Consider the following 72,089-nt stretch of genomic DNA (forward strand, 5'->3'; position numbering starts at 1 on the left):
TACTACTACTACTACTACTAATAATAATAATAATAATAATAATAATAATAATAATAATAATAATAATAATAATAATAATAATAATAATAATAATAATAATAATAATATAAATAAAATAAATACAGAGGAAGTAATATAGATTGAGAGAGATATGTGTTTTACAAAATCAAATTTATAGATGTGGTCAGGCCAGGTCTGCCATGCGATCGCATGGCTCCCAAGGCCTTTTCCCATGCGATCGCATGGGGATGTTTTACAGCCCACATTTGTTTAACGTGTACCTTGTCGACATATTATTATATAATATATATAATATATTTAATTTATATAATTATTTATATATTATATTAAATTCTCATGCATAGTTAACCTGTAATTTTTGTTCCGATAAGTCGTACGTCATCACTCGACTTATGTCCCGGTTTCGGTTTTTCGAATGTCCATTCGTACGCTGAGAAAACTGGCTCTTTACGTTTCGTGACTCGTACCTTTGTTAAAATATAGCCTTAAATTATCAATAAACTATATCACTAAAAGTATATCTTAAACTTTCGAGTGTTTTGGTCATTTACTTCTATAAATCATCGTCTCGTAGTATATACATATACATATATACATTTTCATTTTGAAATAGTGTTTTACTGTAGCAAAGTTTTTTTTTATTATAGCAAATAGTGATTTTTGAAAACACTGTAACTTTTCGGGTACTGTAGCAATTCGAAAATACTGTAGTAAATTAGTGTTTTACTGGTTCATCTTAAACGTTTTAGTTAACTTATCTAAATATCAATCGAATTAATAATCGAATGTTACTATCGTTTACTAAATAACTTGAAATCATATATATATATATATATATATATATATATATATATATATATATATATATATATATATATATATATATATATATATATATATATATATATATATATATATATATATATATATATATATATATATATATATATATATATATATGCACATTAAGTTATATATATATTGTTCGTGAATCTTCGAGAACAGTCAAAGAATAATTGATTACATGAATATAGTTCCAAAACTTTGAGACTCAACATTACAGACTTTGCTTATCGTGTCGAAAACATTAAATCATTTAAAGATAAAGTTTAAATTTGGTCAGAAATTTCCGGGTCATCACACGTTGAACTACTTTGTAAACTTTGAAACATCTTTACATATGAAATAAATGCGACATATTTTGGTCAAACGTTGTTTTAAAGACTTATGACCACGTAATGGGACCTAAGTAGACGGCGCCGTCAATGACGATTTTGTCGGGTCGCTACAGATGGTATCAGAGCATTGGTTGTAGCGATTTAGAGTTCATTGGTGTCAACCCCGAGTCATTGGGTACATTAGTGAGTCTAGACTACAACCGGCATATAGACTTGAAGTAGGAATTACTTGACTACTTGTGCATTTATACTAGCACTCTTTCATTCATATCTAACTCTTATTCCATCCTAATCTCACGTTGTTGATTTGATTGACACGCCATCTTGACTTTATGAGGTAATGTTAAATGCACATGTGAATTAGGATAATATAATTGCCGAGATTATATTATGGTGATTCATGTGGACATTCCGACATTTTGACATAGAGAATCGAGGGCGGGTCAAGGAAAATTTTCTCTCTATCTTTATTCCATATCATGATTAGTATTATTTAGAATACTAATCAACGATATTCTTGTGTCTTGAAGGAACAATGCCTCCTCGCCGCGGCCCACGTAATGAGACTTCCGAACAAGCTCTTCAACGCATGATAACCACCACCGTAGATGCGGCTATGGCCGGTCACTCTTCCAACAACAATAACAACAACCACAACAACAACAATCATGGAGCCGGTAATTCACACGAGGGATGCTCCTACAAAGCTTTCATGGGGTGCAAACCTCACACTTTCGATGGGACCGGAGGAGCGGTTGCTCTTACTCGATGGTTTGAGCAAACGGAAGCCGTTTTTAGCATTAGCGGTTGCCGGGACCAAGACAAGGTCAAATATTCCACCCACACTTTCGCCGGTATCACTCTCATATGGTGGAATACGTATGTGCAATCAGTGGGTACCAATGAAGCCCACGCTCTCTCTTGGGCAGACTTAAAAGAAAAGATGATCACCGAATACTTTCCGCGCGAAGAGACCCGAAGGCTCGAAAACGAGCTAAGAAGTTTAAAGGCGGTTGGAAATGACCTCAAAGCCTATAATCAACAATTTTCCGAGCTAGCCTTGATGTGTCCAAACCTTGTGAATCCCGAGTCTCTAAGGGTTGAACTTTACATGGATGGTCTCCCTAAGAGCATCAAATACGGGGTAATGTCATCCAAACCCGTTAACCTACAAGAGGCTTTCAAGATGCCCCGTCAATTGATTGAAATGGTGGAAGAGATTGAAGTACCGGCGCCAAAGGCCGAGGATAAATAGGGTGGCAACAAAAGAAAATGGAAAGCCACTCAATCAAGCAACTACAACAACAACTTCACCAACAAGCCTTTCACCTCTGAAGGCAAGAAAAGTTATGTCGGAACCCAACCTTTTGCAACAAATGCCACAAACATCATTTCGGTGAATGTGGCAAGCCATTTTGCCACAGGTGTCAAAGAAGTGGTCATGTGGCCAACTATTGTAGAAGTGTTGCCCCCGTCGCCCAAAAGGTGCCCAATGCACACAACGGGTGTTTGTTTCGAATGTGACCAACTGGGTCATTTTAAGAATGCGTGCCCAAAGAAGAAAGCTAACCCCACTGCACACGGCCGAGCTTTCAACATTAACACCGAGGAAGCCCGAGATGACAATGAACTAGTCACGGGTACGTTTCTTCTCAACAACTCTTATGTTTCTTGTTTATTCGATTCGAGTGTCGATAAATGTTTTATAACCAAAGCTTTGACTCGTACTCTTTGCACTCCACCACTCCCCCTAGATACTACTTATGCCATTCGAGTGACCAACGAAAAACTATTGCGTGCCAAAAAAATTTATCAGAAGGTTAAACTTTTTGGTTAAAGAGTTTGAACTTGACCTGATACCTATAGAACTAGGGAGCTCAATCCTATTCATTAAGAAGAAAAATGTTTCCCTACAAATGTGTATAGATTAGCGTGAACTAAATTGAAATGTCCCGTTCTTATTGATTAAAAACGTTCCATATTAATTGATTTCGTTGCGAGGTTTTGACCTCTATATGAGACGTTTTTTTTTCAAAGACTGCATTCATTTTTAAAACAAATCATAACCTTTATTTCATAAATAAAGGTTTAAAAAAAGCTTTACGTAGATTATCAAATAATGATAATCTAAAATATCCTGTTTACACACGACCATTACATAATGGTTTACAATACAAATATGTTACATCGAAATCAGTTTCTTGAATGCAGTTTTTACACAATATCATACAAACATGGACTCCAAGTCTTGTCCTTATTTTAGTATGCAACAGCGGAAGCTCTTAGTATTTACCTGAGAATAAACATGCTTTTAACGTCAACAAAAATGTTGGTGAGTTATAGGTCTAACCTATATATATCAAATCGTAACAATAGACCACAAGATTTCATATTTCAATATATATCTCATACATAGAGATAAAAATCATTCATATGGTGAACACCTGGTAACCGACATTAACAAGATGCATATATAAGAATATCCCCATCATTCCGGGACACCCTTCGGATATGATATAAATTTCGAAGTACTAAAGCATCCGGTACTTTGGATGGGGTTTGTTAGGCCCAATAGATCTGTCTTTAGGATTCGCGTCAATTATGGTGTATGTTCCCTAATTCTTAGATTACCAGACTTAATAAAAAGGGGAATATTCGATTTTGATAATTCAACCATAGAATGTAGTTTCACGTACTTGTGTCTATTTTGTAAATCATTTATAAAACCTGCATGTATTCTCATCCCAAAAATATTAGATTTTAAAAGTGGGACTATAACTCACTTTCACAGATTTTTACTTCGTCGGGAAGTAAGACTTGGCCACTGGTCGATTCACGAACCTATAACAAATATGTACATATATATCAAAGTATGTTCAAAATATATTTACAACACTTTTAATATATTTTGATGTTTTAAGTTCATTAAGTCAGTTGTCCTCGTTAGTAACCTACAACTAGTTGTCCACAGTTAGATGTACATAAATAAATCGATATATATTATCTTGAATCAACCCACGACCCAGTGTATACATATCTCAGTATTGATCACAACTCAAACTATATATATTTTGGAATCAACTTCAACCCTGTATAGCTAACTCCAACATTCACATATAGAGTGTCTATGGTTGTTCCGAAATATATATAGATGTGTCGACATGATAGGTCGAAACATTGTATACGTGTCTATGGTATCTCAAGATTACATAATATACAATACAAGTTGATTAAGTTATGGTTGGAGTAGATTTGTTACCAATTTTCACGTAGCTAAAATGAGTAGTTTTTACCAATTTTGTTTTGCTCGCCATTTCTTCGTTTCTAATCCGTTTTAAGTGATTTAAGAGGCCACGGTTTCGTATTGAACTTGAATTTATGAAACTAAACAGAAAAGGTATAGGTTTATAGTCAGAAATACAAGTTACAAGTCATTTTTGAAAAAGGTAGTCATTTCCGTCGAAAGAACGACATCTTGATGACTGTTTTGAAAAACATACTTTCACTTTGAGTTTAACCATGATTTTTGGATATGATTTCATGTTCATAAGAAAAATCATTTTCCCAGAAGTATAGATTTTAAATCAAAGTTCTTCTTAGCTTTTAATTATCCCAACCAAAACAGCCCCCGATTTTACTACGACGGCGTATATCCAGTTTTATGGTGTTTATCGTGTTTCCGGGTTTTAAATCATTAAGTTAGCATATCATATAGATATAGAACATGTGTTTAGTTGATTTTAAAAGTCTAGTTAGAAGGATTAATTTTATTTGCGAACAAGTTTAGAATTAACTAAACTATGTTCTAGTGATTACAAGTTTATAACGTTGAATAAGACAGCTTTTTATCTATGAATCGAATGATGTTATGAACATTATTACTACCTCAAGTTCCTTGGATAAACCTACTGGAAGTGAGAAAAATGGATCTAGCTTCAAAGGATCCTTGGATGGCTTGAAAGTTCTTGAAGCAGAATCATGACACGAAAACAATTTCAAGTAAGATTTCCACTCGAAATAAGATTGTTATAGTTATAGAAATTGAACCAAAGTTTGAATATGATTATTACCTTGTATTAGAATGATAACCTACTGTAAGAAACAAAGATTTCTTGAGGTTGGATGATCACCTTACAAGATTGGAAGTGAGCTAGCAAACTTGAAAGTATTCTTGATTTTATGTAACTAGAACTTGTAGAATTTATGAAGAACACTTAGAACTTGAAGTTAGAACTTGAGAGAGATCAATTAGATGAAGAAAATTGAAGAATGAAAGTGTTTGTAGGTGTTTTTGGTCGTTGGTGTATGGATTAGATATAAAGGATATGTAATTTTGTTTTCATGTAAATAAGTCATGAATGATTACTCATATTTTTGTAATTTTATGAGATATTTCATGCTAGTTGCCAAATGATGGTTCCCACATGTGTTAGGTGACTCACATGGGCTGCTAAGAGCTGATCATTAGAGTGTATATACCAATAGTACATACATCTAAAAGCTGTGTATTGTACGAGTACGAATACGGGTGCATACGAGTAGAATTGTTGATGAAACTGAACGAGGATGTAATTGTAAGCATTTTTGTTAAGTAGAAGTATTTTGATAAGTGTTTTGAAGTCTTTCAAAAGTGTATAAATACATATTAAAACACTACATGTATATACATTTTAACTGAGTCCTTAAGTCATCGTTAGTCGTTACATGTAAGTGTTGTTTTGAGACCTTTAGGTTAACGATCTTGTTAAATGTTGTTAACCCAAAGTTTATAATATCAAATGAGATTTTAAATTATTATATTGTCATGATATTATGATATATTAATATATCTTAATATGATATATACATTTAAATGTCGTTACAACGATAATCGTTACATATATGTCTCGTTTCGAAATCCTTAAGTTAGTAGTCTTGTTTTTACTTATGTAGTTCATTGTTAATACACTTAATGATATATTTAATTATCATATTATCATGTTATATATAATATAACAATGTATTAATATGCTTCATATATATTTAGTAAGACGTGGTTATAACGATAATCGTTATATGTATCGTTTCGAGTTTCATACGTCAATAGTCTCCTTTTTAAGTATATAACTTATTGTTACTATTTTTAATGAGATACTTGATGATCATTATATCATGTTAAACATATATATTTATTCATTTATGTATCATCATGTCATATACAACTTATAGCGTTCGTGAATCATTGGTCAAACTGGGTAATCAGACGTTTACAAAATTTCCGTTTCAATTAACCAAGTCTTAACAAGTTTGATTGCTTAACATGTTGGAAATATTTAATCATGTAAATATAGTTTTCATTAAACATATAATCATAGAAAGGTTCGGAAAAGTTCGGGTCACTACAGTACCTACCCGTTAAATAAATTTCGTCCCGAAATTTTAAGCGAGTGGAGGTGTTGGCTCATCTTCTGGAAATAAGTGCGGGTACTTCTTCTTCATCTGATCTTCTCGTTCCCAGGTGAAATCGGGTCCTCTACGAGCATTCCATTGAACCTTAACAATCGGTATCTTGTTTTGTTTAAGTATCTTAACCTCACGATCCATTATTTCAACGGGTTCTTCAATGAATTGAAGTTTTTCATTGATTTGGATTTCGTCCAATGGAATAGTGAGATCTTCTTTAGCAAAACATTTCTTCAAATTCGAGACGTGGAAAGTGTTATGTACAGCTGCGAGTTGTTGAGGTAACTCAAGTCGGTAAGGTACTGGTCCAACACGATCAATAATCTTGAATGGTCCAATATACCTTGGATTTAATTTCCCTCGTTTACCAAATCGAACAACACCTTTCGAAGGTGCAACCTTAAGCATGACCATCTCTCCAATTTCAAATTCTATATCTTTTCTTTTAATGTCGACGTAGCTCTTTTGTCAACTTTGGGAGTTTTCAACCGTTGTTGAATTTGGATGATCTTCTCGGTAGTTTCTTGTATTATCTCCGGACCCGTAATCTTCTATCCCCCACTTCATTCCAACAAATCGGAGACCTGCACTTTCTACCATAAAGTGCCTCAAATGGTGCCATCTCAATACTAGAATGATAACGGTAGGTGTCGATCCCAACTGTTTCCGAAATCAATAACACATGCTCATAGCATGTCTTCAAGCGTTTGTATCGTCCTTTCGCTCTGCCCATCAGTTTGTGGATGATAGGCAGTACTCATGTCTAGACGAGTTCCTAATGCTTGCTGTAATGTCTGCCAGAATCTTGAAATAAATCTGCTATCCCTATCAGAGATAATAGAGATTGGTATTCCATGTCTGGAGACGACTTCCTTCAAATACAGTCGTGCTAACTTATCCATCTTATCATCTTCTCTTATTGGCAGGAAGTGTGCTGATTTGGTGAGACGATCAACTATTACCCAAATAGTATCAAAACCACTTGCAGTCCTTGGCAATTTAGTGATGAAATCCATGGTAATGTTTTCCCATTTCCATTCCGGGATTTCGGGTTGTTGAAGTAGACCTGATGGTTTCTGATGCTCAGCTTTGACCTTAGAACACGTCAAACATTATCCTACGTATTTAGCAACATCGGCTTTCATACCCGGCCACCAAAAATGTTTCTTGAGATCCTTGTACATCTTCCCCGTTCCAGGTTGTATTGAGTATCTGGTTTTATGAGCTTCTCTAAGTACCATTTCTCTCATATCTCCAAATTTTGGTACCCAAATCCTTTCAGCCCTATACCGGGTTCCGTCTTCCCGAATATTAAGATGCTTCTCCGATCCTTTGGGTATTTCATCCTTTAAATTTCCCTCTTTTAAAACTCCTTGTTGCGCCTCCTTTATTTGAGTAGTAAGGTTATTGTGAATCATTATATTCATAGATTTTACTCGAATGGGTTCTCTGTCCTTCCTGCTCAAGGTGTCGGCTACCACATTTGCCTTCCCCGGGTGGTAACGAATCTCAAAGTCGTAATCATTCAACAATTCAATCCACCTACACTGCCTCATATTCAGTTGTTTCTGATTAAATATGTGTTGAAGACTTTTGTGGTCGGTATATATAATACTTTTGACCCTATATAAGTAGTGCATCCAAGTCTTTAATGCAAAAACAACCGCGCCTAATTCCAAATCATGCGTCGTATAATTTTGTTCGTGAATCTTCAATTGTCTAGACGCATAAGCAATCACCTTCGTTCGTTGCATTAATACACAATCGAGACCTTGCTTTGATGCATCACAATAAATCACAAAATCATCATTCCCTTCAGGCAATGACAATATAGGTGCCGTAGTTAGCTTTTTCTTCAATAACTGAAACGCTTTCTCTTGTTCATCCTTCCATTCAAATTTCTTCCCTTTATGCGTTAATGCAGTCAAGGGTTTTGCTATTCTGGAAAAGTCTTGGATGAACCTTCTTGTAATGACCCGCACTTTTTCGATCATTCTATATTTATAAGATTAATATTTACATAAATTAAACCTTACCAACATGACAAGCAATCCAAATTGTTGAGACTTATGTCTTCGAAAAGAGTTTTACACAACGTTTGACCGTTCAATTTGACCGATGATATCACGAACTATATAACATACGATAATTATACGTTTATGTATATATATGTATTTATATATATTTAACATGATCTAAGGATGTTTAACATCTCATTGGGTACTAATAACAATGAGTTATAAGTATATTTTGAAACTACTAACTTAAGTTTTCAAAACGATAACTATACGTAACGTTCTTCGACATAAATACTTATAACCTATAATACTTATACATGCATCGTATAGATATGTATTTTATCACTTTTAAAGGGCTTACATACATAAAACAATATAAGTATATTTACAAAAGATAGCTATATTTGAATCCTCGTTCCGTTTTCTCAAAGATTTCTACACGTATATCTAGGGTATATGTACCCGTATCATACGCAGCTTCTAGATGTATTTACTATTGGTATATACCAATAAAAATCTGCTCCTTAGCAGCCTTAAATGATTAAGAAACATGTGGAACCAACCATTTGTCAAGTAGCATGAATTATTTAGCAAGAAAACAAAGTTAGGTATCTTTTTTTTTCCTTTATAACCTAAAAACGTTTTTATGCATGCACACCATTTCTTCACCCCATTTTCTCATACTTACACTCCCATTTCTCTCTCAAAATACTCTTAACTTCATACTTGATCATCTCCAAGCATTTTCCCCATCATTTAGCTTCAAAAACATCACTTAATCACCATAAGAAAACCCTTACAAAAACACTTCAAGAATCCTTCCAAGAACACAAACTTACTTCCAATCTTTCATCCAATTCCATCACCCTTTTAGTTCTAGGTTCTTACTCCTCTTTTACAGCAACCTTGTCCAAGGAACTTGAGGTAGTAACTATGTTCATAACCTTATTCGATTCATATATATATAGGTATCTTATTTTGTGGTATAAAATTTTAACAACAAGAACATAGTTTGAAAGTTTTCAAACTTGTTTGCAAACTAAATAGATCCTTCTAACTTAACTTTTAAAATAATTCAAGACCTGTAATATAACTTAATTACATGCTAATTTAACAAGGTATAACTTGGTTTTTCAAAGAACACCTTAAAAACTGTTTTTACGACGTCGGAGTGCAACCTGGGACTGTTTTGGGTTGGATAATTAAAAACCATCTTAAACTTTGAATTGGAAGTTTATCTTCTGGAAAAATGATTTTTAATATGAATATGATAACACATAAAAATTTCATGATTTAATTCAAAGTATAAGTATTTTTAGAAAAATAATCATTTAAGGTTGTTTACATAAAGGAAAATGTTTAACTTCATAAGTTTCACTAAAGTTTCACCTATGCCGTGTGATTTTGAATACAAACCAAGGTATTTTCAGTTCATAGTCTTAAAGAGGAACTCGATCCAAGGAGATGGCAAGTTGAATAAACGAAAACGGATTTGTAACGAAGAAACTATGACCGAAACAAAATTGGTTATCCAAGACTTGTTTAACTTCGGGATTAATTGGGAAAAATTAAATAAAATCACATCTTTCTAAGATAACATGATATTTTATATATATGTACTTATAATTCAATTTTATATTGTTCAGGATCACCCATAAACAATACGAGAAGATTAATCATAAGATCCCATGTTTGTACGCAACACGTCATTTGACAACACCGGTACTTTATGTACGCAACACGTCATTTGACAACACCGGTACCGTGGGTCAAGATTAATCTCGACCAATACATATACGATGGGGTTTTATTTATTTCGTTGGGGGTTTTATTTATTTCATTGCGGGTATATTAAACATCTACAAATGAACCATTAAAATTGAATTACTAACAACGAAATGCTAACTACGGACTAAGGAATTATTCAAAGTATTAAAAGTATAACAAGTATATATATGAGACGTTTGTTTAAAAAGAAAAGGTATTGATATATTATATATGGATAGGTTCGTGATATCAACCGGAAGACCAAGTCAAAAATATATATATCTTCAAGACGAAAGTGAGTATATAGTCCCACTTTTAAACTCTAAATATTTCGGGATGAGAATACATGTATTTTATGTTTTACGTTATGGACACAAGTAACTGAAAAATATATTCTACGTTGAGTTGTACCACTGGCATACTTCCCTGTAGCTTGGTAACTAATATTTACAGCGGTATTGTAAACGCGAATCCTGTTGATAGATCTATCGGGCCTGACAACCCCAACCGGACTGGACGACCAGTATTCAACGGTTGCACAGTACTTCGTTTTGTGACTACACTTGGTACGGTGTAGTAAGATTTCATATTAAAGGGAATATGCGACGTGATTAAATGTTAAGTATGGTTACCAAGTGCTCAACCACTTAGAATATTTTTATTAAACTGTTTATATACGAAATCTTGTGGTCTATATATATATATTGCTGCCGGCACTAAACCTATATCTCACCAACTTTATGTTGACCTTTTAAAACATGTCTATTCTCAGGAGATTACTAAAGCTTCCGCTGCATAATGTTGAATTTGAGCAGGATCTTGCGTACGCATATTTGTGTCAAAAATAAAACTGCATACCCGAGGATCTGTGTTGTAAAATATGCTAGAAACCGTGTTGTTATCATTATATGTAAAGTTTGTAAGTCGAAGATTATCGCTAAACGATAATCATTTTTATGTTGTCCAAAGCTTGTAACAAAAATAAGAATCATGGTTTGTAATGTATAATATATGCAGTTTTTCTTTTAAAAATGTCGCATATAGAGGTCAATACCTCGTAATGAAATCATACGTTATTTAACACGTTCTTATGGTTAAGGACGGGTTATGACATGTGGTATCAGAGCGGTGGTCTTAGCGAACCAGGTTTGCATTAGTGTGTCTAACCGATAAGTCGTTAGGATACATTAGTAACTCTGGACTTTGACCGGGTCTGATTTAAAAACCATTGCTTATCATTGTTGGTTAAAATTTATATGTAAATATTATGTAGTACTAATGGGTTAGTTGTTGTATGATAGATGTCGGGCTCAAAACTTGTTATCACATTCAGCGACTCCGAACCAGAATCTTCAGATGGTGTTCCAGTCATTAACCTATCCGATGACGAAAATGATATCTTTGGGGAAGACTCACAAATTCCGGATGAACCAACTATAGAGAACCCGGAAAGTGAACCCGAGGAGGAAAGTGAACCCGAGGAGGAAAGTGAACCCGAGGAGGAAAGTGAACCCGAGGAAGAAATACAGGAAATTACAAAAGACGAGTTCGAACTAGGAAAGAAACGAAAGGCTAATGAATTAGAAAATTCAAATCCTGAGTTTAATAAGGATGATGTGGCACCAACTCCACTAGACACTACCACCCCTATTCCCGCTATTCCTATTCGTTCTATCCCGGCATCCAGTTCTTCAGTCCCACAGCCAAAATATAGGCAGACAGCCAGGATAAGCGTTAAGCGATTCTTTGAACCTAAACGTCCTAGAAAATAGACCAAACGATGCGCTGCCGTATTAAACCATGGGATCATATAATGTTTTGTATAATATTATTAGTGTGGTTTGCTTAATGTTCGATGTAAGATAAGCATATGTAAAATAGTGAAGTGTGAAATGCAATAATTTTCCATGGTTAAGTATTATTTAGATGGTAGTAATTGATTCTGTACTAAGCTATTAAGTATGGACATTAACGGGTAGGTACTACCCTAGATATAATTATAAAACGCTAATAAGAAGAAAAGGCTTTTATAATAATACCTGGTTCATATTATTAATAAGCTATAATGTACTGTAAATATACACTACATCTATAATATTCCATGTGAATAATTATTTTCTTTTCATTCTTATAGAAGAATATGGTGCGATTGAACCGAATGACGGAACAAGAAATCCAGGAACTCATCAATCAACGAGTGAACGACAGAATGTTATGGGTCGAGGCTGCAAGAGGTGCTGCAGTTAACCCAAATCCTCGTGTGGGGTGCACTTACAAAACTTTTCAAGCTTGCAAGCCCTCATCATTCAGTGGAACAGAAGGACCAATCGGTTTAACCCGATGGATAGAAAAGATGGAGACTGTGTTTAAAATCAGTGGTTGTGTTGAAAAGGACATGACCAAGTATGCATCATGCACTTTACAAGATAGTGCACTCACGTGGTGGAAAAATTATGTGAAGGCTGTAGGAGGAGATGCAGCTTATGATACTCCATGGGAAGAATTCAAAACAATGTTAATCAACGAATATTGTCCAAGGAACGAGGTTAGGAAGTTGGAAGATGAATTACGAAGTCTGAAGGTTGTTGGCACTGAAATCACCAACTACAATCAGCGATTCATGGAATTAGTTTTGCTATGTCCTGAATTGGTTCCAACCGAAGAAAGGAAGATTGAAATGTACAAAGATGGTTTGCCCAAAAAGGTCAAGGCAAACGTTACAGCATCGAAACCTAAGACAATTCATGAAGCTATAACCATGGCAAACGAGCTAATGGATCAGGTCATCATGGATAAGAAAGTATCCAATACTGATGTGAAGGTATCAGGTAACAAAAGAAAGTGGAATGGAAATTATGATCGAGGTAACCAACAACAATCTTTTAAGAAACAAGAAATCACGCAAGGTGCGGGTAGTGGTTTAAGCTTTGGTTATAAAGGACAAAATCCTTTATGCAACCGATGCCACAAACATCACTCTGGTTACTGTAATGTGGTATGCAACAAATGTAATCGAAAGGGTCATCTTGCTGAAGATTGTAGGGCTCTCGTTATAAATACAAATGGTACCAAGACTCCTGCCACCAATGCAAATAGAACTGCTTTGGCTACCATTACTTGTTATGGGTGTGGAAAACAAGGTCACTATAAGAGCCAGTGCCCGAATCCAGAGAAAAATATTGGACCTGCACGAGGGAGAGCATTTGTTATTAATGCTAGAGAGGCGTGTGAAGACCCGGAGCTTGTTACGGGTACGTTTACCATTAATAACTTATCCGCATCTATTATATTTGATACTGGTGCTGATAGAAGTTACGTGTGTAGAGATTTTCACGCTAAATTGAATTGTTCATCATTACCTCTAGATGCTAAGTACATGATTGAGTTAGCTAATGGTAAACTAATTAAAGCCGATAAAATTTGCCGTGATTGTAAAATAAATTTAGCCGGAGAAACATTTAAGATTGATTTGATACCCGTAGAATTAGGAAGTTTTGATGTAATAGTCGGCATGGACTGGATGTCCAAAATAGGAGTCGAAGTTGTGTGCGCCAAGAAGGCAATTCGCATTCCTCGTAAGAATAAAACGCCAGTAATGATTTATGGAGAGAAGGGTAACTCAAAGCTAAAACTCATTAGTTATTTGAAAGCTCAAAAGTGCTTGAAGAAAGGGTGCTATGCTATCTTAGCACATGTTAATAAAGTCGAAAAGAAAGAAAAAGAGAAGTGCATCAATGACGTGCCTGTGGCAAGAGATTTTCCTGAAGTATTTCCGGAAGAGTTGCCAGGATTACCTCCATTTAGATCTGTAGAATTTCAAATAGATCTTGTACCAGGAGCTGCACCGGTTGCCCGTGCTCCATATAGACTTGCACCGTCCGAGTTAAAAGAACTTCAGAGTCAGTTAAAAGAATTACTGGATCGTGGATTCATACGACCAAGTACTTCACCGTGGGGAGCTCCAATTTTATTCGTCAAGAAGAAAGACGGATCTTTCCGAATGTGTATAGATTATCGTGAATTAAATAAGTTAACTATCAAGAATCGGTATCCACTACCGAGAATTGACGACTTATTTGATCAACTCCAAGGATCATGTGTGTACTCGAAAATTGACCTAAGATCGGGCTATCATCAATTACGTGTCAAAGAAGAAGATATACCGAAAACTGCTTTTCGAACACGCTACGGTCATTACGAATTTTTGGTTATGCCGTTTGGATTGACGAATGCGCCAGCTGTATTCATGGACCTCATGAATCGAGTTTGTAGTCCATATTTAGATAAGTTTGTTATCGTTTTCATTGATGATATTCTTATCTATTCCAAGAGTGAGCAAGAGCATGAGCAGCATGTAAGGTTGATATTAGAGTTGTTAAGAAAAGAACAGCTATATGCTAAATTTTCTAAATGTGCTTTCTGGTTGAAAGAAGTGCAATTTCTTGGCCACGTTGTTAGTAGCAAAGGAATTCAGGTTGATCCAGCAAAAATTGAAGCCATTGAAAAATGGGAGACTCCTAAGACACCAACGCAGATACGCCAATTTTTGGGTTTAGCCGGTTATTATAGAAGGTTTATTCAAGATTTTTCCCGAATAGCTAAGCCGTTGACAGCATTAACGCAAAAAGGGAAGAAATACGAATGGACCTCGGAGCAGGAGAACGCATTTCAATTATTGAAGAAGAAGTTAACTACGGCGCCTATTTTATCGTTACCTGAAGGGAACGATGATTTTGAAATATATTGTGACGCTTCGCGACAAGGTTTTGGTTGTGTTCTTATGCAACGAAAGAAAGTTATTGCATACGCATCTCGACAATTGAAGATTCACGAGCGGAATTATACGACGCATGATCTAGAACTGGGAGCAGTCGTGTTTGCGTTAAAGATATGGAGACACTACTTATATGGGGTTAGATGCACTGTGTTTACTGATAATAAAAGTCTTCAACATATTTTCGATCAGAAACAGCTGAACATGAGGCAACGTAGGTGGGTCGAGCTGATAAACGACTACGATTGTGAGATTTGCTATCATCCCGGGAAAGCGAATGTAGTGGCTGACGCATTAAGCAGAAAGGAACGAGAACCAATTCGAGTACGAGCGATGAACATAAAAATTCGCATGAATCTCAACTCACAAATCAAAGAAGTTCAACGAGAAGCACTTACTAAAGAAAATATAGGAAATGAAATGATGAAGAAGTATGAGAAGCAACTCGTTATGCGGGAAGATGGAATTCGATATTTTGCAAATTGTATTTGGGTACCGAAGTTGGGTGGATTAAGGAAGTTGATATTGAACGAGGCACATAAGACAAGATATTCGATACATCCTGGAGTTGGAAAGATGTACCAAGATCTTAAGACGCATTATTGGTGGCCTAATTTGAAGACAGACGTTGCAACATATGTTGGGGAATGTTTAACTTGTTCCAAAGTCAAAGCAGAACACCAGAAGCCGTCAGGGTTACTTCAACAACCAGAAATTCCAGAATGGAAATGGGACGGTATTACCATGGATTTCATCACGAAGTTACCAAAGACTGCCTGGGGATACGACACCATTTGGGTAATTGTTGATCGTCTTACCAAATCTGCACATTTCTTGCCTATAAAGGAAACAGATAGAATGGAGAAATTATTACGATTATATATAAAGGAAATAGTTTCAAGGCATGGAATACCTATTTCCATTATATCTGATCGTGATAGTAGATTTACCTCAAAGTTCTGGCAATCACTACAGGAGGCACTAGGAACTCATTTGGATATGAGTACCGCATATCATCCGCAAACGGACGGGCAGAGTGAAAGAACAATTCAGACTCTTGAAGACATGCTCAGGGCATGTGTGATCGATTTTGGAAACGGATGGGATAAGTATCTACCATTAGCAGAATTCTCGTATAATAATAGTTATCATGCGAGCATTAAAGCTGCACCATTCGAAGCATTGTACGGAAGGAAGTGTAGATCTCCTATCTGTTGGAATGAAGTAGGAGATCGACAATTAACTGGTCCCGAGATCATACATGAAACTACTGAAAAGATAGTACAAATCAAAGAGAGATTGAAAACAGCCCGTAGTCGCCAAAAGAGCTACGCCGATGTCCGAAGGAAACCATTAGAGTTTCAGATCGGTGACATGGTTATGCTAAAGGTGTCACCTTGGAAAGGTGTAATACGTTTCGGTAAAAGAGGTAAACTGAACCCAAGATATGTAGGCCCGTTCAAGATCATCGAACGCATTGGACCGGTAGCTTATCGACTCGAGTTACCGCAACAACTCGCCGGAGTACATAATACCTTTCACGTCTCGAACCTTAAGAAGTGTCTTGCAAAGGAAGACCTCACCATTCCTCTTGAAGAAATCCATGTCGACGAGAAACTACAATTCATCGAAGAACCAATCGAAATCATGGATCGTGAAGTTAAACGGCTCAAGCAGAGCAACATACCGATCGTTAAGGTTCGTTGGAATGCTCGAAGGGGTCCCGAGTTTACTTGGGAACGAGAGGATCAAATGAAACAAAAGTATCCACACTTGTTTCCCGATGACGCAAAATAGGTACAATTTTAAAATTTCGGGACGAAATTTATTTAACGGGTAGGTACTGTAATGACCCGCACTTTTTCGATCATTCTATATTTATAAGATTAATATTTACATAAATTAAACCTTACCAACATGACAAGCAATCCAAATTGTTGAGACTTATGTCTTCGAAAAGAGTTTTACACAACGTTTGACCGTTCAATTTGACCGATGATATCACGAACTATATAACATACGATAATTATACGTTTATGTATATATATGTATTTATATATATTTAACATGATCTAAGGATGTTTAACATCTCATTGGGTACTAATAACAATGAGTTATAAGTATATTTTGAAACTACTAACTTAAGTTTTCAAAACGATAACTATACGTAACGTTCTTCGACATAAATACTTATAACCTATAATACTTATACATGCATCGTATAGATATGTATTTTATCACTTTTAAAGGGCTTACATACATAAAACAATATAAGTATATTTACAAAAGATAGCTATATTTGAATCCTCGTTCCGTTTTCTCAAAGATTTCTACACGTATATCTAGGGTATATGTACCCGTATCATACGCAGCTTCTAGATGTATTTACTATTGGTATATACCAATAAAAATCTGCTCCTTAGCAGCCTTAAATGATTAAGAAACATGTGGAACCAACCATTTGTCAAGTAGCATGAATTATTTAGCAAGAAAACAAAGTTAGGTATCTTTTTTTTTCCTTTATAACCTAAAAACGTTTTTATGCATGCACACCATTTCTTCACCCCATTTTCTCATACTTACACTCCCATTTCTCTCTCAAAATACTCTTAACTTCATACTTGATCATCTCCAAGCATTTTCCCCATCATTTAGCTTCAAAAACATCACTTAATCACCATAAGAAAACCCTTACAAAAACACTTCAAGAATCCTTCCAAGAACACAAACTTACTTCCAATCTTTCATCCAATTCCATCACCCTTTTAGTTCTAGGTTCTTACTCCTCTTTTACAGCAACCTTGTCCAAGGAACTTGAGGTAGTAACTATGTTCATAACCTTATTCGATTCATATATATATAGGTATCTTATTTTGTGGTATAAAATTTTAACAACAAGAACATAGTTTGAAAGTTTTCAAACTTGTTTGCAAACTAAATAGATCCTTCTAACTTAACTTTTAAAATACTTCAAGACCTGTAATATAACTTAATTACATGCTAATTTAACAAGGTATAACTTGGTTTTTCAAAGAACACCTTAAAAACTGTTTTTACGACGTCGGAGTGCAACCGGGGACTGTTTTGGGTTGGATAATTAAAAACCATCTTAAACTTTGAATTGGAAGTTTATCTTCTGGAAAAATGATTTTTAATATGAATATGATAACACATAAAAATTTCATGATTTAATTCAAAGTATAAGTATTTTTAGAAAAATAATCATTTAAGGTTGTTTACATAAAGGAAAATGTTTAACTTCATAAGTTTCACTAAAGTTTCACCTATGCCGTGTGATTTTGAATACAAACCAAGGTATTTTCAGTTCATAGTCTTAAAGAGGAACTCGATCCAAGGAGATGGCAAGTTGAATCAACGAAAACGGATTTGTAACGAAGAAACTATGACCGAAACAAAATTGGTTATCCAAGACTTGTTTAACTTCGGGATTAATTGGGAAAAATTAAATAAAATCACATCTTTCTAAGATAACATGATATTTTATATATATGTACTTATAATTCAATTTTATATGGTTCAGGATCACCCATAAACAATACGAGAAGATTAATCATAAGATCCCATGTTTGTACGCAACACGTCATTTGACAACACCGGTACTTTATGTACGCAACACGTCATTTGACAACACCGGTACCGTGGGTCAAGATTAATCTCGACCAATACATATACGATGGGGTTTTATTTATTTCGTTAGGGGTTTTATTTATTTCATTGCGGGTATATTAAACATCTACAAATGAACCATTAAAATTGAATTACTAACAACGAAATGCTAACTACGGACTAAGGAATTATTCAAAGTATTAAAAGTATAACAAGTATATATATGAGACGTTTGTTTAAAAAGAAAAGGTATTGATATATTATATATGGATAGGTTCGTGATATCAACCGGAAGACCAAGTCAAAAATATATATATCTTCAAGACGAAAGTGAGTATATAGTCCCACTTTTAAACTCTAAATATTTCGGGATGAGAATACATGTATTTTATGTTTTACGTTATGGACACAAGTAACTGAAAAATATATTCTACGTTGAGTTGTACCACTGGCATACTTCCCTGTAGCTTGGTAACTAATATTTACAGCGGTATTGTAAACGCGAATCCTGTTGATAGATCTATCGGGCCTGACAACCCCAACCGGACTGGACGACCAGTATTCAACGGTTGCACAGTACTTCGTTTTGTGACTACACTTGGTACGGTGTAGTAAGATTTCATATTAAAGGGAATATGCGACGTGATTAAATGTTAAGTATGGTTACCAAGTGCTCAACCACTTAGAATATTTTTATTAAACTGTTTATATACGAAATCTTGTGGTCTATATATATATATTGCTGCCGGCACTAAACCTATATCTCACCAACTTTATGTTGACCTTTTAAAACATGTCTATTCTCAGGAGATTACTAAAGCTTCCGCTGCATAATGTTGAATTTGAGCAGGATCTTGCGTACGCATATTTGTGTCAAAAATAAAACTGCATACCCGAGGATCTGTGTTGTAAAATATGCTAGAAACCGTGTTGTTATCATTATATGTAAAGTTTGTAAGTCGAAGATTATCGCTAAACGATAATCATTTTTATGTTGTCCAAAGCTTGTAACAAAAATAAGAATCATGGTTTGTAATGTATAATATATGCAGTTTTTCTTTTAAAAATGTCGCATATAGAGGTCAATACCTCGCAATGAAATCATACGTTATTTAACACGTTCTTATGGTTAAGGACGGGTTATGACACTTCTGTAGTAACCAGCTAGTCCTAAAAACTGGCGTATGTGTTTCGGAGTTTTCGGGGTTTCCCACTTTTCAACAGTTTCTATCTTTGCCGGATCCACCTTAATACCTTCTTTGTTCACTATGTAACCGAGGAATTGAACTTCTTCCAACCAAAATGCACAATTTGAAAATTTAGTGTACAATTCTTTCTTCCTCAATACTTCTAACACCTTTCTCAAATGTTCACCGTGTTCTTGGTCATTCTTTGAGTAAATAAGTATGTCATCAATGAAAACAATGACAAACTTGTCAAGGTATGGTCCACACACTCGGTTCATATGGTCCATGAACACAGCTGGTGCATTAGTTAAACCAAACGGCATGACCATAAACTCTTAATGACCGTAACGTGTTCTGAAAGCAGTCTTTGGAATATCATCTTCTTTCACCCGCATTTGATGATACCCGGAACGTAAGTCAATCTTTGAATAAACAGACGAGCCTTGTAGTTGATCAAATAAGTCGTCGATTCTCGGTAGTAGGTAGCGGTTCTTGATGGTAAGTTTGTTCAACTCTCGGTAGTCGATACACAACCTGAATGTACCATCTTTCTTCTTGACAAACAAAACAGGAGCTCCCCACGGTGATGTGCTTGGTCGAATGAAACCACGCTCTAAAAGTTCTTGTAATTGGCTTTGCAGTTCTTTCATCTCGCTAGGTGCGAGTCTGTAAGGAGCACGAGCTATTGGTGCAGCTCCTGGTACAAGATCTATTTGAAATTCAACGGATCGATGTGGGGGTAATCCCGGTAATTCTTTCGAAAATACATCGGGAAATTCTTTTGCGACGGGAACATCATTGATGCTCTTTTCTTCAGTTTGTACTTTCTCGACGTGTGCTAGAACAGCATAGCAACCTTTTCTTATTAGTTTTTGTGCCTTCAAATTACTAATAAGATGTAGCTTCATGTTGCCCTTTTCTCCGTACACCATTAAGGGTTTTCCTTTTTCTCGTATAATGCAAATTTCATTTTTGTAACAAACGATCTCTGCTTTCACTTCTTTCAACCAGTCCATACTGATTATCACATCAAAACTCCCTAAATCTACTGGTATCAAGTCAATCTTAAATGTTTCGCTAACCAGTTTAATTTCTCGATTTCGACATATATTATCTGCTGAAATTAATTTACCATTTGCTAATTCGAGTAAAAATTTACTATCCAAAGGCATCAATGGACAACTTAATTTAGCACAAAAATCTCTACTCATATAGCTTCTATCCGCACCCGAATCAAATAAAACGTAAGCAGATTTATTGTCAATAAGAAACGTACCCGTAACAAGCTCCGGGTCTTCCTGTGCCTCTGCCGCATTAATATTGAAAACTCTTCCGTGGCCTTGTCCATTCGTGTTCTCCTGGTTCGGGCAATTTCTAATAATGTGGCCCGGTTTTCCACATTTATAACAAACTACATTGGCATAACTTGCTCCGACACTACTTGCTCCGCCATTACTCGTTCCGACACCATTTGTTCCTTTCGTTCTGTTAACCCCTGCTCCGTAGACCTCACACTTCGCCGCGCTATGACCATTTCTTTTACACTTGTTGCAAAATTTGGTGCAGAACCCCGAGTGATACTTTTCACACCTTTGGCATAGCTGCTTCTGATTGTTGTTGTTGTTGTTGCGGTTATTATTGTTGTTAAGATGATTGTTGTGGTTGCTGTTGTTGTTGTTGTTGTTGTTGGGCCGTTTGTTATAGTTGCGATTGATGTTGCGATTGTTAGGATAGTTGTTGCGATTATTGTTGTAATTGCTGTTGTTGTTGTATTGGTGATTCTTATCACCGTTTTCCTCCCACTTTCTTTTGACTTGCTTTACGTTGGCCTCTTCAGCAGTCTGTTCTTTAATTCTTTCTTCAATCTGGTTCACTAGTTTGTGAGCCATTCTACATGCATGTTGTATGGAGGCGGGCTCGTGTGAACTTATATCTTCTTGGATTCTTTCCGGTAATCCTTTCACAAACGCGTCGATCTTCTCTTCCTCATCTTCGAACGCTCCCGGATACAATAGGCATAATTCTGTGAATCGTCTTTCGTACGTGGTAATATCAAATCCTTGGGTTCGTAACCCTCTAAGTTCTGTCTTGAGCTTATTGACCTCGGTTCTGGGACGGTACTTCTCGTTCATCAAGTGCTTGAATGCTGACCATGGTAGTGCGTAAGCATCATCTTGTCCCACTTGCTCTAGATAGGTATTCCACCATGTTAACGCAGAACTTGTGAAGGTATGCGTAGCGTACTTCACTTTGTCCTCTTCAGTACACTTACTTATGGCAAACACCGATTCGACCTTCTCGGTCCACCGTTTCAATCCGATCGGTCCTTCAGTTCCATCAAATTCCAAAGGTTTGCAGGCAATGAATTCTTTGTAGGTGCATCCTACACGATTTCCTGTACTGCTAGATCCAAGGTTATTGTTGGTATGTAGCGCGGCCTGTACTGCGGCTATGTTTGAAGCAAGAAAGGCACGAAATTCCTCTTCACTCATATTCAAGGTGTGTCGAGTAGTCGGTGCCATTTCCTTCAAAATAGTCAAATGAAACGAGTTAATCATATAGAATATCAAGAGTAGTCAATAGTATTTCGTAGCGTAATATGAACTTATTTATAAAAGCTCTTTCTTCATATTAGCGTTTTATACTCTTTAATTCGGGTAGTACTTACCCGTTAAGTTCATACTTAGTAGCTAACATACCATTTCAACTACTACAATTCAATATAAAAAACTAATCACAAAAAAATATATATCATCTTCAAACCTTTATACAATAACTTGCAAACTTATAATACCGCTATTTTACATATAGCATGAAATATAGCACATAAAACTTTGATACAAAGTAGTTGCGAAGATAATTCTAGTTAATAAATAAGGCTTTCAGCAAAGGCAACAAAGACACGTAATTCATACATCCAGAAACAAGTCATGCATTCTGGTTTTACTAATACCACTTCCCATCCTTGGTCTTGTGGAACGTAACCGTTGTGACCGATAGTATGACAATGTGTTGTAACGTCGTCAAAAGGACGAAGGTTACGTAATGACCAACAGTCTCGTAATAACCTAAAAACCTCATTTCTTACCCCAATTACCGACTCCGTCACTTGTGGGAACGTTTTGTTTAATAGTTGTAGCCCGATGTTCTTTTTCTCAGTTTGGTGAGAAGCGAACATTACTAACCCGTAAGCATAACATGCTTCTTTATGTTGCATGTTAGCCGCTTTTTCTAAATCATGAAGTCCTATATTCGGATACATTGAGTCAAAATAATTTCTTAACCCGTTGCGTAAAATAACATTTGGGTTCCCCGCAATATATGCGTCAAAGTAAACACATCGTAACTTATGGGTTTCCCAATGTGATATCCCCCATCTTTCAAACGAAAGCCTTTTATAAACCAAGGCATTCTTGGAACGTTCTTCGAATGTCTTACAAACTGATTTTGCCATAAATAGTTGTGCCGAGGAATTCTGACCGACTCTAGACAAGATTTCATCAATCATGCCTCCGGGTAAGTCTTCTAAAATATTGGGTTGTCTATCCATTTTGTGTTTTTATACTGTAAAATAGACAAGAGTTAGATTCATAAAAGATACTTATTAATACAAGCAATTTTTACATATATCGTAAAACATAAGCACACTATATTACATATATTACACCACACAAATACAACTATCTTATTCCGACTCACTCGTTTCTTCTTTTTCGAACTTGGTTCTTTTTGCTAAGTTTTTAGGGATATATGATGTTCCCCTAATACGAGCCGTCGTTTTCCACATTGGTCTAGAAAAACCTGGTGGTTTAGAGGTTCCCGGGTTATTGTTACAACTTAAGAAATACGGGTGTTGACGATACATATAAAGTTCATCGGGGTTGGAATCAGATTTCTCTATTTTTATGCCCTTTCCCTTATTGATCTCTTTTGCCTTTTTAAATTCAGTTGGGGTAATTTCTATAACATCATCGGAATCCTCGTCGGGATCCGATTCATCGGAGAATTGGTAATCCTCCCAATATTTTGCTTCCTTGGCGGAAACACCGTTGACCATAATTAACCTTGGTCGGTTGGTTGAGGATTTTTTTTTACTTAACCGTTTTATTATTTCCCCCACCGGTTCTATTTCTTCTTCCGGTTCCTCCTCCTCCGGTTCCGATTCTTCTTCCGGTTCCGATTCTTCTTCCGGTTCCTCTTCGGGAACTTGTGAATCAGTCCACGAATCATTCCAAATTACATTTGACTCTTCATTATTATTAGGTGAGTCAATGGGACTTGTATTAGAGGTAGATATCTATCACATAATATCAAACACGTTAAGAGATTAATATATCACATAATATTCACATGTTAAAAATATATAGTTTCCAACAAAATTTGTTAAGCAATCATTTTTCAAGTAAACACGGTCGAAGTCCAGACTCGCTAATGCATCCTAACAAACTCGATAAGACACACTAATGCAAAATTCTGGTTCTCTAAGACCAACGCTCGGATACCAACTGAAATGTCCCGTTCTTATTGATTAAAAACGTTCCATATTAATTGATTTCGTTGCGAGGTTTTGACCTCTATATGAGACGTTTTTTTTCAAAGACTGCATTCATTTTTAAAACAAACCATAACCTTTATTTCATAAATAAAGGTTTAAAAAAATCTTTACATAGATTATCAAATAATGATAATCTAAAATATCCTGTTTACACACGACCATTACATAATGGTTTACAATACAAATATGTTACATCGAAATCAGTTTCTTGAATGCAGTTTTTACACAATATCATACAAACATGGACTCCAAGTCTTGTCCTTATTTTAGTATGCAACAGCGGAAGCTCTTACTATTCACCTGAGAATAAACATACTTTAAACGTCAACAAAAATGTTGGTGAGTTATAGGTTTAACCTATATATATCAAATCGTAACAATAGACCACAAGATTTCATATTTCAATACACATCTCATACATAGAGATAAAAATCATTCATATGGTGAACACCTGGTAACCGACATTAACAAGATGCATATATAAGAATATCCCCATCATTCCGGGACACCCTTCGGATATGATATAAATTTCGAAGTACTAAAGCATCCGGTACTTTGGATGGGGTTTGTTAGGCCCAATAGATCTATCTTTACGATTCGCGTCAATTAGAGTGTCTGTTCCCTAATTCTTGGATTACCAGACTTAATAAAAAGGGACATATTCGATTTCGATAATTCAACCATAGAATGTAGTTTCACGTACTTGTGTCTATTTTGTAAATCATTTATAAAACCTGCATGTATTCTCATCCCAAAAAATATTAGATTTTAAAAGTGGGACTATAACTCACTTTCACAGATTTTTACTTCGTCGGGAAGTAAGACTTGGCCACTGGTCGATTCACGAACCTATAACAAATATGTACATATATATCAAAGTATGTTCAAAATATATTTACAACACTTTTAATATATTTTGATGTTTTAAGTTCATTAAGTCAGTTGTCCTCGTTAGTAACCTACAACTAGTTGTCCACAGTTAGATGTACAGAAATAAATCGATATATATTATCTTGAATCAATTCACGACCCAGTGTATACATATCTCAGTATTGATCACAACTCAAACTATATATATTTTGGAATCAACCCCAACCCTGTATAGCTAACTCCAACATTCACATATAGAGTGTCTATGGTTGTTCCGAAATATATATAGATGTGTCGACATGATAGATCAAAACATTGTATACGTGTCTATGGTATCTCAAGATTACATAATATACAATACAAGTTGATTAAGTTATGGTTGGAGTAGATTTGTTACCAATTTTCACGTAGCTAAAATGAGTAGTTTTTACCAATTTTGTTTTGCTCGCCATTTCTTCGTTTCTAATTCGTTTTAAGTGATTTAAGCGGCCACGATTTCGTATTGAACTTGAATTTATGAAACTAAACAGAAAAGGTATAGGTTTATAGTCGGAAATACAAGTTACAAGTCATTTTTGAAAGAGGTAGTCATTTCCGTCGAAAGAACGACATCTTGATGACTGTTTTGAAAAACATACTTTCACTTTGAGTTTAACCATGATTTTTGGATATGATTTCATGTTCATAAGAAAAATCATTTTCCCAGAAGTATAGCTTTTAAATCAAAGTTCTTCTTAGCTTTTAATTATCCCAACCAAAACAGCCCCCGATTTTACTACGACGGCGTATATCCAGTTTTATGGTGTTTATCGTGTTTCCGAGTTTTAAATCATTAAGTTAGCATATCATATAGATATAGAACATGTGTTTAGTTGATTTTAAAAGTCTAGTTAGAAGGATTAATTTTATTTGCGAACAAGTTTAGAATTAACTAAACTATGTTCTAGTGATTACAAGTTTATAACGTTGAATAAGACAGCTTTTTATCTATGAATCGAATGATGTTATGAACATCATACTACCTCAAGTTCCTTGGATAAACCTACTGGAAGTGAGAAAAATGGATCTAGCTTCAAAGGATCCTTGGATGGCTTGAAAGTTCTTGAAGCAGAATCATGACACGAAAACAATTTCAAGTAAGATTTCCACTCGAAATAAGATTGTTATAGTTATAGAAATTGAACCAAAGTTTGAATATGATTATTACCTTGTATTAGAATGATAACCTACTGTAAGAAACAAAGATTTCTTGAGGTTGGTTGATCACCTTACAAGATTGGAAGTGAGCTAGCAAACTTGAAAGTATTCTTGATTTTATGTAACTAGAACTTGTAGAATTTATGAAGAACACTTAGAACTTGAAGTTAGAACTTGAGAGAGATCAATTAGATGAAGAAAATTGTAGAATGAAAGTGTTTGTAGGTGTTTTTGGTCGTTGGTGTATGGATTAGATATAAAGGATATGTAATTTTATTTTCATGTAAATAAGTCATGAATGATTACTCATATTTTTGTAATTTTATGAGATATTTCATGCTAGTTGCCAAATGATAGTTTCCACATGTGTTAGGTGACTCACATGGGCTACTAAGAGCTGATCATTAGAGTGTATATATCAATAGTACATACATCTTAAAGCTGTGTATTGTACGAGTACGAATACGGGTGCATACGAGTAGAATTGTTGATGAAACTGAACGAGGATGTAATTGTAAGCATTTTTTTTAAGTAGAAGTATTTTGATAAGTGTCTTTAAGTCTTTCAAAAGTGTATGAATACATATTAAAACACTACATGTATATACATTTTAACTGAGTCCTTAAGTCATCGTTAGTCGTTACATGTAAGTGTTGTTTTGAGACCTTTAGGTTAACGATCTTGTTAAATGTTGTTAACCCAAAGTTTATAATATAAAATGAGATTTTAAATTATTATATTGTCATGATATTATGATATATTAATATATCTTAATATGATATATACATTTAAATGTCGTTACAACGATAATCGTTACATATATGTCTCGTTTCGAAATCCTTAAGTTAGTAGTCTTGTTTTTACTTATGTAGTTCATTGTTAATACACTTAATGATATATTTAATTATCATATTATCATGTTATATATAATATAACAATGTATTAATATGCTTCATATATATTTAGTAAGACGTGGTTATAACGATAATCGTTATATGTATCGTTTCGAGTTTCATACGTCAATACTCTCCTTTTTAAGTATATAACTTATTGTTACTATTTTTAATGAGATACTTGATGATCATTATATCATGTTAAACATATATATTTATTCATTTATGTATCATCATGTCATATACAACTTATAGCGTTCGTGAATCATTGGTCAAACTGGGTAATCAGACGTTTACAAAATTTCCGTTTCAATTAACCAAGTCTTAACAAGTTTGATTGCTTAACATGTTGGAAACATTTAATCATGTAAATATAGTTTTCATTAAACATATAATCATAGAAATGTTCGGAAAAGTTCGGGTCACTACATAAATAATTTCCGGTTAAGAACCGATATCCTCTTCCTCGTATCAATGACCTCTTGATCAATTACAAGGATCTCGTGTGTATTCCAATCGACCTCCATTCCGGTTATCATAAATTGAAGGTTAAGGGAGAAGATGTCTCCAAAACCGCTTTTCGAACTCGCTACGATAGTTATGAATTTCTTTTAGTGTCGTTCAGTTTAACTAAGTCCCCAACCGTGTTCATGGATCTTATGAACTGCGTATGCAAGCTTATCTAGACAAATCCGTTATCGTATTCATAGATGATGTCTTAACCTATTCAAAAAGCGAAAGAGAAAACGAACAACATCTCCGTCCTACGCTCGAATTCTCGAGAAAAGAGCAACTTGATAATGCTAAAAACGAACATATATTTCATAGCATTATCCCTCAAGAAAGACAAGCTTTTAGTTGCAATTGTTCTATTTACAAGTGATATTCGTTTAAATAATAAAAGGTGAAGACAAAAGACAGATTCGACAAATTGAAGACGCAAATGACCAAAAAGCTCAAAAGTACAAAGTACAATCAAAGTGGTTCCAATTATTGATGAGAAACGTCTCAAAATTACAAGAGTACAAGATACGAAACGCAAAGTACAAGATATTAAATTGTACGCAAGGACGTTCGAAAAACCGGAACCGGAACCAGAGTCAACTCTCAACGCTCGACGCAACGGACTAAAAATTACAAGTCAACTATGCACATGAATATAATATAATATATAATTAATTCTTAAAATTAATATATATTATATTATATATTATAAACGTCGGCAAACATGAAAACAAACTCATGTGAGCTGATACCTACCTCCATGCAATCGCATGGCCTGTAGGCTTATTTTCCATGCGATCGCATGGCCCTGAAATCCAGGCGACACCCCTATAAATTCGCAGTTTGGTTGATCAAATATCCATCCTATCTCTCTATCTCATACGTAAACATATATATATATATATATATATATATATATATATATATATATATATATATATATATATATATATATATATATATATATATATTATATTTTAATTTTAATTTTAATTTTAAATTCTAATAATAAAGGTATGTTAGCGAATGTTGTAAGGGTGTAAGTCGAAATTCTGTCCGTGTAACGCTACGCTATTTTTAATCATTGTAAGTTATGTTCAACCTTTTTAATTTAATGTCTCGTAGCTAAGTTATTATTATGCTTATTTAATACCGAAGTAATCGTGATGTTGGGCTAAATATTAAAATTGGGTAATTGGGCTTTGGACCATAATTGGGGTTTGGATAAAAGACCGACACTTGTGGAAATTAGACTATGGGCTATTAATGGGTTTTATATTAACTAAACGATACCTCGTTAATTTAATATATAGATTATAATTTGACGTATTTATATATAACCACATACGCTTGACTGGGTACGGTGAGCGGGATATCTATAAATACCAATAATTGTTCATTTTACCGGACACGGAACTGGATTAATAGTTAATAGACTTATTGAAACATGGGTGGATTACATTCAAGGGTAATTGGTGTAATTGTTAACAAAGTAGTAAAACCTTGGACTACACGCAGTCGATAACCTGGTGTATTCATTAAACAAAGTATTAAGACCTTGTTACAATTCGAATCCCCAATTAGTTGGAATATTTGACTTCGGGAATAAGAATAATTTGACGAAGACTTTCGCACTTTATATTTATGACTGATGGACTATTATGGACAAATCCGTACGGACATATTGAATAATCTAGGACAAAGGACAATTAACCCATGGTAATAAAACTAAAATCAACACGTCAAACATCATGATTACGGAAGTTTAAATAAGCATAATTTATATATTTCATATTTAATTGCACTTTTAATTATCGTATTTTTATTTATTGTCATTTTATTTAATTGTATTTTTAATTATCGTACTCTTTAATTATCGCAATTTTATTTTATCGCACTTTTATTTATCGCAATTTCATTATCGTTATTTACTCTACGCTTTAAATTAAGTTATATTTATTTTTAATATTTTACATTAGGTTTTAACTGCGACTAAAAGTTTTAAAATCGACAAACCGGTCATTAAACGGTAAAAACCCCCCATTTTATAATAATAATATTACATATTAATATTTTTGTATTTTTGCAATTATAAGTTAAAACTAATATAGCGTTGAACTAGTTTAAGTCTCCCTGTGGAACGAACCAGACTTACTAAAAACCACACTACTGTACGATTAGGTACACTGCCTATAAGTGTTGTAGCAAGGTTTAGGTATATCCACTCTATAAATAAATAAATCACTTGTGTAAAATTGTATCGTATTTAATAGTATTTCCTTGTAAAAATATAACTATTTTATACACCACCTCGCACACATCAAGTATTTTTGGCGCCGCTGCCGGGGACAGTCAAACGCCGGAAGCAAAACGCTATATATATATATAAAAAGATTTTTAATTTACTTTTGTAAAAATACGTTTTTGTAAAAATACGTTTTAATACAAAAATATAAAAAGAAAAACAAAATAAAGTATATATTTTTAAGAATTGTTTAAAATACATAAATTATAAAGTACTTTTATTTTCTATTTTAGTTTTTAAAATTTAAGTTTTTATTTATTTTATATAAATAATTTATATAATTATAAAACAGAATTAGAAAAAAAAAAATATATATATATATATATATATATATATATATATATATATATATATATATATATATATATATATAAAAATCATGAGGCCTAGTACTGTAGCAGCCCAAAGTCTGGCCCGAAACTCTAGCTCATGCGATCGCATGAGCCCGAAGGCAAAACTTCATGCGACCGCATGAAGCTGTCTGACACGCCACAGTTGATCCCTTCCAGCAATAATTACGGAGTATAATATTATTATTATTAAAACCCTAATTAGGGTTTAATTTTAAATTAATTAAGTTTAGTTTTTATAATTTAATTTGTATTTTAAGTATTAATTAGTTTTAATAAATTATAAAATTAATACTTTTATAAAATAAATAATATAAAAATAATATTTTTATAAAAATTGTACTTTTTACAACTTTAAGTTTATTTTTATATTTTGTATCTTTTTATTCGTTTTAGCGTAATATTTGTATTTTTTGCTCGTATTTAGTTTTAAGACATAGTTTTTTGCCATAGTTATTTTTATTTCTAGATTTTTAGGCTTTGCCGTAAAATTCCTTAAGTGCTTTTTCTTTAGACTAAGATTTAGGTGCTTTAGAATTTTGCGACGCCGTTTTTATATTTTGGTACCTTTTTAAGTTTATACTGTTTTGGATATAGAATTCTTTTTAAGCTTTAATAGTTTTAGACGCAACTTTTAATTTTTAGTTTTTAGACTTTTAAGTTTCAACGCGCTACGTTCTTTTTATTATTTTTTTGACTTTTTATTTTTCGACGTTTTTCGACGCGCTCTTTTTCTTTCTTATTTTTTCGCCGCTCTAGTTTTTAGGACTTAGAATTTTCTATTTCTTCTCTAAAATTTCTTTAAATTTCAACGAAAAATTATTTTAAGCGGTTAAATTGATAGACATCCAAATTTTCTGTTTCGTAGTAATAGTTGAATTTGTTAGTGGCTGAGTTGTGAGCTTCCGATTTAAAGGGTTCTGGCTCCCTGCTGCATTTATTGGCTATTCGAAACGTGGGCAAAAGCAGAAAAGTCTATTAATTTGATAGCTTATATAATTTTTATCTTTTATAACTAATAGGATATTCAGTGAATGCACCGAGCAAAACGTTCACCACCTTTTGTACGTTCACCACCTGTAACTCGATCAAGACATGTAGCAAATATTGTCGCCGTTGATTTTTCTTTAGAATCGTCATCCAGTCAACCAAGTACTCCAATTCAAATTTCTGATAATCCATTTTTTGAACCCGACCTCACAATTGAGAATCCGGAGGATATTCAAGGACAATTTAGAGATCCTGAACCACTAATCTTTCCTCCGGAACCACCAATCATTCAAACAGATATTGTCGAAGAACCAACTATTAAATCAGAATCCTCTAGTGATTCAGATTCAACAAATTCAATTATGGAGAATCTAGAACCGTTAAGTATGGAAGACCGAATGCGAGCTAAACGCACTGGCCAAGGTCACGCAATTACTCAACCTGACATTAATGCGCCAGATTATGAAATCAAAGGACAAATCCTACACATGGTAACTAATCAATGCCAATTTAGTGGTGCGCCGAAGGAAGGTCCAAACGAACATCTTCATACCTTTAATAGGATCTGTACACTATTTAAAATCCGAGAAGTGGAGGATGAACAGATATATCTCATGTTATTTCCCTGGACTTTAAAGGGAGAAGCCAAAGATTGGTTGGAATCGTTACCTGAAGGGGCGATTGATACATGGGACGTCTTAGTTGAAAATTTTCTTAAACAATTCTTTCCGGCATCTAAAGCCGTAAGACTTCAAGGAGAAATTGTTACGTTCACGCAAAAGCCAAATGAAACTTTATATGAAGCTTGGACCAGATTTGGAAAATTATTGAGAGGATGTCCGCAACATGGTTTAGACACCTGTCAAATAGTACAAATATTCTACCAAAGATGCGACATCACTACAAGAAAAGACATCGATATAGCAGCTGGTGGTTCCATTATGAAGAAATCCAACTCAATTAAGTTCCCATTTATCCTACATTCCAGGTATCGAACTTAGAGAAATGCCCTGCGGAACAGGAACTTGTTATTCTTTTAGATGAGCTTACTATTGATGACAAACTCTACTTCATAGGAGAACTGGTTGAAATTATAGATCGTAAAACCAAACTCTGAGACGACGTGAAATTCCGACTGTCAAAGTTCGTTGAAATGCCCAAGGAAGTACCTTCACCTATTTGTAGAATTTTCAACGCAAGGTTTTAAAGGAGAAACAACAACTACTACTTCCAACTAAATTTCGGGACGAAATTTCTTTTAAGGTGTGGGTAATGTAACATCCCGCATTTTTCCGTTAAATTATTTTAACGCCCGTTTTTTATTTTGATAATATCTTTCGCTATCTAAATTCGTATCCTCCGTTAGCTAACGTTCTTAATATTTTCTTTATTTAATTATAACATCTCTCGTTTACTCTAGCGTATTTAAAATATTCGTTCGGTTAATTCAAGCACCCACTTCCAAACTTGAGGGACTAACTTTGCCATGTGGTCAAAGATGTAACTAGTGGAACTAGTTATCACCCACCACCACCACTCATTCATTCTTTCACCTCCCCATTTCTCTACTACTTCCATTTTCTTTTCTCTCAAACACCCAATTCATTCAATCATCATCTAATTCGGATCTAGGAAGAAAACATCAAAACAAATTGTACTTTTGGAATCCTTGCATCTTCCTCTACAACTTGATACTAATTTCATCTAGTTTGGATAACTTTCTAAAATCTCTAGATTTCATGCTCTTGATGTTCTTGACTTAAAAGTGTGTTAATTAGTGTCTATGGCTCAAGTCTAACATGAATATGTGTTTGGTTTGTTCGATTTTGTTGTTTTGAGTAACTAGCTTGAATATGAAAAATGGGTTAGTTAACTCTTTGATTTTGAATGATGAAATGTGTTTAGATGTTAATGTTTGTGTGTTCAAAGTGTTAGTTACTTCATTAGCTTCGTTTTGGTATGTTGGATGACATGAAAACCTTACATAAACATGATTATTGATTTTGTGATACTTGGTTAGGGTTTGATAGATTTTAAAACGAACATTTGATGCATGGAATGCTATGAGATGTTATTTGTAAGTGTTTAGTTGTATTGTATATTTAATTACATTCGAAACGGCATATTGTATGTGTAGATTAGATTCCCGAATCATGAAATGCATTTTTTGAACTTGAAACTTTGATAATGAACTTTTAATGATCATTCGGCGAGAATTCGGTTATTGTAAATGATGAATTTGATTGATGATATGTGTTTAGTTGTATTCCTCGTAAAAATACCTTTCCAACGATATAAGATACGTGTTTTGAATATTTACGGTTCATTAGTTATGGTTGTTTGAAGTTGGATTCGTGCATAAATCAAAACTGTCCAGATTTGCTGAACAGATATATGAGCGGCGCTCCAATACCTTAAGCGGCGCTCCGGGCCCGGCTGTCCAAAAGCGCACATTTTCGTTTAATTTTAACTATGCTACGCACCTCCGATTAACATGAAACTTGGCCAACATACTTATATATGCTTATCTTTCATAGAAAAATTGTCGGATACCTGACCCGAACCCGTTGACTTTGATCAAGTTTGACTTCTAGTCAAACTTAATCAAACACTTATGCAATCGTTCTAACGTGCTTTTATACTTATATCTTGCATGAAACTTGACAACTTGATTCACATGCTATATAATCGAGTCGTAATGAGCCATATGACTAATTGAACAACTTTGACCAACCGTATTTACAGTTATTGATACAACCTACTTGTTTAGGTCAAGACTAGCATTCGTTCTTGCACACGTTTACTTGTGAAGTACTTTTACACTCTTGCACTCAAGGTGAGATCATAGTCCCACTTTACTCTTTTATACTTATATTTGGGATGAGAAAACATAAACGTTTTGTTTTACAAAGTGAACACAAGTACGAAAACAAGCATTCTACGTACGAGTTAGAACAAAAATGCCTCAATTCAATTATCATTAGTTACACTTGCAGGGTGTAAGCGAGAACTTATGTTGTGTGGCCATACGGGTTTGACAAACCCTCATTCGGATGGTTCGCTACCGTTAAGCGAATGAAATATATTTTCGGGTATACGTGTAGGTTCTAAAACTTTATTTATGGGGTTCGTGGAAAGTTAAGCCTTGATAGTTGGGTGCTCGTGATAACAACTTTTAGAATGGTTTACTATTATTTCAACGCTATAAATCTTGTGGTTCAGCTTACTTACTTATGTACTCACTTACTAAACCTATGATTTCACCAACGTTTTCGTTGACAGATTTTCCATGTTTTTCTCAGGTCCTTGAACAATATGTGTTACATGCTTCCGCACTCTATTTTGATACTTGCTTGGATGTCGAGTATACTTGCATACATGGATCGTCTTTTGACTTTACATTAAAGCGTGTCGCATAGGTTTCATTTGTACTTAAAAACGTTGTATCGTATTAGTCGTTGAACTACTTTGTAAACTTTGAAACATCTTTACATATGAGATGAATGCGGCATATTTTGGTCAAACGTTGTTTTAAAGACTTATGACCACATAATGGGACCTAAGTAGACGGCGCCGTCAATGACGATTTTTTCGGGTTGCTACACATCCTCGGTGTAAAAACATTGACTTGAAGTTGAACTTGAGCTATCAACGGACCTGCGGGACCCAGAAATGCATGGACCGATACCACGCTCCCATCCGGGGCGTGACCCCAATACCTTGTTCATGATTTGTAGTTCGGTCATCGGGTTTTCTACACCAACTTGCTCATTTAGAAGTTGAACCATTTCATTCTACATATTTAAAACACGAGAATAATCCAAATTATAATACGAACACTTTTAGTATGTTTTGACTTATATAAAAATTTAACGTTCTAGTGAATTATAAGGTATTTACTTACATATTTTTCTTCTGTGTTGCCACGAAATTTACCATCTTTATCAGTGTTGTTCCGTTTATATGCTCTAATTAAACTTTCAAGCTCATTTGTCTCCAAGTTACGTTGTACGGTATATAATATTAATAATTAGCTAATAACAATATATATATATATATATATATATATATATATATATATATATATATATATATATATATATATATATATATATATATATATATATATTGTTATTAATCCGAATTACCCATAAATTAACTTACATGTATACCATACATATAGCTTAATAGTGGAAGAATAAGAATCAAAAGGTATTCGAGAACAAATGGTGGAACCGTTCGTTGACTCTAAACGAAATACAAATATCAAGCTATCAATGTATATCAGATCAGTCAATTAAGAGGGAATGAGAATGACATTATTGGTTAGTAGCTCCGAATTATGTATATAATGTTTGTTCGCTATGCGTTTCTGTCTGATCTGATATCTATGTTCGTGTATCTATACATGACCTTAGGTGCATTAGCGCATAGGCTCAAATTATGACCCATGGAGCTAGACATGTTTAATGTTATATCGTATTACAATAGAATTTTAATTGATAATATTTATTTAATGATATTACTTAAAAACTTTAACCCATCACAGCTAACTAAGCTAGCTAAAAAAGCAAATTCATGCCTTATTCATATTTATTTCTACTTACAAAGTTAATTGGTGCTGTTAAGCTGAGGTAGAAGGGGCTGTAGATAGCAGAACCCATGTAGCATCTTCTGGTCCAGAGGCCAGTAAGCATATTTATTTCTTCAAATCTTCACTTTCCTTCTTGCTGGAGTATTCAGAACCCGCACCAGTCAAATTAAGCCACATCAGTTTCTGTTGCATTGCAGAACCCCATAAGTTTTATTTATATATAGAAAGAGAAAACAAAAAAAAGATGAAACGAGTAATGGTTACGTACATCCCAGTGCTTATAATATAACATAAATGAAGTGTTTAGGTTTTTAGAAACCTTTGTCTTTTCGCTGTGAGGAAACACCCTGAATGGCAGTAAAGATCTCTGGTGTATATACATAAAAGAGTGATCAAATATGACGCATATAATGACTTAGTCTTTCCCAGCAAGCTTCATTTATAGTTCATACGATCAGCTTCATATAAGACTAACAACAATAAAAAATCAGATCCAGTAAGTTCTATACGGCATCAAAAGCTAACCATTTTCAAAATTTAACATGACATGTAACTTAAGATTGCATTCCAAGGACCAATAACAATGAGTGGAGCAAAAATGCATTTAACGAAACACATACAATATATTCATTGAACATATTAATGCAAAGTTGTAAACAGAAACAATTAAATAAGAAAAAAATCTGTTGAGAATATGGATGAAGTGACTCACTTGAACTTCAACTCTCTAATCAATATAGAAAATCATAAACATAAACACAAAATTTAACATAATTGCTTAAATTTGTTCATTTTGTTCAAAAACTATAAATTTATAGTTTAAATTCATGTTAAAATGCTGACCAATTTTGAGTTTGACCGACTTTGATTACCAAATTCGATTTTGACCCATCAATTGACGTTGACCGATTAATTAAACGGATTTTGAAAAATCGGAATGGATTACTCCTAAAAATGATTAATCGGAGATTAATCGGCGAGTAAACGGGTTTTTTACAACACTGGATGTATTGCATGAGATTAAAAATCATGGGTCATGTTCATACATAAATCTCTTTAGTGTTTCCTTTTCGATCTATTCTATCAAAACTCATTTTTTTCTCTACATTTCCTTTATGAACTAAAGAAAAGAAGACGATGACTTTCTCCATGTAATAGTAAACATGAGATCATTTTTTTTCTCCATGTTTCCAAGAACATATTTTTTCATGGGATTATGGGACTTTTTTTCTCGTATTCTTTTTATAAACAAAAGAAAAAGTTCATAATCTTTTCATATTATACATTTTTTTTTAAATATAAACATGGCAAATATTTGCTTTTGTTCTTTCACTTTATGTATTCTAAGTCTTTCTTCTCTTTTTCTTATTCTTGACCATTCCTATGCAATCTTCAAAAACTTGCGGAAGCTATATAAGTTGTCACACAAAGGAACACATGCTCTGATACTACTTGATCCGTTACGAGATTGAGAACCCGACCATACTCGTAAGGATATTAATTGATTTATTTATATTTTACACACATATCTCAATACAAGACTAGAGGTTATATCTCCCTCTTCCAATTACACTATCTATATATAATAAAAATGTAACTAGAGATATTTCTCCATGTTTACAAATCATGTAGAACATGAGCATGTTTTTGTGAAAGTGTATATATCCTCCCTTTTGTTTATTTTTATTATAAAATCATGGAATATGACTCCCTTCGACCCCTTATTTCTATTTCGGGTAAAACATTTCGATCTTACCGGATCAATGGTCTAAGAAATAGTTAGTGTGCATTACAAAGTATTAATTACGAGTATTAATTATCGTACATTATTAATTACGAATATTAATTAATTTTAAAGAGTAATGAATATTGAAAAAAAATAGTCACTGCAGGACGATGTTTGTAATTAATTCTTAAACTGAACGAACGCAGTAAAAATGAAAGAAGACTATGATGATTTTTGTAATTCTCCCAAAGTAAAAAAATTTAGTCAGTAAAATACTAATATTAAAGGTTGCAAAACTCGCTATTTGTGGATTAATTAATCGTGACTTTGAATGGAGTAATTGAAAATAGCATTTTATACGTTTAAATAATAAATATTAAAATTATGTGAGTTAGTATGGAAGAAAATTATGAACAGAAATATAAACTTTAACACAATTGTCTAAAATCATTATTTTTGTTCAAATATTTTATAATTTTAGTTTAAACTTATGTTAAAATGTTAATCAATTTTGATTTTTTGACTCATTAATCTATGATATTAACTAGTTGTGGAGCCATCGCTTCGCGCCGGGGGCTCCGTTTTGAATGGAGTTAAAAAAAGTCTTCATCTATTTTGTAAAAAAGAATTTTTTTCGACATCTAACATTGAAGGGTTGTTCATTTTGTGAAAGTTGCTTCTTTTAGCGTTCGTTTTTTTTTTTTAAGTTAGTTGATCTATTTTGTAAAAAAGAATGTTTTTCGACATCTTTTGGTAGCATTGAAGGGTTGTTCCTTTTATGAAAGTTGCCTCTTTTATCGTTGAGGAAGGAAAGAAGAAAAAAAAAGTTAGTTAATTTTTTTTTAAAAAGATTTTTTTTCGACATCTTTTGGTAACATTGAAGAGTTAGTTCTTTTACGAAAGTTGCTTCTTTTATCGTTGGAGACCCAAAAAAAAGGTGAAATGATGAAAATGCCCCTACTTACTATTGGTGAATAGTGCTACAGGATTTTGTCTATTAATTATATAGATAATTAAACGATTTTTGAAAATTAGAACAATGGTTGTTTTTTGGTTGTTTATAAGGAGTAATCTAGACTAATAGGAAGTAATCCTGTTTTTTTACAACAGTGCTAATATTGACTTTCATACAAGTTTCTGATTTGAGTTGGTAGAAACAGATCAGTCAGTTGATAGTATCTGCAACCGCTGCTGCTTCATTCTCCGTATTTGATTTTGATGTTTCCTGCATCGACTTAATCGATCCAATTTACATCTCCTCTTTTTTCAATGGAGTATAGAAGAGTCAAAGATCAGGTTCATATCTCTTTTCTTTCTTTCTTTCTTTCTTTCTTTCTTTCTGTTATTATAGCATTATTAATATTAATTATTAATTAAAATTTATAATTAATTATATTATCATTGCTTGTTAGGGCTTTGTATCTTCCATTAGATCGATTTTCTCACTTATTCAATAAGGCATCTTCAATTGCCCTACTTTTCATGTTCGATTCATACAATACAATACAATGTAATTTGAGCAATAATTGTAGGATAAGGATGGAGATCCGGCTAAACAAGACATTGAGAGCTTACGTGGCAAACCTACTCTACTAGATGGTGCTCACTGTATCATCATATGCTCATACTTCTGTTATATTTATTATTGTTATACACTGTATATTTTTATTTTATATACATCGAGTCCTTAGGGTTTGTAATTTGATATTTGCAGTTCCTACCCCTCATGATAAAACTACTAAGTGGAAGAGGAAGTAAGTATACCAGTCAGTTATCATGTCATTGCCGATTCTCGTGTACCAAATTATACATTGCTCTTGAATGCTCTACTTACTTACTTTATAGGTCCATGGTTACACTGGCGTTGACATTTCTTACCAGCTCCCAAGCTATACTTATTGTCTGGTCCAAAAGAGCTGGAAGATACGAGTACAGCGTCACAACAGCTAACTTTTTGGTGAGCCCAATCTTATTTTTCAACTTATTCGTGGCCAACCTAATTTTTTTTACCTCTATTTTCCTAAATTTGGAGCCAGGTTGAAGCTCTAAAATGTGCACTATCACTCGCAGCCTTGGCTAGAATATGGAGAACTGACGGTATCACCGAAGATAACAGGTATCTTGAATTTTCCACTCCCATACTTTAACTAAATCACGAAACACACACTCATAGCAACTTAAATACTGCAGTTTGATTGACCAGTTGTAGATCATTTCACATTTAGAAATATGTAACTGTCATGATATAAGAAAGCTGGCAAGAATGCATTATTATGGATTTAGTTGTGACTATCACATGTTTTGAAGATAGTTTTCAACAACAGACGTCAATGTTTGCTATGCATAGGGTCTATATAGAATGTGGACAGAACACATAGATGTGCAGGATCCTGAAGTTTATTGCGAGGGGCCCACATGAGTTGTTGACTTGGTGCATATTCTTTTGAATATACACTGATCAAGTCCGGAACCCCTTACCCGTGCTTGGAGAAAATCAACTTTTTTAATTAGATGTCCATTTGTATCTGCCTTAGAAAAGCTCATTAATATCAATGGCTGACTGTTGTTGGGCAAATGCAAGAACATCGTATGCATTGGGTGTCTGCAAGATTACAAACGATAGTATCCATAGTTCCCGTTGTTTTTGCTTGTCAAAACTTGATGAATAGTCTCTTGCTACCTCTCATTGGTCAATTTTGGCCACTTTCACCAGTCCTCCTGAATTCCTATGGGAAGCCGTTGGATGGCCTTGATAGTGCCTAAAAAAAGCCAATATAAATGGCTCTAGGATTTAACTCTGTATCAAATCAACATGGTATATGTGGAACTAGACTCTGCGCTTACCCTCTAGTTTTGTCAGGTTGGGTACGACAGTGGAAGAAGTTAGTGTTTATCCAATTCCTGCAGCACTTTACCTTGTCAAGAATCTGCTCCAGGTTGGTTGGTTGGTTCCTACATTATTATTATTTTATTTAATCTGAATTTTTATTTTTAATTGCTTTGGCTTAAACTCTCTTTCTGAGTCATGCATGTATTTGGCAGTACTATATCTTTGCATATGTGGATGCTCCAGGGTATCAGATACTTAAAAACCTGAATATAATCAGCACTGGTGTGTTGTATCGCATAATTCTCAAGAAAAAGTATGCACCAGTCACCTCTTGTTTCTGATCAGGTAGTTTTTAGAATGATGATGATGATGCATAACAAAATTGTCTGACAGGTTAAGCGAGATCCAGTGGGCTGCTTTCGTTTTACTTTGTGCTGGGTGCACAACGGCACAACTTAATCCTTCGTAAGTTCCATTCTCCTAGTTATACACATGTCATTACTGTGTTGTTACTAAATTATATTGCTTCACATTTATAACATGAATAGGGAAAACCTTATCACTTTACCCGTTTAGCCACATTATCAAACAAACTCTTTATTATCCAATTTTTTAATAGTTTAAAAAGCTATTAAACTCTGGTTGTCGTATTGACATCACTTACAGCGTCATCCCTTATATATATATATATATATATATATATATATATATATATATATATATATATATATATAGTGGTAGGATCAAGAGGGAAGTAACCATTCGGGGGGAAGCAAAAGCTTTTTTTTTTTTTTCGTTTTTTGAAAAAACTTTGTTCACGAACATTATAGATGAGATGAAAATATGAACATTTAGTAGAGACACTTTGTGATAAATGTTTTTATTTTGGCGGGAAAACGCTCGAAGAAGTAATATATAACAATTATCGTGTTTTTCGAGCGTATTTTGAGGTTTTAACTATTGGGGTTTAGATATTAGGGTTTAGAAATTTAGGGTTTAGGGTTTAGATTTAGGGTTTAGATTTAGGATTTAGATTGAGTTTTTAACACGAACGGTTTAGAGTTTAGGGTTTAGGGTTTAGGGTTTGGTGTTTTGGGTTTATTCCATAAACCCAAAACACCAAACCCTAAACCCTAAACTCTAAATCGGGCTAAATTTTACTTCACAAAACATAAAAAAAAACATTCATATTCTTCACGAACAATATTATCTTGGATGTTATTTTTGTCGATCGTTTTTCCGCCTAAATAATAACATTCATCACGAAGTGTCTCTTCTAAATGTTCATATTTTCGTGTGATCTTGATGCCGGAAAAAAAAAAATTTCAAAAAAAAGGAAAAAAAAATAAAAATTTTGCTTCCCCCCCCTTCCCCCGATTGGTTACTTCCCCATTGATCATGCCCCTATATATATATATATATATATATATATATATATATATATAACCTGGGACCTCCTAAGAATCCCCTCACACGGCTCTCTTGAACATTGTGTTTTCCAGTGGAATTTCTCTATAACTTGTTTCATGTAATGGATCTGCAAAGCTAGTTAAAACCCAAGCCTCTCCTAAAGACCCTTCTTTTTGATACATGATGTCGATATATGTGGTGACATTAATGACAGCATCATCCATCCACTTAGCAAATTGTAGAACAAAATGAAACATACATCACATGGGTATGGTCAGATGCAAGAGTTTATTTTTACAAGTGTGCATTTGTTTCCTTCAATAAATGGAATAGTTTTGTGTTGCTGTACCTAATTGTAACTCCCTTTTATCTCATCAGCGATTAGTTGTATATATGACATCAACACCTCAATTATCACTTTCTGCGTAGGATGGTACTCTATATGCCGTGATAAGGAAAAACTGGGGTTTTCATGAATTTCTTATTTCCTCGTTCGATCAATCAAAATTGAGATCATTGGATCTTCTTTTACACTCTGTTTCTCTTTGTTTACAGTTCTGATCATGTTCTTCAGACTCCTTTTCTAGGCTGGATGATGGCAATTGTGAGTTGTGGGCTTTTTTAGCTTATTCCTAGATATGAGTACCAAACTAGTGTAATTCTTTGATATACTATACTATGGAGTATTATATTATAATATGTACTCAACTGTTCATTTGCAGATTATGGCACTTTTAAGTGGTTTTGCTGGAGTTTACACAGAGGTAAAGGGCGTGTATTACTTTTGTGTTATCCAAACTTCTACCTTGAATAACAACACATGAATGTTTCCGTTTGTGACAGTTAAAATTGTTCTGTGAATTCAAAATTGTCTTTTGGTGTATATCACTATAACCTAATTCATAACAAGATCTGTCAAGTGCTGGCAACTCTATTTGATAAGACAAATCTTCATCTTACAGGCCATTATAAAAAAGAGGCCTTCAAGGAATATAAATGTTCAGAACTTTTGGTTATATGTCTTTGGGATGGTCTTTAATGTTGTTGCGATACTGGTCCAGGATTTTGGTGCTGTCATGAACAAGTATGTTATGTTCTTCACTGGTTCTTATTTCTAGTGGTTATATGTTATCTTAAAGCCATATCAAGTCATATTTAGTACCTGCGTAGTCGAAGTCAGAATAAACCATCGACTGCATCAAGTTTTTGGTGTTGTAGTATTTGCACTTTGTCTACTAAAATGAAACACCCTACTCTTATGTGCAGGGGATTTTTCCATGGATATTCACTAATAACGGTCCTCATGATTATCAACCATGCCCTAAGGTATATATATCTTTCAATATGTGTCATCCAGTGTGATGGTTGTAGTGCCCGTACAGTGTACTATGATCTCTTCAGTTTCTACTATTGTTTGATAAGTTACGCTTATTACCTGTAGGGTAAAAATGCCTATAGGTGGATTTTGATGTATCTTTTAATATATTAATATTAATACTAATTAATATTATATTAACTATTATTATTATTTATTATTATTATTATTTATATTTATAATTTTATAATAACGATAATAATAGTTACTAACCCAATTTTTTTTTTAAGTTTATTAATTATAATTATTTAATAATAATAATATAATAATAATAATAGTTATAATAGTAATAAATTACTAATCACTTTGTAGCTAATGTTAATCATATTCATATTTAGCCTTATAAGACAAGTGTTTTCTTTCACTTCAAGACTGCTACCTAAAGTTGGAAACACTGGTCGGCAATTAAGATGTAGTGAGGAATTTATTGGAAGTTTTGTTTTCTAATCAAAGTAAAACTCCTCAAGTCTTTTTTTCTTTTGTTTTCCTTTCCCTTTTCACAAAGGGACTATGAAGCTCTCATATTTTTTTGCCAATTTACTGAAAATATGCGTACTAAAAACCCATTCGCATATGCTGACATCCGTGACACGAGGCTTAGAAACTTTATGGCACCTTGTTATATTGAATATAATTACATATTATTATGTGGATTTGCAGTGGGATCGCTGTGTCTATGGTAATGAAGTATGCTGACAATATTGTGAAGGTAAGGCCTCTTATGTTCATAATATTCTTAATGTTGCTTGCGGTTGCAGTTGCATCTCATTCCAGAAATGATATAATACCAAAAAGCTAGTTCATTGTCTTAGCTTGAAATTTGCATGCATGTTTTCCTTTATTTTTAAGAAAAAAGTTTAAAAACATCTTATAGGAAAGGGCATGTTTGATGTACCTGATAGACATGTATTGTTGTATATATGAACACAATAAATAAATAAATAAATATATATAGGACACATGCTTGCATGTTTATAATATTAATTAAAAAGGTTTCTGTTTACTATTGCAGGTTTATTCGACTTCTGTAGCAATGCTACTTACAGCAGTTGTTTCTGTGTTTCTGTTTAATTTTCATCTATCTCTCGCTTTCTTCCTTGGGTCCACGTAAGCAATGTTCAGTTACTTATAAACGAAGCAAGTGTTGTTGCTTTAACTTAGGCTAACCGGTAATATGCATTCTTGACAGTGTTGTATCAGTTTCCATCTACTTGCATTCCATTGGAAAACTTCAGAGATGATGATAGTGAGGGAACTATCTTCATCTGTGTTTTGAGCTCTTGAGTTATCAGATTCATTTTGTTCTTCATACAATCATGTATTGAATTGAATTGAAAGTAGTCAGCACTTGTTCTTTATTTTTAATGCTACTCCAGTAGTTCCTGTAAGTTGTAATACTTATTACAGAGCCAAGAAACGCAAGGATTTCACTGTCATTTTAGCTTCTTCTAGAATTTTATTTATGGTCTATATGGTTAATAAATGGTTATCCAGACGCACATGTTGTAAACAGCACTAACATATGAAAAATAACTTTTGGAAGAACAAAGAAAGTGGCTTGAGATATTCAATAAAACATGACAGGATAGTAAGTCCAGTGTTGTATCATTACGGTGGATCCAGATTGTTGCCAGAATTTGATCAATAAACGATATTATTAATCTCGATATAAGTCACACATCACTAGTACCCACCTTTTTCAATTTAAAAGAAAATGTGATGCCAACAGATACAAATTCAATCAGTCCTAATACCTTTGATATGATCTCCAATGGCTCATGATAAGTTACATATTATAATGAGATCAATCATCATCTATACAAAATCAATCAACCCTAATAGGTTTGATATGATCTCCAATAGCTCATGATAAGTTATATATACAACAACAACAACAATACCCAATTCCACTAAAGTGGAGTATGGGGAGGTTAGATGTAGGCAGTCCTTTCCTCTACCCTAAAGTAAAAGGGAAGTCATTCTTCTACCCAGGATACCTATCGGTCCCCAGGTAGAGGAAGTCGTCCCTCCCTATTTTGTAGAGCAGAGAGGCTGCTTCCTAGGGACCTCCGATCAGAAAGAACCATGAAATCCGATATGTGAAGTAAAAATATACAAGTAAAGTTGGCAAAATAGAAGCTTTACCATGAATAATGTATACTCCAATACGATATATATAGGTAAATAAAGCATATAACAATATTGAGTAATATAACATATAATTAAAATATGTGAGTGTCAAATATGCAAGTATAACAAGTCATGTAAGTACAACAAGTATACGTAAACATGTTGGTAAGAAACATGTAGATATAATATGCAGTATAAAATAGATGGTATACTATGTAGGCATAGACAAATAAGTATGCTATGTTAGCATAAAAACATGTGATATGTAAGTACGTATAAATTAATTGCTATATAATGTAATACAAACATGTAATCATATAGTGCAATAAAGCATGTGAATATGCTACAATAAGTATAGATATATTATATATATATCCATAAAACATGTCCAGCCAATACGTAAAGTCCCACGAAAAAAAAAGACATATATGAAGTGCACACAAGCAAGTAGGCAAGAAATATAATATAAATATATAAGATAAATAAACACCATGTAGAACCTAGTCATCTATTATAATTCTACTCCTCCACAAATTCCTATCAGAAGTCATGTCCTCAACTTGTTGGTTATGTTCCCAACTTCCAAGTTCTCGCTAAAAACTCCATTTGGTATCATATCTAGCATGGTCTTGCCACATGTCCACCTAAGCATCCTCATTTCTGCCACCTCCATCCTCCTCTCTTGGGCTTTCGTCATTGGCCAACACTCTGAGCCGTACAACATGGCCGGTCTGATTGCGACCTTGAAAAATTTCCCTTTCAATTTAAGGGGTACCTTCTTGTCGCACAACACCCCTTTCGCTGCCCTCCACTTCAACCATCCTACTCGTATACGATGCGTCACGTCCTCATCTATCCTTTCCGATTTGTGAAGCATCGAGCCTAAATATCTAAAGGACTCTTGTGGAGGTAAAATCTGATCCCCAATTCCGACATCCACTAAATCCTCTTGTTCTTCTTCGCTCATCTTGAAATCGCATCTAAGGCACTCCGATTTAAGTCTGCTAATCCGTAGGCCATTTGATTCTAGTGCAGTCCTCCATTGCTCTAGCCTTCTATTAAGCTCCTCCTGGGAATCCGAAACTAAAACAATATCGTCGGCGAATATTAGGCACCATGGGATGTTATCTTGTATCCTCTTAGTTAGTTCGTCTAGGATCAAAGCGAAAAGATATGGGCTAAGGGCCGATCCCTGATGTAAACCTACCTCTACAGGGAAAAACTCTGTGTTTCCCACTGCCGTGCGTACGCGAGTCTTCGCCCCATCGTACATATCTCTAATAGTTCTTATATATCTACTTGGGATAAGTTATATATAATAAAATGAAATCAATCATCATCTCCAATTATATGTGTTACAACTGTTGCTTCAATTCCATTCAACTCTCCCTGTCAAATTCACCAATTCCGTCTTGTGTTCTTCGGTTGGTCTCGTTCTTTTTTTTTTTTTTTTTTGGGATGTTAGGAGGCTCATTTATAGATTGTTTTTGTTTAGATGTGCTTTCTAAGTACGAGCTTCTCCGTTTCCCCTGTCTTTTTTGTATTTCCTGTTGAAGTGTTTTCCTTTAAAAAACGACCTCGGTTATATATATATGAGTATTCGTTATTTTTGAAAAAAAAAAAAAATAATAAAAAAAAATCCACAAATTCCAATTCCATACTTGATGAGTTTAGTGCCTCCTACTGTCGAAAAGACGTCTCTTCTGCCATGAAAGCTTTGACCTTTATGCAAAAATACCATATTTGGGCTGATTATGTTACTTATTCCGAGCTCATTGAATGCTGCTTGGCTCGTGGCGCCATTCTTGAAGCCAAAACACTCCATAAACATGTCTTCTCTCTTGGCTACCAGCCTAATACTTTCTTGATTAACACTTTCATTAGCATGTACGTCAAAATTGACTTACTGGACGAAGCACGCCAACTGTTTGATGAAATGCCTGAGAGAAATGTGGTCTCTTGGACCACCATGATATCTGCTTTTTTTTAGTGCAGGATTACCTGACATGTCCATGGAGTTTTTGACTCTTATGCTCCAACATGGTGTCCGTCCCAACATGTTTACTTATTCTTCTGTTTTGAGAGCCTGTTGTGGGTTACCCAACCTCAGGCAGATCTATTGCAGCATAACGAAAGCTGGCTTGGATTCTGACGTATTTGGCATGAGTGCGCTCCTCGATAACTATTCCAAATGGGGTAAACTGCCAAACGTGTTGGCCATTTTTTAGTGAAATGGAGACTAGGGATTTGATTGTTTGGAACTCGGTAATTGGTGCATTTGCTCAGAACAACGATGGAGATGAAGCTCTGGATTTTTTCAAAAGCGTGATGAGATGTGGGTTTATAGCAGATCTGAAGACATTGACTAGTGTTTTGAGAGGTTGCACTGGGCTGGCATTATTAGAACTGGGAAGAGAGATACATGCTCACGGTGTTTGTCGGTTCCCTCATTTTCAATATGTTTTGTATTCTACATACATTTTTTTTTTCTACAAACATCTCATGTGAGGAGCCAAGAGATGCATGCCACAATACTTATTTTCAGGCCAGAGATCATGTTATACCAAAAATTTATTGAAAGAGAGAAACAAAAAGATTAGAAATACAGTTTCATTATGTGAGGTTTTCTAGTATAAATAGTAAAAGTGCTTTCCAAAAAGCTTTGCTTTACTTTCACAGCAGTTAATGAAACTCGTCCTAAAAAGAGCAACTGTCTGCATTAGTTAATTAAAAAGATCACCTCAAAGTACAAATAAAGCACATACTCCATAAACAGAAGCCTCTTCTCTCCTCTCCTCCTTAGACCATGGTACCAAAAACAGAGCATAAACGACATTTCAGTACATTGCCAGGGCTTCAGTACTATATATTACAAATATATGTAAAAAAACAATTATATATATCTGTACGTATACAAAACAAGCATGTCACACTTCCATTATAATAGGGCCTATACATGTCTGGAACAAATTGGTCAAAACAGGTTGAACTTCACGTGAGCTGTGTTCACAGCGAACCAAGTCTACAAGCAGAGGAAATAGGGTGGACAAATACCTCCTAAAACAACCTTTGTCCACTTCACTTAAAACCCTCAACGCCGATACAAGCAATGAAGTTCTTGCCCCCAACTCTTCCTTCACTGCAGAATTCAATGGAAGGATCCAACGAACAGCAACTGGTGGTGGTTTCTTGTGTTCCAGTCTGGAACAGTTTAGGTATATTTGAATAACTTGTTTACATATTGTAAATAGCTGTGCTTCTATGCCCATCTCCTCTGACATAGATGGGTCACTTGTCAGTAAATGGTGCAATAAGTTGAGTATGTTTTGATAAGATTCATTCTCAAAATGTACTACAGGTGGGTCGGAAATCTCGAGGATAGAACATGCTCTCTGCAACTTCAAATGTAGGCCCATTTCCATGCTCAATTCATGAGCATGATACACCGTCTGTGAAAATATTTCAAGCACAATCTTGACACTTGAGGCCTTAAGCAAGTGTTGCTGCATATTGTACACATCAGTTGTCACCTGCACAATTTGTAACAACAAAGGTGAGGAAACTTAGTACAGGTAGTGATGCAGATAGGAATGTGGGTCCAAAAAGCCCAAACTTAAACAGTATATTGATGGCCCAAGTTAGTTTTAAAAGTGGACTTGGATTGAAAAGATGGCAATGGGATTCTGGATAATATGGCGTGGACACCAAGAAGTTAGATTTTGATAAATATTTGATTTCCTATTTTTATGATATTTAGTTATTTTGTTTCCTTTGTTTTATGGACTTTATATATTGGTATGTTTAGATGGAATATTCAGACTACGATTTTGATAATATAGTTAATAAAACAGCCGCTGGCTTTTGGTTCCTATGCACATCGTGCATTATCTTATTAATTTGGTGCAAGTTCATATTCATCATCAATAATTAGCCTTTTGTTTGGCCATACGATCCGTTTCTTGCATTATTTGGTATTCAGAGCTTTGGGAATTTCCGAACACTATTACCGTGCTCTAAACTATAACAGCCATGGTGATATTGATCCAAAGGATGCAGAAATCGAGCGTTTAACCCGAAGAATTGTTGAGCTGGAGATGAACCGTTACCAAAATATGAATGGGAATGAGTCTGAACGTACCCATGATCAATGGGATCGGACAAACCCGTTCGCACCTCAGGGTCATCGTCGGAGAACTAGAGAAGACCCGTTGCTTAATCTAGGAATGAAAGTTGAGATACCTGAGTTTAACGGATCTATGCATCCGGAAGATTTCCTAGATTGGATTAGCACGGTGGAGCGTATCTTTGATCTCAAAGACATCCCCAACAACCTCAAGGTGAAATTAGTCGCCATAAATTTGCGCAAGCATGTATCTTTATGGTGGGAACATGTGAGGAAAGATAGGGTTGCTGCCCGAAAATCAAAAGTAAACACATGGGAGAAGATGAAAAAGTTATTAAAGCGAAAGTTCTTACTCGAAAATTTTCGGCAAGAAGCTTTCGTTGAGTACCAACATTATCAGCAGCGTTCACTGAGCGTTGAGGAAACTATCCATGAATTTTATACAGTTGATCAAATTTTTAATTTGGAGTACGTTGTGTGTTTGAAGACACCGTGCCTATTTATGATACTGGCGGTGAGGAAAAGGAAGAAGAGGTAGACCAGGTGAATACTACTTTGGCGCCTTTGGTGTCTACAATTAATAATAAAGACAAGAAAATTTTTAATCTGGACTACGTTTCTGAACCTATTGTTGATGAAGATTCAGAAACCATCTATGATACAAATGGTGAGGATGAAGAACCCATCTATGATACGGACAGCGAAAAGGATGCAGATTTTCTGAATTTCAATGACGTTGATGATACTGGCATCCAATACGTTTCGGGTGTACAAGTTGAAGAGGCAGGTGAAGATGTTTATGTTAATTTTGAAAACGAGTTAAAAAACATGTGTCGTTCTCGAGGATCGGATGGATGTTTCGTTCATGAATGTTGTAGACTCGAGGACGAGTCTTTTCGAAGAAGGGGAGAATGATGCAGATAGGAATGTGGGTCCAAAAAGCCCAAACTTAAACAGTATATTGATGGCCCAAGTTAGTTTTAAAAGTGGACTTGGATTGAAAAGATGGCAATGGGATTCTGGATAATATGGCGTGGACACCAAGAAGTTAGATTTTGATAAATATTTGATTTCCTATTTTTATGATATTTAGTTATTTTGTTTCCTTTGTTTTATGGACTTTATATATTGGTATGTTTAGATGGAATATTCAGACTACGATTTTGATAATATAGTTAATAAAACAGCCGCTGGCTTTTGGTTCCTATGCACATCGTGCATTATCTTATTAATTTGGTGCAAGTTCATATTCATCATCAATAATTAGCCTTTTGTTTGGCCATACGATCCGTTTCTTGCATTAGGTAGAGGTAGAGGTAGCACGTCCACCCATTTACAAATATGAGAGAGAGAGAGAGAGAGAGAGAGAGAGAGAGAGAGAGAGAGAGAGAGAGAGAGAGAGAGAGAGAGAGAGAGAGAGAGAGAACCTGCATGATAAGTAGTTGTGTTGAAATATGGGTTTTTATTCTTGAAACAACATATCCTGCAGTCTGCAAGTTGTCATCGTCATAGTAGTCTTCAATTGTAGCATTACTAGTGGTGAATGTGTCACCATCGTCATCATTATCATCAAAAGAAGAGTGAGCAACATTGGGCATGTCAATGTCAATCCTATCCATAATTCTGATAAGTTTCAATAAACCAGATATCATTGAAGCTGATGTTTGTTTTAAAGAAAGGAAGATGCATGACCACTCATCTTCAGTGAGCAAAGATCCCAAGTCACCCACCAAACGCATCAAACCAGATACTCCAGTAGTAGCACAACCATGAGCTGGATTTTTCAACAAGCCTGCTACTAATGATACCACTGCACCTAAATGAGACCTCATCACACCAAAAAAGTTGACATATAAATCTATCAAACAACGAGTTGCTACAGAACAAGTTTCAGAATCCCATGATGATGATGATGTATTTGGCGTCGCTGCTGCTCCTTTCTCTTTCTTGTCATTATTATTATTATTATTATTATTATTCACATTTTCAAAAACAGGAAAAATTACAGTGCCGATAACAGTAATCCAGAATGAGCGAGAAAAAAGATGGCCATGGTCCTTCAAAATGTTGAAAAGCACTTCCAAAGCACTTTTTCTAATAGCTAATCTAGGATCAGATGTCAACAAAGACAAGCCTGAAAAACAACAAGAATAATAATAATATCAAAATAAAGAATCAGAAGATACATACATGCATACATCTCTCGGAAGGAGTTGTATAGCAACCAACCAGTCAACATTTTTTTAACATCAAATTTAAATAAATTACCACTCAGTAAAGGAATCCAATAAGAAGATGCATTCTCATTCTCATCTTTATTATTATTATTATTATTATCCAATAATAATAAAGTTTGTCCATCAGCAGCAGCTTCCTTCACAGATGGAATGATGATGCTCAAATCATGATGATCATGATCATCATCAGCAGCAGCAGCAGGGACATTTTCTTTATTGCAGCAAATAAGGCCCCCTTCGGAAAGTTTGACAGCACAGAAGCGGAGAAAAGCAATGGCATTAAGACTTACATCGCTGTTAAATCTGCTATTGGTGAATGTAATGAGGCATCTAACACAATCAGTGAAAGTCAGTGTCTCTGTCTCAGTTATATAAGGGAAGTATTCCCGTACTATTTTCTCCATCGTTTCAAATGCCAACAACACTACATTCTTCCTTTCATCAGCCGCAGCAGCTGTTAAAGCCTGTCCCAACATTATTATTATTATTATTTTTATTTTTATATAATATATGCCCTAATAATAAACTCATCAATCAATGGTATGGTAGTACATACAACTACAACTTGTACATATGACAGTTTCACTTGAACATATTGCACACACTAGTCAGTCAGTATTTGATGTACACCAGTTTTTAATGGTCTAAATGAAATTTCTATTTCATAGTATCGGACTAAAAGCATGGTCAACAAATGAGAGCTATTTAAATCGAGATTCAAATGAGGTAAAATAGTACATATGTTTCAACAGTATGCCTTCCATACAGTGGAAACAAGGTTGTAAAAGTCACTAGTTAGAGCTACTCGGACTACTTCAAAATCTCTCGACAAGTCGGGGACCTTAACAACCATGAGTGCAAGGTACAAACCAACCACATAAGAAAATTATTCAACTTCCTATAAAAGCATCAATTAAAGTCAATGGCTAGTAAACAAGATGCATATCATCCTAGATCTTATTAGTCTAAATTACATTGTCCAATGAAACATTAGTTTGTCTGATTATTCACAAATAGTTACTTGAGCAATTACAAGTCTCCAACTTTAACTTCTGGAAGTAACGTTCAATTTTTTTCTTTTAAATGACAGCGGAAATAAATGTCAGGCTAAAAGATGATAATCTTTCGAGTCAATATGGAAAAAGATATAAATTTCATTATTATTATTATAGATTTTATAGAATATAATGGTATCTGTAAAAGAAGGAAGGTCGAGCAGCGTAAGATTATTAGCAAAAGAAAAAGCATAAGAAAGCATACCATGAAAACGCTTTTCCACCCAGACTTTATATTATGGACTCGACTGAGGATCATTTGTGAAAGGCAACGAACAATTAGTTCCCTGATTTCAACAGAGTTGCTTTTCTGCATGACGATCACAAATGGTCTCAGAAACTCATTTTGAAAGTTGTAGTTGGCCAATTCTTCTCGCTCAAGAAATTTCATTGAAAGTTGACGCAACGAATCCATCACAAAGATGGCAACTGACAGGTTTTCTGACAAACCAACTGAAACAAAAAAATCTGAAAGGACACTCCATATGCGTGACCACACTAATCTGATACGGTTCATGTTGTAGTGCCTGGAAACGAGATTCAAATCAAATGAATGATAATGTGTCAAAATCTAAGAATTAAAAAACTTACTGTAATTTATTATCACTTGCGAGGATTATGTGAAACAAGTTAATTAGGTTTTACTCTACCTGGGGACCGATAGGTATCCTGGGTAGAAGAATGACTTCCCTTTTACTTTAGGGTAGAGGAAAGGACTGTCTACATCTAACCTCCCCCATACTCCACTTTAGTGGAATTGGGTAATGTTGTTGTTGTTGTTGTAAGTTAATTAATTAATTTATTCAATTCAATATAAATAATAATAATAATAATATAGTAAAGGGTAGGGGATCTTACGCAACTTCAACTATTTTTGTCAGACTGAATACCCTAGGATCAGTTGGTGATTGTAACTCTGACATGGAAACTTTACAGAGGGCTTTCACAAAAGCAACAATTGCTTCGCTGTCTAACCTTTGGCTATGAGCAAAAATGTGGTTCAGTTCAAAATTTCCTATCTGTTCGAGCAGGTTCAAATTCGATATAAAGTTGTTAATTTGATCTGGAGTCACCAATCCTGCTGAGGTGGCATTATTATTATTATTAGCAAATGAGGTGCTATCATATGAACTCCCCCGAACAACTGCCATTACTACATGAGGATTTTGAAGGGTGGTTCCTTTCTTTTTCAAATTTGTAGTAAAACCACCAGACCTCAATGATGATGATTTATCTTCTGATGTTGTTGTTGTTTCACTAGTAGTGTTTGATCCACTTGTAAAAAAGGATGCATCAGATGGAGCCCCCTCCCCCAATAGTTGCAAATGCTCAAATCGAGATAGACAAGTCAATATATGTTCCCAGGCATCCTGAAGATAATTTCCGTCTTCTATCGCAATTGCTATTATTGCCTACAAACAAATAAATTTAGATTTAGATTTAGATAGGGGAACAGGAGAAAAGTGGGGAGGGAGCACCTTGACAGCATCAACGTTCTTTTGCTTCATGTCTGCTGCGCAATGAAGGTAGGTGAACTTTGCAACACTAGTGACAAATGCATCTCTCTGAGTCTGCATACCCATGACTGCGGTAACATGCACAGCATGCCTAAATCCCTGTAAGCAATGATTAGTGGCTGCTTTATCATCACTCTGGTCCAGAGTTACACTAAAGGCAGCCAGCATTGGGCCCCAACACACTTCTACCATAAATCTCAATATTGCCACATCTGCAACATCATAGTAACTACAAGACCTGCAGCACAGCAGCACCACCAAAATAACAACATTATTTACAGAAACCTAAAATTAAAAACCATTCAATGGACATGTATGTAGAACTACTAGTGTATAATTTATTATCCATCAAAAGGCATTGAAAACAGATACACTAATATTTATTACCCCGATTTTCCTGATTTCTCCTTAAATTGGTCTTGGATGTGCCTTATGAGGTCTCCATTCGCACCCAATGGCTTTTCTTCTGCCTGCTTCCAAACAAGGTTAAGTATACCATCCAAGCCCAGTAATCTATTAACACTGTTTGTTTGCTTGTTCTGTGGTACTGAAGTTTCAGCTTTCATCTTAATTTCATTCTTCACAATTTGATCATACAGGGCACCTAAATAATCTTCAGCTAAGTCCTTTCCATCATCGATCCCTCGATTGTTCCGTACAAAATCAGTTTTGCTCATCTAGTATAAAAAAAAAATAAAAGAAAAAAACAAGCATGAAAATCAGACAACCCAACTAAACATTGCGACACTTAACGAACATTAACGTAAAGCAAAGATTTTGTAACCCTCCCAGACAGAAAGTAGTGAATATTTAATCTAGCTAAACCATATTAAAATGATGATTTTTGATAAAGATAAACAAAAATATGTATAAAGTTTCATGAAGGTATCCCTATAAGTGATGGACAAGTTATTTACAAAACAAAAAATCAAAAAAAAAAAAAAAAAAAAAAAAACCAACATAGCAAAGCAATAATAAGATAAATCTCACCTTGTCTTTCACCATGCTGTTATGGGCATCGGTATTCAGCATTATGACAGAATAGGCAAGGACATAGGCTGTATCAGCACTAGAAAAAGAAGTAGGGTTGCACTTACAATAGCGCTCTGCAAATTTCTCCATGATGCGATCAATTTTTTGTGCCTCGCCAGGTAATCTGAAACCCCTTAGAAAAAATCTAATAGCCTCACCAAAGTCCATTCCATCAAAAATAAAGGAATCCACATAGGCATGCATTACTCTCAAAGCAAAGTCTTCCCTTTCACCAAGATAGTCACCAATCACAGTCTCATTCAGACCAGATGTGTTCTTCAAGAATAATGCAACAGCTTCCGGAGTAACATCAATTTTTTTGTTACTTATTAAAAACTCTATACCCTTCCAAGGTTTTCTATTGAACAACGAGATACCTTTCTGCAGTAGCAATGTACAAACAACAACAACATTTAGTAACAATTATTATTTTTTTTTTTTTTTTTTTTTTTTTTTGTGTTGATATATTTATTTATCTATCTATCTAAATGAACATTCAATATATTCCGATGTTTGTAGTTAGGTATTACTAGTTAGATATATATTTCTCAATCAATAAATACACAGTTGTATACTTTTGAATTTCGATAGATGTATAATACAATGATCACTGACTGATATATATATATATATATATATATATATATATATATATATATATATATATACATGTACCTGTAATTCTAACTTATAAGCTCGACGTTGCTCTAGCGTAGCAGTGGAATGCTCAGAAATTGCTGCTTCTTGGTGCAGATCAAAGTCAGGAAGAGTAACTTCATCTCCTCCAAGACTTGTGCTACTATCAACGAGGGGACTATCATTATTATTATTATCAGATGCGTTGTTGTTGTTGCGTAGTACACCAATCTCCCCCCCTATCCTAAGCTGCTGGTCCATCCAAACTCCCATAGACTTAATGATTATAACTAAACACTTAACTGATTCAACCCGAAATGTTAGATCATGCACTGGAGACAAGGTGGTACTGGAACCTGGAGGTGGACCTAGAGCAGTTTTCAGAAGACCATTCACAGTCCTGCAAATGTCTGATTTTTAAGTTAAACAAACTTCTTCAAAAATACCAGCCAGCTTATTTATTATTAACACGCAATGCAGCATTATAAATAATACAAGCAAGGATATGATACAAAAAGTAAACCAACAAGTAAGATGGGTAGTAGACAAAAGAAGAGACAAACAGTGAGAAACAATTACAAGAAAAACTACCCAAGAAAAGGCTATACACATCAACTGAGCCTCTTTTATACAGATATTCGTGTTACGAAAAAAGACAGACACTGAACCAAAGAGACAAACAGAGACACACACTGAACCAAAGAGGTGCTTGAACACATAGAGACCTCATTGTATTATATAAACTACAGAAAGCAGTAAACAATATACACAAGACAAACTGCAAGTGTAATATAAACTAAACAAATTCTAAAATATATCAGCACACCAAATCAGATTTACTAGAAGTCAAGAAGATAGAGAAAAAATCTTGAACAAATGCAAATTCAAGACGAGTATTCTTCCAATAGAAGCTAAAATTGGTATAGGAAGCTTAAAGAACCTTAACTGGTTTGTTTACCTTTCAAATATGTTAGGAGAATCAACATCGCAATCATAGTTAACAAAAATGTCGATCATAATCTGTGAATCCTGAGAGATTTTATCTAGTAAACTTAGGATTGTCATCTTCTGTATGAAACTTGGCTGAAGTACATTCTCAAGCACACGAAGAACGAGCATGGGAAAAAATATACCAATTTCTGATTTCAAAACAGATCTGTATTTTGATAATAAGCTTTCAAATATCGAACACAGAAGCTGAAAAATTGACATGACCGACAGTGCGCTGTTCTTCAACAAGGACAAGCAAAGAAACTGTTTGATCACGTTCAGGAACCTGCAACAAGTGGCAGATTCAGTCAAAAAACATATTAAAGACTGTGAATAAGTCATCCCATATGCTACAAAACAAGTTATCCTAATTCATTAGTATATAATAGGGGAGCAAAAATACATATTAGCTATCTTAAACACTCTCCTCCACACATCAATTGTGCCACTCATAAGTTGCAAAGTTGTCAAAAAGGCTAATTGCATAATAATAAGTGGGTTTATATCAATCAGGTCCTCTATGTTTACATAAACATAGAAAACAAATATACTTTGCCCATACAAAGTAGCCACTACTTTAAAAGTTAATAAAAAGGTAAAACAAGAATCATTATGCAAGAAGATATGCCTAGGTATCGATAGTGGTTGATTTTGATTAAAACAATCAAACTAGCTTTTAACCTCTGTTAAAAAGTACACAAATTCGAACTAAAATTTGAACTACTACATTTACCAAAACAACTGTATATTACTCGTAACCTATATAAACTCATTACACTATACAAACATTTTCTAATATAGAAATATAGAAACATGATAAATGGATAATTACTCGTATATTGGTTTTTATTTCACGTAGTTGTCGACTAATGACAAGTATTGTGACTCGAAATCCTAATTATTGGTGCACAACCTTGGTGATCTATTGATAAATGTGATGTCTCCAAATTTCTAACATCATTCTTTCACTATTACTCGTTCATTTTCTAAGTGAATAATGACAATGAAGAGATTAAGTGGGAGGCAGCGAATTGTAATGAAAGAATGAAGGGAGAATTTGATATTGGATCATGAATTGTAATGAAAGATAGTGACAATAAGTGGGAGGCAGCGAAAAAAGGGAGAATTTCCCTAAGCTGTCTAGAAACAAAAGAAAAAATATATTGTCATTTTGCTAGAGTAGTTTACACCACCAAAATCTCGTTTGAGAACTGGCATTGCTGAAGTAACTTATATATATTTAGCAAAATGACATGGAATTATATGAAACATGCATACATTGAAGTGATACACAGACATCTATTCTATCTACACATCAAAGCTATCATCATTAAGTTATTAGACATGAGTTACTTGCCTCTCATTGGTACGCCAAATTGGACCTGCATTTTCCATAATTACCTTCAATAGCTCCAAAGACAACATCTTTCCCCTCAAAAGTATATGATCATCAGGCTGCTCCTGAGAAGAAAACTTCATTGACAGTTTACATAAATTCTTAAAAACCATGACCCCGTCATCCCTTATCTTTGTATAACTACTAGTACCAAAATCCTCCTTGTTGTCACCCCTCCTCAACTCAAATTCATAATAATCGGCGGAAGATTCAGGTTTCTCACTCATTTCAGGCAACAGGTTCGCCGCTGAGTCATGATTAACCACCTCAACTACATTAGTAAAAACAACCTCATTAATTAAGTTCTGTACAAATAGTATAGAACTCCCTTCATTTAGATTCCTATCATTAAATTCTAACAACCCAGTCACAGATACAGTCTTAAAGCTTGTCAAAAGAGAATCTGCTTCCACCCTAGCGAAAACAATAACCATCATCTGAGCCAAAACAGCCTTGGCACAGATCTGATTAGTCCCATTGACCCCTCCAAGATACACATTATAGCAAGTCTTAACAATCTGGTTAAGACAATCTGCCCGGATAAAAACAGTAGAAGACCTAACGGCTGAAAGCAAGGTTTTAAGAAGTGCAAGCTCTACAACCTCTTCACCGAGACCACTACTACACTTGCATATAGAATCAACTAGACGAAAAATCAGAGAAGGAGGTTGTTGAGAGGGATCGATTTCGCAACGAATGAGACCAAGGGAGAACAAACGATAACAACAATCAAGAGCGGGTTCGACAACTTTAGAGGAAGATGAATCAATGGCCAAGATGAGGGGCAATATGAGGGAATCGGCATCGGAGTCGGAAGAGACACCGTAGAGAGGTGTTGATGATGAGGAAGAATCATCGTCGCTTAGAGTTTCGAGCTTATCGAGAGCAGATTTGCAGGCAGCGACGATGTGAGAGTGTTTACGCCATGCTGCATTTTTTATAATTTTATCAAGCGACGGACCAAGTAACCATCCGCAACGTGACTGGCCGCCTAGGGTTTGAGATCCAGACGACGACATTGATGTTTCCCTTCCAGTTCGATGCTGATGATTTTCAGGGATTTTTTTTAAACGCACATATAAATTAAATAAATGTGCTAATAATAATGAGCTAGATAGATCTTGATCTAGAATGTTAATAAAAAAATAAATTATTGATAAAGTTTATCATTTTTGGAATAGATTGGATTTGAGATTTGGGATTAGTGATAGTCTTAATATCGATTTGGATTTGAGCTCAGATCCTTACTCTTGTTTATAAAATTTCAAACGCCTTCGGTGAAATTTAAGCAGCTAACCTGATTTGGAAGCTACTATTTCTTAACTAACGTCATGCTTCCTTCCTTCCTTTCAGTTCCTGTTGTTCCGTTTAATTTTAATTTTAATTTAACTTATTTTAATTTGATTTATTTATATTTATTTATTTATTTATATTTAATATTTAATCTACAGTAATAATAAATAACTAGTTAAATGACCCGTAAAATCACGGGTTTATTTAAACGAAACAATTTAATGACGTGTTTTAGGTATTAAGTGAATGTAAATTCTAAAGTCATTTATTTTAATGACCGTTTGACTAAGAAACGTGTCGTTGTTTTTACAAATATATAGAGACATGTATTTTCTTACAGGTTTATTTGGGTCTCACTGATTCTTGGCAAGATATTAAATTGAAGCTGCTTTAGGTTGGTTAATTAATTGTCAATAAGAATTATCGCATGTTTTTTGCAGTCCAAGGCAATTTACTTAATTGTGAATGACTAATAACAAAGCTTTTGAATGGTAATCATCGTTCGTTTTCCTGTTTGCATTAGTTTAATGACAATTTCATTTTGTAAACTGAGTTTTTGAGGGATGCTAATAGTGCATTTGTTCATACAAGATGTATGTATGCTGAAATCCCAACCTCTCCTTTATGTGTATGTATGTATTTGCTAAAACTGATGTATGTATTAGTTTTTTAAAATTTGTTATTGAAGATTGGCTCAAAACAATTTTGATCTTAATGTAGTGATGAAGAACCAAATGCAAAAGGAAACAAGGCAAAAAGAAGATGATCGGGAGACGGTTTATTTCGTTTTTAGACGTAACCCATCTTCATTTGAATACCAACTTCATAGAATTGTACTCTTGATCTACTATGCTTATGTTTCTTTTAAAAAATTTTTGATCTAAATGTAGGGATGAGAACCAAACGTAAAAGGAAACAAGGCAAAAAGAAGATGATCGGAAGACGGTTTATTTCGTTTTTAGACGTAACCCATCTTTAGCGGCTGACATTCTTACTCATTCTCCTCAACCTGCTGTATATGGTATCTTACTGTTGAAACCTTTGAAACTAAGCTACCCTTTTTGTTAATGGTTAATTTAACTAAGATGTTTAGTTTTCTACATATTTAAGTTTTCAACCAAACCAAGTATTTTAGTTATATATGGTATAATTATCGTCATCGCGTCCTTTTTTAGTTGGTTGGTTCTCTTATATTCAAGTTAGTCCGTCATTCAAACAATTTTCATTATAGGTGACTATATGGGCGGGTAGGGTAACAAGTCAAAATGGGTTATTGTTGAACGTATAATACTATCAGGTTGATCGTGTCAATTTGACAAGCAACTATATTTTTGTCTAATTTTTAGACTTATGATCACGGTTGATGCTTTTAAGATGCTGTCGAATTGTACTTCATCATTAATTCAGAACTTCGAATCATGTGATTTTTTTTAAGTAAAAGCCCCAAAATTGTAGCTAATGGGGATTGAACTTGTGCCTCCACCATGGATTCCCAAGTCTCATATATTAAACTTCACCCTTGGGGTTATTGAATCATATGATTTACTAAGTTGTATGCATAACATAATTAATAGATTTACTAATGAGCAAAATTAATTTTAAATGTATAGAAATTTAATGAAAAAACTGAATAAAAAGGATATGCCAAATTCATGTTCTTTTGATTAGAAGCGCATAAAGCACTCTACTTACATATGAATTGGTTGCTTTGGGTTATGCTTTATTTTTGCTGGATCAATGGGTCGACAAAGTTATATTATTTGTTTAATACTACTTGCTCAATTAAATACATATTCCCACATATTGATACTCATAAATGAGTCAGTATGAAAGTTATGTTGGTCAACTCAACCACACTTTGATGGTTTTGAACTGCACATACACATATTACCTGTTTTGACCATACATGCATGAGTCTTGACATAACCATTTAGTTACCTATAACTTTTTCTTCAAGATCTAATCGATACACACCTATTATTATTCTTATTACAGGATTTCTCTAAAGCATAACTGCAGTTTGTTGCACTTGCGCTGCTTTTTCCACTCTAACCCAAAGTTTGGGTGATTGCAGAATGTGGCAATTGGTATTCTTCATATTATGTATAATAACTTTGTGAAATTTTACATGGTCTATTGTTTTCGTAAAATAGAGCTTGCAGAATTTTAAAGATGCTTACGAAACCAAACTATTGAATTGTTATTCGATTTTTTTCTATATGAGATTTCAATGCAGATGTTTTATAACGTTAATAATTAATTATAAATATATTGCTTCGAATTCACACACTGGCATGCATATAGTCAGACCTATTCGACCATATTATAGAATGAATGACTTATATTTTATATGAAACGTAAAACTTACTCGTGCATTTGACTTGTATTTATATATCTATTCTACACTTACCATATTTTTTTCATTAGCTATTAATTATTCATTTCAATACATTTCTTCTTACCTTTCGATATAAATTGAAATAATCTCTAATTTAAAACTCCGCAAATTCGCGGGTTATAAACTAGTTTCTTAAATAATGCCATGTTTCCTTCCTTTCTGTTCCTGTTGTTCAGTTTAATTTTAATTTTAATTATTTTAATTTGATTTATTTATATTTATTTATATTTAATATTTAATCTACAGTAATAATAAATAACTAGTTAAATGACCCGTGAAATCACGGGTTTATTTAAACGAAACAATTTAATGACGTGTTTTAGGTATTAAATGAATGTAAATGCTAAAGTCATTTATTTTAATGACCCGTTTGACTAAGAAACTTGTCGTTTTTGTTACAAATATATAGAGACATGTATTTTCGCATACATATGTAATGTAATTAATTTTGTAAAAAAATCCATATTTGAATATTAAATTATTATATTAAACGTAAATAATAATAATAATAAAGTTCGGTCAAAGTTGAGTATTAATATTTTTAATAATAATTATTATTATTAGTAATAATAAATGCCTTTTAATTTTTTTAGAAAATTAAAATTACAATTTAGAGGAGATTAGTATTTCATTTTATAAAAGATTTCGTATTATTTTTTAAATTAAATCAATATATAATTATGACATCATTATTATGAAAATTAAAGGGTAATTAGCTTAATGATGACATCATCATTTTAGAACTTTATAAGACTATATAGATAGTAATAGTAATTTATCTATCAATTTATTTTTTTACTTTATATACCAAAAATACCAAATAATAAATACGAATACTATAATACTTGTTAGTTGTTAACTAGATTTGAAACGGTCCGCGCGTTGCGGCGGTACGTTTTTGTTCACTTTTTTTGTGGTTGATTCGTGAAACCGTTGGTGTTTTTGTAGGCTCTTTACATTATCAAATTAAAAGTAGCTACAACGAGCTAATAGTTTCCCAGCCTATTTAGGGATTCCAATAGGGAGGAACATGAACCATCTGAATAGTTGGCAGCCTATAATTGATAAAACACTGAAAAGGCTTGCAACTTGGAAGCTTAAGTTGCTCTCGATTGGAGGCAGACTAACCCTAGTCAAATCAGTTCTTGGACACCTTGGTACGTACTACTTATCTCTCTTCAAAGCGCCTAATAATGTTATCAATCAGTTGGAATCGTTACGAGCCTCATTTTTTTGGGGAGCCGATAAAGATAATAAAAAAATTCATTGGGTTCAATGGAAGACTATTCTCTCTTCAAAAGTCGTTGGCGGTTTGGATGTCACGAGCCTTCGGTCCCTAAATCTTGCTCTCATTTATAAATGGCGTTGGAGGTATGTTAACGAACCGAATTCTCTATGGGTCAATCTAGTCGCTGCCATTCATGGGAAACAGCGTGACGGTTTTAACCCTCCTGTGAAAACTATTCATAGTGGGTGTTGGGCTTTAATTAACAGGGCTATTATGTATATTCACCAACATCATTGTATTGCCCCTTCCAGTATTCAAAGAAGGCTTGGTAACGGTTGTAATATCAGATTTTGGTCGGATATTTGGTTGAATAATGCTTCGCTTCAAGTTCAATTTCCTAGGCTTTTCGCCTTAGAAAAGAACAAACAATGCTATGTCAACGATCGTATCATCAACGGGGGTTTTAGTTGGGATTGGAGACGAAATATTAGATCGGGAATTGAAAGTTCACAACTAGCAGACCTTGTTTCTTTTTTGATCTCTGTCACGTGTAACTCTAATAGTGATGGTTGGATTTGGGCCCATGACAGCTCTCATACTTTTTATGTTGCTAGTGCTCGTCTAGCTTTGGATCATGGCACAGTCTCTTCTACAAGTAATGCTACTAATTGGTGCAAACTTGTGCCAATTAAGATTAATGTTTTTGCTTGGCGTTTGTTCCTCAATCGCTTTCCTCTTAAAGATAACTTGCTAGATTGAAACATCGATGTTCCTTGTTCTTTATGTAACATGTGCAACAATACGCTGGAATCGAACAACCATACATTTCTAGAATGTGATATTGCAAAAAGGGTTTGGCATTGTATTTGGCTTTGGATGGATATTCCTCCCCCCTCTTGGAATGTGATCGTTGATATTAAAACTTGGTTAGCGGCTTTCAAAGGTACCAAGAGGAAGATTGTGGAAGTCATCGTGCTTGCTACTTTGTGGAATATTTGGAGCTACCGGAACGACATTACTCTTGGGGACAAGAAGATGCGAAAGAACCAAATTTATGATAACATTGTCTCGAATTCGTTTATATGGTTAACTAGTAGATTATCGAAATGTAATCTCAGCTGGTCCACTTGGCTTCAACGGCCTTTTCTTTCTTTGTAATTTCTTGTACTCTTCCTAGCTTCTCGCTAGTTTTTTATATATTTCTGCGTTCAAGAAAAAAAAAAGTTTCCCAGCTATATAGTGTCAACTACTTACGTTGACAATATATGTAATATTAATTAATGGCATTTGTTCCCAGCTTAGATGAGGTGGAAATTTAAACTGCGGTTTTCGTAGTCAGTTTGGTGATGATATTTTTAAATAGTTTGATGATGATATAGTTGTTGATACACAAGTTAGATAATATGCATACATATTATGTTCAAAAGACTGCATACTGCAGTATACACCTTGCATAGTTCATAACTAGGCATGACAATGGACCGGATGATACCATATCCACATCCATGTCCATATTCAACGGATTAATCGGGTTAATAGATATCATTTTGATGCCGAAAAAGTCATTTTGCTATTTTCTAAAGGTGAATTTTGAACTTTTAGATTTTACGATAATTATTACCTTTGCATTTGAACTCTTATGCATATTTAAATATCATTTTTGATACTTGTTTTTCATGTAACACTTTATTTAGGTACATTGAGAATATTTTTGGGGCTAACATATCCCCCTAGCCAAAAATCTTTACACATTTAGTGACATCTTGGTTTAATGGTTCGATTCTTTTGTGACACTTTTTGATATCTCACAATTCATAACTATATAATTGTTTCTAATTTAAAATTTCATATTGAATGCAAATATATTTGACTATAGTTTCGTTTCGATAATAATTGATGGCCGCAAAACACAATTTTGAGCACGTTACGTTTGCCACATAATCAGGCCGAATTATATGGCAAGCGTGCTAAAAACACTTCGGTTGAAAATTGAACCCAATTTCGCATGATGAATAGATAACGACGCTATGAGCAAGACTTCCTGAATGCTTGCTTCCATTCGAAATAGTTTTGACGCCGAAAAACGCGTTTTGCTATTTCTAAAGGCAAATTTTGAACTTTCAGTTTTTACGATAATTATTAAATTTGCATTTGAACTCTTATGCATATTTAAATACTATTTTGATATTTTTTTCTATGTAACAATTTATTTAGGTACATTGAGAATATTTTTAGGATTAATATATCCCCACTAGCCACAAATCCTTATATGTTTAGTGACATCTTGATTTAATGGTTCGATTATTTTGTGTCACTTTTTAATATCTCTCAATTCATAACTCTATAACTGTTTCTATTCTAAAATTTCATATTAAAGGCAAATATATTTGACTGTATTTTCGTTTCCATAATAATTCATGGCCGTAAACACATTTTTGAGCACATTACGTTTGTCACATAATCGGGCCGAAAAATGTGGCAAGTGTGCTAAAAAACTTCGGTTAAAAATTGGACTCATTTTCGCATGATGAATAGATAACTACGCTATGAGCAAGACTTTCTGAAGGCTTGCTTCCATTCGAAAGAGTTTTGACGCCGAAAAAGTCGTTTTGCTATTTCTAAAGGTGAATTTTGAACTTTCGGATTTTACGATAATTATTACCTTTGCATTTGAACTCCTATGCATATTTAAATACCATTTTGATACCTGTTTTTTATGTAACACTTTATTTCGGTACATTGAGAATATTTTCGGGGTTAATATATGTAGTGACCCGAACTTTTTCATGTTTATATATATTAATTGAGATTGATATTTACATGATTAAATGTTTCCAATATGTTAAGCAATCAAACTTGTTAAGACTTGATTAATTGAAATATGTTTCATATAGACAATTGACCACCCAAGTTGACCGGTGATTCACGAACGTTAAAACTTGTAAAAACTATATGATGACATATATATGGATATATATATAGTTAACATGATACTATAATAAGTAAACATATCATTAAGTATATTAACAATGAAATACATATGTAAAAATAAGACTACTAACTTAATGATTTCGAAACGAGACATATATGTAACGATTATCGTTGTAACGACATTTAACTGTATATATATCATACTAAGATATATTATATATCATAATATCATGATAATATAACAATTTAACATCTCATTTGTTATAATAAACAATAGGTTAACAACATTCAACAAGATCGTTAACCTAAAGGTTTCAAAACAACATTTACATGTAACGACTAACGATGACTTAACGACTCAGTTAAAATGTATATACATGTAGTGTTTTAATATGTATTCATACACTTTTGAAAGACTTCAAGACACTTATCAAAATACTTCTACTTAATAAAAATACTTACAATTACATCCTCGTTCAGTTTCATCAACAATTCTACTCGTATGCACCCGTATTCGTACTCGTACAATACACAGCTTTTAGATGTATGTACTATTGGTATATACACTCCAATGATCAGCTCTTAGCAGCCCATGTGAGTCACCTAACACATGTGGGAACCATCATTTGGCAACTAGCATGAAATATCTCATAAAATTACAAAAATATGAGTAATCATTCATGACTTATTTACATGAAAACAAAATTACATATCCTTTATATCTAATCCATACACCAACGACTAAAAACACCTACAAACACTTTCATTCTTCAATTTTCTTCATCTAATTGATCTCTCTCAAGTTCTATCTTCAAGTTCTAAGTGTTCTTCATAAATTCCAAAAGTTCTAGTTTCATAAAATCAAGAATACTTCCAAGATTGCAAGTTTACTTCCAAGTTTTCTAAATCCATTCCAAGTAATCATCCAAGATCAAGAAACCTTTGTTACTTACAGTAGGTTATATTTCTAATACAAGGTAATAATCATATTCAAACTTTAATTCAATTTCTATAACTATAACAATCTTATTTCGAGTGGAAATCTTACTTGAAATTGTTTTCGTGTCATGATTCTGCTTCAAGAACTTTCAAGCCATCCAAGGATCCTTTGAAGCTAGATCTATTTTTCTCATTTCCAGTAGGTTTATCCAAGGAACTTGAGGTAGTAATGATGTTCATAACATCATTCGATTCATACATATAAAGCTATCTTATTCGAAGGTTTAAACTTGTAATCACTAGAACATAGTTTAGTTAATTCTAAACTTGTTCGCAAATAAAAGTTAATCCTTCTAACTTGACTTTTAAAATCAACTAAACACATGTTCTATATCTATATGATATGCTAACTTAATGATTTAAAACCTGGAAACACGAAAAACACCGTAAAATCGGATTTACGCCGTCGTAGTAACACCGCGGGCTGTTTTGGGTTAGTTAATTAAAAACTATGATAAACTTTGATTTAAAAGTTGTTATTCTGGGAAAATGATTTTTATTATGAACATGAAACTATATCCAAAAATTATGGTTAAACTCAAAGTGGAAGTATGTTTTCTAAAATGGTCATCTAGACGTCGTTCTTTCGACTGAAATGAATACCTTTACAAAAACGACTTGTAACTTATTTTTGCGACTATAAACCTATACTTTTTCTGTTTTGATTCATAAAATAGAGTTCAATATGAAACCATAGCAATTTGATTCACTCAAAACGGATTTAAAATGAAGAAGTTATGGGTAAAACAAGATTGGATAATTTTTCTCATTTTAGCTACGTGAAAATTGGTAACAAATCTATTCCAACCATAACTTAATCAACTTGTATTGTATATTATGTAATCTTGAGATACCATAGACACGTATACAATGTTTCGACCTATCATGTCGACACATCTATATATATTTCGGAACAACCATAGACACTCTATATGTGAATGTTGGAGTTAGCTATACAGGGTTGAGGTTGATTCCAAAATATATATAGTTTGAGTTGTGATCAATACTGAGATACGTATACACTGGGTCGTGGATTGATTCAAGATAATATTTATCGATTTATTTCTGTACATCTAACTGTGGACAACTAGTTGTAGGTTACTAACGAGGACATCTGACTTAATAAACTTAAAACATCAAAATATATTAAAAGTGTTGTAAATATATTTTGAACATACTTTGATATATATGTATATATTGTTATAGGTTCGTGAATCAACCAGTGGCCAAGTCTTACTTCCCGACGAAGTAAAAATCTGTGAAAGTGAGTTATAGTCCCACTTTTAAAATCTAATATTTTTGGGATGAGAATACATGCAGGTTTTATAAATGATTTACAAAATAGACACAAGTACGTGAAACTACATTCTATGGTTGAATTATTGAAATCGAATATGCCCCTTTTTATTAAGTCTGGTAATCTAAGAATTAGGGAACAGACACCCTAATTGACGCGAATCCTAAAGATAGATCTATTGGGCCTAACAAACCCCATCCAAAGTACCGGATGCTTTAGTACTTCGAAATTTATATCATATCCGAAGGGTGTCCTGGAATGATGGGGATATTCTTATATATGCATCTTGTTAATGTCGGTTACCAGGTGTTCACCATATGAATGATTTTTATCTCTATGTATGGGATGTGTATTGAAATATGAAATCTTGTGGTCTATTATTATGATTTGATATATATAGGTTAAACCTATAACTCACCAACATTTTTGTTGACGTTTAAAGCATGTTTATTCTCAGGTGATTATTAAGAGCTTCCGCTGTCGCATACTTAAATAAGGACGAGATTTAGAGTCCATGCTTGTATGATATTGTGTAAAAACTGCATTCAAGAAACTTATTTTGTTGTAACATATTTGTATTGTAAACCATTATGTAATGGTCGCGTGTAAACAGGATATTTTAGATAATCTACGTAAAGCTTTTTAAAACCTTTATCTATGAAATAAATGTTATGGTTTGTTTTAAAAATGAATGCAGTCTTTGAAAAACGTCTCATATAGAGGTCAAAACCTCGCAACGAAATCAATTAATATGGAACGTTTTTAATCAATAAGAACGGGACATTTCAGTTGGTATCCGAGCATTGGTCTTAGAGAACCAGAATTTTGCATTAGTGTGTCTTATCGAGTTTGTTAGGATGCATTAGTGAGTCTGGACTTCGACCGTGTTTACTTGAAAAATGATTGCTTAACAAATTTTGTTGGAAACTATATATTTTTAACATGTGAATATTATGTGATATATTAATCTCTTAACGCGTTTGATATTATGTGATAGATGTCTACCTCTAGAACAAGTCGCATTGACTCACCTAATAATAATGAAGAGTCAAATGTAAATTAGAATGATTCGTGGACTGATTCACAAGTTCCCGAAGAGGAACCGGAAGAAGAGTCGGAACCAGAAGAAGAATCGGAACCGGAAGAAGAATCGGAACCGGATGAAGAAATAGAACCGGTGGGGGAAATAATAAAATGGTTAAGTAAAAGAAACTCCTCAACCAACCGACCAAGGTTAATTATGGTCAATGGTGTTTTCGCCAAGGAAGCAAAATATTGGGAGGATTACCAATTCTCCGATGAATCGGATTCCGACGAGAATTCCGATGATGTTATAGAAATTACCCCAACTTAATTTAAAAAGGCAAAAGAAAATAATAAGGGAAAGGGCATAAAAATAGAGAAATCTAATTCCAACCCCGATGAACTTTATATGTATCGTCAACCCCCGAAGTCCTTAAGTTGTAACAATGACCCGGGAACCTCTAAACCACCAGGTTTTTCTAAACCAATGTGGAAAACGACGGCTCGTATTAGGGGAACATCATATATCCCTAGAAACTTGGCAAAACGAACCAAAACCGAAGAAGAAGAAATAAGCGAGTCGGAATAAGATAGTTGTATTCGTGTGGTGTAATATATGTAATATAGTGTGCTTATGCTTTATGATATATGTAAAAATTGCTTGTATTAATAAGTATTTTTTTTATGAATCTAACTCTTGTCTATTTTACAGTATAAAAAAAACAAAATGGATAGACAACCCAATATTTTAAGAGACCTACCCGGAGACATGATTGATGAAATCTTGTCTAGAGTCGGTCAGAATTCTTCGGCACAACTATTTAAGGCGAGATCAGTTTGTAAGACATTTGAAGAACGTTCCAAGAATGCCTTGGTTTATAAAAGGCTTTCGTTCGAAAGATGGGGGATATCACATTGGGAAATCCATAAGTTACGATGTGTTTACTTTGACGCATATATTGCGGGGAACCCAAATGCTATTTTACGCAATGGGTTAAGAAATTATTTTGACTCAATATATCTGTAACACCGGCAAATTTTTTTTTTTTTTTTTTAATACACAGCGGAAGACTTTATTAACAAACACAATATAAGTCACGTCATTACGTTTAAGTTTACACAACGGTGTTACGTTATCACAAAACATTATTTATACAAAAGTCCTCATCAGAGTTGGGTTGTCAAACATGTCTTCTGCAATGGCACCCTTCCCGACTAGCAGTACCTAAACCTGCAAGGGGAGAATATGTGGGGGATTAGCGCACCACTAAGTGAATGGAATCTATCTAACAGATATAGCTTAAGTCACACACAAGCTATATACTAACAACAACACATGCTAACTATCAACTAGCATACAATAAGACAATACGAGGATCGGCGGCTTGTACGAGCACACGACTCCCAGCTGATCGGGCTTGAGTCTACCGATAGTCCCTGCTACTCAATTAACAGTATAGTTATCCAGATGCAGGGGATGCATCATTCACACTATACTCCACAATCAGTAGCCTATGGACCCAACCTCCCCTAGGCACGGTTGACCTCATACGGACTCTAACCTCTCCTAGGCACGGTCTCGAGTCCCCAGTCTCCCTAGGCCCGACTGGTGCCATTCACACAGTGTACACATAATTCACATACAACATCAGGCAAACGATATTATTCCATCATGGCAATTCCTACACTATGCATGGTAAAAGAGTCAACCACAGTAGCATGATATGCTACTTAAACTCTATCCGTAGATAGACCCACTCACCAATTACCAGCAACTGCTCAGTTATTATTTCTGAGCTTCCTCCTTATCCTTATCTCCTGAGAACAGCAAAAACCAAGTTAGAATAGTGTTCTCATCAAGATTAGACACACTGACAGCGAATTATAGCAAATTCATAAAAAAATGCGTCCGCTAAAATTTTCATGCTTAACACTTATGCACTTTCAAAATTTACATCCTGAACACCAAAATATAAACGGGCAGCATAACGGCTAGAAAAAGGCACTTTGGTAAAACATTCTGCCCTGTACACACAGTCGGTCGACTGTCTCCTCAATCGGTCGACTGACATAGACAGTCGGTCGACTTTTGACACAACCGGTCGACTGACTTTCCCAATCGGTCGACTTATTTGGTATCACCACAATCGGCCGAAAGTCGAACTCAGTCGGTCGGTTCACTAGCCAGTCG

General features: G+C 34.2%; 2 protein-coding genes and 1 pseudogene across 4 annotated transcripts; 2 read left to right on the top strand and 1 right to left on the bottom strand.

Annotated features, from left to right (window-relative positions):
• The first annotated feature begins 39,108 nt into the window (after nucleotides 1-39,108).
• LOC139852668 (CMP-sialic acid transporter 2-like) lies at nucleotides 39,109-45,049 on the top strand. Of its 2 annotated transcripts, none has more exons than XM_071841989.1 (15): nucleotides 39,109-39,294; nucleotides 39,531-39,606; nucleotides 39,713-39,752; nucleotides 39,844-39,955; nucleotides 40,035-40,114; nucleotides 40,859-40,934; nucleotides 41,041-41,141; nucleotides 41,222-41,293; nucleotides 42,794-42,842; nucleotides 42,961-43,002; nucleotides 43,201-43,322; nucleotides 43,505-43,564; nucleotides 44,274-44,322; nucleotides 44,626-44,720; nucleotides 44,803-45,049. In XM_071841989.1, the coding sequence occupies exons 1-15, from the start codon at nucleotides 39,268-39,270 to the stop codon at nucleotides 44,852-44,854; spliced, it is 1,053 nt and encodes a 350-aa protein (XP_071698090.1). In that variant the 5' UTR covers nucleotides 39,109-39,267; the 3' UTR covers nucleotides 44,855-45,049. The 2 variants fall into 2 exon arrangements, with proteins under 2 accessions (XP_071698090.1, XP_071698091.1); XM_071841990.1 differs by having other exon boundaries at nucleotides 39,531-39,597.
• Nucleotides 45,050-47,238: 2,189 nt separating this feature from the next.
• On the top strand, nucleotides 47,239-48,251 carry LOC139855360 (pentatricopeptide repeat-containing protein At2g03880, mitochondrial-like; annotated as a pseudogene).
• Nucleotides 48,252-48,358: 107 nt separating this feature from the next.
• Nucleotides 48,359-59,872, bottom strand: LOC139855558 (brefeldin A-inhibited guanine nucleotide-exchange protein 1). 2 transcript variants are annotated; one of them, XM_071844794.1, is made up of 11 exons: nucleotides 58,691-59,872; nucleotides 57,302-57,619; nucleotides 56,383-56,743; nucleotides 55,666-56,088; nucleotides 55,063-55,352; nucleotides 54,637-54,913; nucleotides 54,017-54,570; nucleotides 53,364-53,685; nucleotides 52,135-52,567; nucleotides 51,294-52,000; nucleotides 48,359-49,273 (listed from the first exon to the last, which is right to left on the bottom strand). In XM_071844794.1, exons 1-11 carry the CDS (start codon nucleotides 59,746-59,748, stop codon nucleotides 48,671-48,673), a joined length of 5,346 nt encoding a protein of 1,781 aa, XP_071700895.1. In that variant the 5' UTR covers nucleotides 59,749-59,872; the 3' UTR covers nucleotides 48,359-48,670. The 2 variants fall into 2 exon arrangements, with proteins under 2 accessions (XP_071700895.1, XP_071700896.1); XM_071844795.1 differs by lacking the exon at nucleotides 58,691-59,872 and having other exon boundaries at nucleotides 56,383-56,753; nucleotides 57,302-57,479.
• Between the last annotated feature and the right edge of the window lie 12,217 nt (nucleotides 59,873-72,089).

This window comes from Rutidosis leptorrhynchoides, chromosome 6 (assembly GCF_046630445.1).
Source record: "Rutidosis leptorrhynchoides isolate AG116_Rl617_1_P2 chromosome 6, CSIRO_AGI_Rlap_v1, whole genome shotgun sequence".
Lineage (NCBI taxonomy): Eukaryota > Viridiplantae > Streptophyta > Magnoliopsida > Asterales > Asteraceae > Rutidosis > Rutidosis leptorrhynchoides.

Excerpts from the sequence above, each read along its gene's own strand:
- LOC139852668 (XM_071841989.1), top strand. The coding sequence starts at position 39,268 with ATGGAGTATAGAAGAGTCAAAGATCAG. Across the intron at positions 39,607-39,712 it reads TCTACTAGATGGTGCTCACT|TTCCTACCCCTCATGATAAA; the intron begins GTATCATCATAT and ends TGATATTTGCAG. Across the intron at positions 43,323-43,504 it reads TTTGGTGCTGTCATGAACAA|GGGATTTTTCCATGGATATT; the intron begins GTATGTTATGTT and ends TCTTATGTGCAG.
- LOC139855558 (XM_071844794.1), bottom strand. The coding sequence starts at position 59,748 with ATGTCGTCGTCTGGATCTCAAACCCTAGGCGGCCAGTCACGTTGCGGA. Across the intron at positions 56,089-56,382 it reads CTTATAAGTTAGAATTACAG|AAAGGTATCTCGTTGTTCAA; the intron begins GTACATGTATAT and ends TTGCTACTGCAG. Across the intron at positions 54,914-55,062 it reads GAGAAATCAGGAAAATCGGG|GTCTTGTAGTTACTATGATG; the intron begins GTAATAAATATT and ends GCTGTGCTGCAG.